General features: G+C 41.8%; 1 protein-coding gene across 1 annotated transcript; it reads left to right on the plus strand.

Annotated features, from left to right (window-relative positions):
* The first annotated feature begins 290 nt into the window (after positions 1–290).
* On the plus strand, positions 291–48,594 carry parvg (parvin, gamma). Its single transcript, XM_080191680.1, has 13 exons — positions 291–602; positions 2,832–2,922; positions 8,043–8,107; positions 10,699–10,801; positions 13,865–14,008; positions 20,399–20,514; positions 27,191–27,246; positions 28,429–28,457; positions 31,081–31,142; positions 33,154–33,222; positions 36,972–37,073; positions 38,408–38,480; positions 46,953–48,594. Exons 2-13 carry the CDS (start codon positions 2,847–2,849, stop codon positions 47,024–47,026), a joined length of 969 nt encoding a protein of 322 aa, XP_080047806.1. The 5' UTR covers positions 291–602; positions 2,832–2,846; the 3' UTR covers positions 47,027–48,594.
* Positions 48,595–71,821: the final 23,227 nt, after the last annotated feature.

Consider the following 71,821-nt stretch of genomic DNA (forward strand, 5'->3'; position numbering starts at 1 on the left):
AAGTCCAGGGTTATGTTAAAAACCCATTCATTTGTCCTGGTGTTTCAGATCTGTTTTCAATACCATGTTTACATTCCCCCCTCCTCGCCCCGCCTCAACTTGTAGCTGCCCGTTACAACTCTCTCTCTCTCTCTCTCTCTCTCTCTTCTGTAACAGCAGTTGATTGAGGAGGTGGCCCAATGCACATCTACCAAGACATCATTTCCGTTACTCAGCATTGTAGCTTTCCATATGATTTCCAGTTAAAACCACAAAGGGCAAGGAGGAAGTTGCAATGAAGTCTGAAAAATAACAGCTTTGTCAAGCCTCCTGATTTTTTTATTTCACTATACAGAACTTGAGTGTACAATTAAGACCATTTGTGTCTCAAAATTCCACGCGAGAAGCAAACAGGAGTTAAAGTTAATTATTTCCTTGCTGCAAAGCCCAATCTCCAACACGCACAGGTAGAAGCAGCTGGTAATCAAGCTGTGCTTAATTTACCACATGGCATTGGCAGATATCAAATGAAGCAGATGACTAGTTATTTTACACGGTGCTGAATTTCAGGAAAGCGTTTTGGGGAAACAAGGCTTCACAGCTCAAAATTTAGACCAACGGCGGTAAGTTTTGAGAGAAGCTATATATTGTTTTAAATGCATTTGGCAAACCCTATCTTGCGCTATTTTAAAATCCATCTCAAGTTGTTATCTGTGTTCATGTATTCTTTCTCTATGCATTTCCTTTGGTTTGCCAACATTATTTTAAAATGCCTTTCTGTTAAGTACCCTCTTATCTACAGACTGTAACCCTTGTAGAACCTGTTGTAATATCAGCAGTGCCAGCATTCTGAAATGAATTGCTTGCTTGTATTTGAGTGCCACTGAGAATTCACTATTGATTGTTGTCATTGGGGTGCATTTTTAAGAAAGCATATTTAATCAATGAATCTTGTTTACTGGTTGAAATTTGGGAAGGAGGAGAATGGTTAACATTACAAATAATGTGACAAGAAGCACAAAGGTCTATAACTACTGTTCACACAATGAGATTTAAAAAAATTGCCCAGTTTGCAAAATCAGCAAACATAAAAATGAAGGACATACACTTTGATTTTAATACTTTTCAACTGTATTGGATGTATAATGCTCCCTCTTTTTAAAAACTATCTGTTTTCACGCTATGACCGTGCTAGGCCACTCAGCATTCAATAACTTCAATCTCATCAATATAAATAGTACAATACATCAAATGAAACTAGTTAGTGTGCTTATTCTCAAACATTGAATTCTCCCAACTCACCCCTGCTTTTCAGTTGTCATGTTCCATTAAAACTGACTTTGAAAATCAACCACTGTAAGGTATGCTAAAGCAGCGCAAGCAATGACTGTTTGTTTGATTTGTTCCAAGGTCTCTAACTAAAAAGGTGGCGTAACTGAGACTTGTAACACAATGATTGTGACCTTTGATGCCAATCCAACATGTCATCACTTTCTGGTGCCATATGTTTCCAAAATACTGCACATCAATGACAACTTGTATTTATATGGTACCACTAATTTGGAAAACACCCCTGAGGAATTTCACAGAGGCATATTTGAAACCATATGAAGATAATGAGACAGCTGAACAAAAACTTGCTCAGAGAGGCTTTTTTTGAGGGCCTTAAATAACATAAGCTGGAGTCACTTACCAGGTCCTTTAAGCCTAGCCCAGCTATTCAATATGATCATGGCTGATCTATGCTGGCCTCCTTTGCTGTACCAATTTCCCATTGCCCTTTATTCCTTGATCTGTCAAATATTTGTCCACCTCTACTCTAAATACTTCCAATGATCCAGCCTCCATCACTCTTTGGGGTAGAGAATCTAAGAGATTTCACCCTGCACAAAAGCAGAGAGGTGCAGAGGTTGGGGAGTTTAGGGAAGGCATACCTTGATGTTGAGACACAGGCATGAATGCTTCAGTGAAGACAGGGGGGGAAGCACAAGAATGTCAGTGTCAAAGGAGTAGTATATTTTGGGGGGTGGGGGAAGGTGGTGGTGAGAATTTGTAGAATTTGTATGCCAGGATGCAAAGTAGCTTAGCAAGGAGCAATGTGAAAACAGGATTTTGTGCAGGATATGTTACAGGCAACAGTGTTTTGGATGAGCTAAGTATAGATGGCGAATGGATATCCTAGCCACCCTTCATCTGGATCACTGAACCTGGAACTGGCAAGGCATGGACGAGTAGATGGGCTAAGGCAAGAAAAGGTAGACAGCTATAGAGATGGAAATAGATGGTTATTGTTGTGTCATTTGTTATCTCTACAAATATCAATAAATGCAGAAAAGTTACATTGCACCATCAATTGTTTCGTGGGCATCAAGTTGAGTGCATAAATTCTGTGATAACACTACAATATTTCCTCGTTTAAGTTTCCATAACTGACCTGATATACTTGTCTAATACAAAAGCAAAATCCTGCAGCTGATGGAAGCCTGGAATGATTTTCCTAAACATTTCCAGCATATTTTGTTTTTACGAAACATACACTTGTCTCATCAACTAAGTAAGATCCAGTTAGGGTGGGGTGAAAGTAAATAGAAAGATATATCAGCAACCTTTAATGTAGTACTGTTGTGACAAGTCTCATTAATGTTATCTGAATACCATAGGCTGCAGGATTTGTATTACCTGATATTATCTTCCTTGAACATGGCCATCGGCCTACAAATGTGCAACCTATTTGACCAAAGCAGGAACTTGTTAATGTCTGATAAATTGGGCCCTATTTTTTATTTCACCACACGGACCTTGTTTATAATCTTTTATGTTTTGCACTGATAAGAGCGTATTTATATTTACAGGCGAAGCAAAGCAGAATGGACTCCTCCATTCCTAATCTTGTTGTTGCAAATGAAGAATTTAAACCCTCAACTGAAATTGACATTGCTCCAGGTTTGTACTTGTGTTACATTTTAAAATGATTTCTTCATTCAGTTAATTCCGATGCGGTGTGCATTTCTGTTGGGAGAATGGAAAGTTACAAAACAATGCCGGGATCCAAAGTTGTTGAAGGTTATTTCCTGGTTATGCATCAGGAAAAACAGTTGAAGCAGTACAGGTTGATGCCAATCTGGCATTCCACCTGAGATGGGATCTGTCATCTCCAAGCAGAATTTGATTTGATTTCTGATTTGATTTATTATTGTCAAGTGTGTTAGTATACAGTGAAAAGTATTGTTTCTTACATGCTGTACAGACAAAGCATACCATTCATAGAGAAGGAAAGGAGAGAGTGCAGAATGTAGTGTTACAATCATAATTAGAGTGTAGAGAAAGATCAACTTAGTGCAAGGTAGGCCCATTCAAAAGTCTAATGGCAGCAGGGAAGAAACTGTTCTTGAGTTGGTTGGTACGTGACCTCAAACTTCTGTATCTTTTTCCTGATGGAAGAAGGTGGAAAAGAATATGTCCAGGGTGAGTGGGGTCCTGAATTATACTGGTTGCTTTTCTCAGGCAGCAGGAAATGTAGATAGTGTCAATGGATAGGAGGATGGTTTGCGTGATGGATTGGGCTACATTCACGATCTTATGTAGTTTCTTATGGTCTTAGACAAAGCAGGAGCCAAACCAAGCTATGGTATAACCAGAAAGAGTACTTTCTATGGTGCATCTGTAAAAGTTGGTGAGAGTCGCAACTTGCTTGCCAAATTTCCTTAATCTTCTGAGAAAGTAGAGGTGTTGGTGGGCTTTCTTAACTATAACGACAGCATGGGGGAACCAGGAGAGGTTGTTGGTGATCTGGATACCTAAAAACATGAAGCTCTCAATGATTTCTATTTTGTCCCCATTGATGTAGACAGGGGCATGTTCTCCACTGCACTTCCTGAAGTCAATGACAATCTCCTTCGTTTTATTGACATCAAGGAAGAGATTATTGTCATCACACCAGTTCACCGGAATTCCACAAGCATGGATTGCACACATTTGATCCAAGAATGGGCAAACTTCAAATTGCATCTCGTGCATTTCTGGTCATGGGTCAAATGTTTCATGAGCTCTCACTTCACAGGTGCCCAGTTTGTGAAGAATGTAGAAGTTGCAGTTAGCTTCATTTTATTTGAGAAGCCTATATAGAGGTCAAGATCCATTTTTAAGTGAAGAAGAGTAGGTGAGAAGATGCAGTAATATATAATGTAGTGGTTAGATATTATCCAATTTGGTTTTTTTAAAGCTGTGAATCGCAGGAGGCCATTTTGAGTTTCTGATAAAAAATTGACTTGAGTAAGAGGAATAGTGCATAGGATGACATTTTTATAATTTAGAAGAAGCAAGGAAAACACCAATTATAGTGACATTGATAATCAGATAAGTGTGCTGTTGATAAGAGAGATTAAAGATCATATAAACATGGGAATTAGGAGCAGGAGTAGGCCATTCAGCCGTTCGAGCTTGCTCCACCATTCAATAAAATCATGGCTGACCCAACAGTAACTTCAACCCCACGTTCCCAGCTACTCTCAATAACCTTTCAGCCCTTGTTAATTGAGAATCTATTTAGCCCTGTCTTAAAAGTATTCAAAGACTCTGCTTTCACCAATTTTTGAGGAAGAAAGTTCCAATGACTCAGTTCACTCAGAAAAAGTTCTCCTCATCTTTGTCTTAAATAGATGAGGCCTTATTTATAAATGGTGACTCCTAGTTCTAGGTTCTCCCACAAGAGGAATCCTTTCCATATCTGCATTGTCAATCCCCTCATGACCTTATGTTTCAGTAAAGTCACCCTTTTGATTCCAGCAGATACAAGCCTCACCAGTCCAACATTTCTTCATAAGATAACCCTTACATTCCGGGTATTAATCCAGTCTAGTAAAGCTTCTCTGAACTGCTTCCAACACATTTACATCTTTCCTTAACTAAGGAGACCTATACGATACACACTACTCCAGATGTGGCCTTATTAGTGCTTTGTATAACTGAAGCATAACATTTCTACTTTTGCATTCAGTTCCCTCACAATAAACAGTAATGTTGCGTTAGCTTTTCTAATTACTTGATATACCTGCATATTAACTTTTTGTAATTCATACACTAGGACACCCAGCTTCTTTTGTATCTCAGAGCCCAGTAATCTCTCACCATGAAGATAAAATACACATACCATATTTTCTCACATTATACTCCATTTGTCAGACTTTTGCCCACTCACTTTAATTTATCTTTTGTAGCCTCCTCATGTCCTCTTCCCAATTTACTTTCTTACCTATCCTTGCACCATCGGCAAATTTATCAACCATAACTCTAGTCCCTTCATACAAGTCATTTACATAAATTTTAAAATATTGAGGCAGCAGTCCGGATCCCTGTGCCAACCAGATAATGACACATTTATACTTGCTCGCTGGTTCCTGTTAGCTAGCCAATCTTCTCTCCTTGCCAATATTTTAACCTCTACACCATGAGGTTTTATTTTCTGCAATGTAAGAATGACTGCCTTGACATAAAGACAGCATTTGACTGAATGTGGCATCAAGGAATCCTACAAAGCTAATCGATGGAAATCAGGGGGATGGGGTGGGGGATGGGATAGAATGGGGTGGGGGGTGGATTTCTGTACTGTTGGTGTTATATCTGACACAAAGAAAGATGGTTGTGGTATTTGGAAGTCAATCATCACAGGTCAAGAACATCACTGTAGGCGTTCCTCAAGGTCTTCAGTTGCTTTATCAATGCTCTTCCACCAGAAGTGAAGATGTTTGCTGATGATTGCACAGCGTTCAGTACCATTCATGACTCCTCAGATACTGAAGCAGTTCATGTACAAATACGTCAAGACTTGGACAATATTCAGGCTAGGGCTGACAAGTGGCAAGTAACATTCATGCTACATACGTGCCAGGCAATGACCATCTCCAAAAAGAGAGAATCTAACCATTGCTGTTTGACATTCAATGGCAATATTAATACTGCTGAATCCCCCACTATCAAATCCTAGGGGTTACCATTAACCAAAACTGAACTGGATAAGCCATATAAATACTGTGGCTACAAAAGTGTGTCAGAGGGAATACTGCAGTGAGTAGCGCACCTTGTGACTTCCCAAAGCCTGTACACCATCTACAATGCGCAAGTCAGGAGTGTGATGGAATACTGTTGCATAGATGAGTACAGCCCTTAAATACTCAAAGAACTCACCACCATCCAGAACAAAACAGCCCACTTGATCAACACTCCTGACACAGTGGCAGCAGTGTGTACCATCTGCAAGATGCACTGCAGGAACTCACCATGATTTACTCTACAATTTGGATCTTTCTCTCATGCCTTGTCTCCACTCTTTGATTTACTACATTTTCCCAAATTTGACCCCTTGCCCCATTATTTAGTGTGGGATCCTCTGTAAAAAAAAACCTTGGCCTTCAGCTCACTGAGCTTGAGCCAAAATCTCTCAAGTTCCAAACACTTGCTGCAAACATGTTTGCCCTGGATCAAGGCTATGGGCCAAGTGCTGGCAAGTGGGATTATATCTCTGCTCAAGTCTAGCTGCAATTTAGAATTTAAATAGTAAATTTCATTTAGATGATAAATGTTAAATACAAACAAAACTAGATTTTTAGAAATTTATTGGGCAGAATTTTACGTGGCCCAGGCGGGCGCACGCCTAACCTGGAAGCGTGTGAAATAGCCAATGTTTAGTTTCTGCCTCTATTTTTCAGCCATCTTTTGTTGGTTTCCAAAATTTTCCCAATCATCTGGGCTACCACTAGTCTTTGCAGCATTGAATGGTTTTTCTTTCAATTTCTTACTATCCTTAACTTGGTTAGTTAACGACATGTGGTCCATACTTCGAGTAAAATATTTCTTTCTCTATGGAACATACCTTTGTCAAGAATTATGAAATATCTCCTTAAGTGTCTCCCACTGCTTCTCTACCATCTTCCCTTTCCACCTATTTTCCCATTTCATTTTGGCCAGCATTGCTTTTATAATATTGTAATTACCATGTTTGAGAGTAATGGTGGTGAGGGAGACCATTGCAGCCCATTATCTCTTTCCATTGGAATGTCTGTTTGTAGCGTCTAACTGCCTTCTAAATGTTTTGATTGTTTGTTTCCACTGCCTCCCAGATACCTGTTCCAGGGACTTATTGGTCTTTTGTGTAAAATGCTGTCCGACATGAGTCCTGAAGTTGCTTTTTATTTGTATTCCTTTCACTTATAGACTTCTGGTTATTCTGGGAGGTGATAGCCTAGTGGTATTATCGGTAGACAATTAATCCAGAACCTCAGTCAAAGTTCTGGGGACCTAAGTTTGAATCCTGCCATGACAGATGGTTGAATTTGAATTCAATAAAAAAACCCTGGAATTAAGAATCTGCTGATGACCATAAAACCACTGCTGATTGTCGGAAAAATACCTCTGGTTCACTCGTGTCCTTTAGAGAAGGAAATCTGTCATGGTTTGGCCTACTTATGACTCCTGAGCCACAGCAATGTGGTTGATTCTCAACTGGCCTCTGAACAATGGCAACTAGGGATGGGCAATAAATGCTGGTCAACCAGTGACACATGCGTGAATTTTAAAAAAGCAATTGCATACTCAATAACATACCTACTAATGTTAGAAAATCTAACTCATTTTGAATCTTAAATTTTCAATGTCTCAAAACAAATTTGACATCCAATTTTTAAACTGTTAAATTTTGACTCCTGCAGCAGACAATGGTACTCAGCTGGTTTGCTACTTTAAGCGGGCTTCCAGATGTTCTGCTGCAACTTACCTGGTGGTTTCACTCAGTGAATTTTGCTTTTTCTTCCTGGTAATGCTTCTTAACAGCCTAACCAGAAACAATTGTTTGTAAACTTCAGATCCTACTCTCCACCTGATTTGTATTGTACAAAACAACTGTAAACTGCTGGTTAAGTTAAAGCCTAAAATAGCTTTATTATTGATGCTGAAACGGCCATTTACACGTAATGATTTATCATTTGCAAGCAATTCCTGATTGTATTAACTTAGAGTATGTTTAGAAGAAATGGTTGATTCACTGTTGGCTTGAAAACCCCTTTTCCCAGGTGAAAGGAGAAAGATTATACAGCCAAGTTCACTGAAGAATCCTAAACTTGAAGAATTAATGACGGTAAAAATTTAACTTTCTCTAACTGTCTCAATCCTGATCACTCTCAATGTAGATTTAGAATGCTGGGTCTAGATAAATGCATAGAAATTTATCTATCTTGAGGGAAAAAGTGCATACTTCTATTGCTTATCTCTTGATTTAACTTGCTTCTATATTCTGAACACTTTGTCACAGTGTGCTTACTTGCCTTTTTGAAGTCACAAAGCCTTAGTCAGAGCCCAAAGGTCACAGTGATCTTCTTTGAGGAGGTAACAAGGAAGTTAAATAAAGGAGAACCAGGGTACATGATTCGTTTAGATTTCCAGAAAGCCTTTGACAAGATGCCGCATAGGAGACTGTTAAACAAGTTAAGAGCCCATAGTGTTAATGGTAAGATCCTGGCATGGATAGAGAATTGGCTGACTGGCAGAAGGCAGGGAATGGGGACAAAATAGTCTTTTTCAGGATGGCAGCTGATGACCAGTGCTGTGCCTCAACTGTCAGTGCTGGACCACAACTTTTCACAATATACATTAACAACTTGGAAGAAGGAACTGAAGGCACTGTTGCTCAGTTTGCAAATGATACAAAGATATTTAGAGGGACAGATAGTATTGAGGAAGCAGGGGGGCTGCAGAAGGACTTGTACAGGTTAGGAGACTGGGCAAAGAAGTGGAATACAATGTGGAAACGTATGAGGTTATGCTCTTTGGAAGAAGGAATGGAGCCATAGACTATTTTCTAAATGGAGAAATGCTTAGGAAATCAGAAGCACAAAAGGACTTGGAAGTACTTGTTCAAGATTTTCTTAAGGTTAATGTGCAATTTCAGTCAGCTGGCAAATGCACTGTTAGCATTCATGTCGAGGAGGCTAGAATACAAGAGCAGGGAAGTATTTCTGAGGCTGTATAAGGCTCTGGTGAGATCCCATTTGGAGTGTTGGGAGCAGTTTTGGACCCCATATCTAAGGAAGAATGTACTGGCCTTGGAAAGGGTCCAGAGGAGGTTCACAAGAATGATCCCTGGAAAGAAGTCCTTGTCAAATGAGGAATGGTTGAGAACTCTGGGTCTGTACTCATTGGAGTTTAGAAGGATGTGGGGAGATCTTATTGAATCTTATAGGATACTGCAGGGCCTGGGTAGAGTGGATGTGGAGAGGCTGTTTCCACTAGTAGAAAAATCTAGAACGAAAAGGCACAGCCTCAGGCTAAAGGGATGATCCTTTAGAACAGAGTTGAGGAGGTGTTTTTTCAGCCACAGAGTGGTGAATCTGTGGAACTCTTTGCTGCAGAAAACTGTGGAGGCCAGGTCATTGAGTATCTATAAGACAGAGATAGATAGGTTCTTGATTAATAAGAGGATCAGGGTTATGGGGAAAAGGTAGGAGAATGGGGATAAGAAAAATATCAGCCATGATTGAATGCTAGACTTAATGGGTTGAGTGGCCTAATTCTGCTCCTATGTCTTATGGCCTTATGCTGATACCAGGTTCAGCCTAATGCAACCTTCAGATGCATTTAAAAATAAACTTTTTATTTAGATTTTATAATTTTAAAACATTGTTGAGTTGTTTCTTTCCTCCTGGATCCCATGCTTAGTATCTCTCTTCCCACTCCACTCTCAATCATGATCCTAGGCATACAATTTCAAATTACACCCATGTTGCCACACCTATCCCTACACATTTCTATAGTCTAGCCCACTTAGAGTCACCCTTGAGTCTCGCTTCTCTCTTCCTGTTCATGTCTGTCATCTCTCCCCCGACCTCCATCCACATCCCATCCATTTTTGCACCTTGGGTGTGTTCCTTCTCTCCTGCGATGAGGCCTTCATTTAGTGTGCCTTGGTCTGACACATTGTTTTTACCTGTGTGAGGAGTCTGGGCAGAGTAGATAGGCAGAAACAGTTCCCATTGGAGGTAAGGTTGTGAACCAGAGGACACTAAGGTAAATGTGTTTTAAAAAAAAACTCCAAATCCAGCAGGAAGGAAAATCTTCCTACACAGAAGGTAGCTAGGATTTGGAATGCAGTCCTGAGAATCAAAAGAGAGTTGGAAAGTTATCCGAAGGAAAATTTCAGGGCCACAGGCAAAATATGAGAAGTGGCATTAGGTGAGTTTCTCTGGCAGAGATGTGGCATGAGCGTGGCTGGCTGAATGGCCTCCTGCTGCGTTGTAGCCATTCTGTGATTTCCTAGTTCTAGTCTTAACATTCTTGTTCTTCTTATACCATCTAGTTAAGAATTAATAATGTACTGGGGTAATGTACAGCAACTGTCAGCTCCAAACTGCAGGAAGATTACTGAGACATTAAAAGAGGATACTGTAAAGAATGACTATCTATCTGGTGTGAGTATTTTGTATGAACAGATAGTACAATCCTGCACAGTGTCCACTCTGTGATAGTCAAAGGAGTTAGTTTACACACACTAGGTTTTTTTAATATAAATGTTAAATTGGCATTTTATGATGGAAAATGTTGACAACAGGAAATAATGTTTACAGATGGAACTGCATTGCAAATGCCAGTTTTATTTAGTAAGCCACAGATATTGCACCTAAATGTGGAATTTGTTTATGAGCTGCTAACTCAGCTTTTCACTCCTTTTCTCAGTTTCTCATTGACTGGATCAATGCAACGTTAAAGCAGGATCATATCGTGGTCCAGTCACTGGAGGAAGATCTTTATGATGGATTAGTGCTGCATCACCTGCTAGGTAAACATCACTTTTAGTTTCTGGTCCTGTATATGGTGTCTTATGTTTGTCTCCCTGCCACCAACATTGGAGCACATTTGCTACAATCCCAGGATGGACTGGAATAGAGGGATTGCATGGGGCCAAAACGGAAAATGGTTTTTACAATACTTCAGGATCCAATCCAAAACATAATGTGCTTTTAGGCAAATGGGGAAACCTGCACTGCTTGACTTATTGCCAGGAAATGGTGGGGCAAACAATAAACCTCAAAGTAATTTAACAATTGGTAAGCAGTGATCAGAACGTAGGTTCAACGTACGGATGAAGGAGCAAAGGTGAAGGTGGTGCACTTTGTCTAATGATCTCTGTTTATAAGTGTACATGAGTGAAGGATAACTGAGGATAGAATTGAACAGAGCAATGTTGATTAAAGTCACTGGTTTCATATTGCCTACTCCAGAACCATACCTAAAACTAATGAGCACTTTCCAATCTCCCAAGTTTATCTGACCTAACAGTAATTCAATTCTGATTCGCTTCAGCTTCTGCCCACCTAACATTTAGGTTTGTAGCCATGAACATTTAAAAAGAACAAGCCAGCCTGATCTTCCCTTGATGTTCAATGGTATTACCACTGCTAAATTCCCCACTATTAACATCCTGGGGAATTACCATTGACCAGAAACTGAACTGGGCCAGTCATATAGATATAGTATGTAGAAAAGCAGGCCAGAGGCTGGGAGTTCTGCAGAGAGTAGCTCACCTCTTGACTCTCCAAAACCTGTCCATCATCTATAGGGCAGTTTTAAGGAATATACTCACTTCCATGGATGAGTGCAGCTCCAACTACACTACATTGTCACCAGGTCAAAATGCTGCAACACACTGACTGCAGAGGTTAAAGAAGGTAGCTCACCACCACCATCTCAAGGGTAATGATGGCTGGCAATAAATGTGTCTTAGCTAGTGACACCCAAATTCCATGAACAAATTTAAGAAAGGCATTGATTTTAAAAATGCAGAGCAATTGGCTTCTGGATCCTTAGCTTGAAAGACCAAAACCGTAGCAACAGAATCATACACTGTGTTTTACAGAATTTGATACATCTGCCTTCATAAAATATTACTAACTTATCTTTGGGAAGGCCTTGTGGCACGATGAGTAACATCTCTGCCTCTGAGCCAGAAAATCCAGGTTCGAGTCCCACTCCGGAATTCATAATGTGACCAAACATGTTGATTATCGATTTGTAAATGCTTTCAAAATGTCTGCGATAGGCGACAAGAGCAGGAGAGTTGCCTGATGCTTGGTATTATGCGGTGCCCCTCGAGCTGTAGCCTCTAGGGATCTGTGCCAGAAAAACTATGGAAACAGACATAAGTACGTGCTTTGTCTCCCTCCTGCATCTTTGGGGAAAAGAATCAGGGATTTATCTTAAAAGTACATTAGCATTTTACTGGTGCACAAACACAAGTTATTCATTCTGATGTTATTTGGACACCCACACAAACTGAAAGGCAATGTACTAACTCCTTTCCTATATCACAAACAAACGCTGGCTGAAATGTCTACAACAGATGTAATGCCAACCAAGGCTCTTTGTCATGATGATGGGAATTGTGAATGAATGATATCAATCTGTAATTTCAACTGCTAGCAAAACACATACTGATCCATTTGAAAATGATCTTTTTAAAGACATGTTAAGATGCTGAGCAAAAAAGGGTTTCAACAATTCGCCTGATGTCTGGTATTATACATTGACCACTTATCTGGAAGGCATGGATTGAGGGTATCAAGGTCCATTTTAGAAAGCAATTTTTGAAAGAAATCGAACACCACATTTTCAACTTTATAAGACTATCTCTTCAGCAGAAACCAAACGTTTACTAAGACAACAATTACCTAGAAGGGGGGGTCATCAAAATGAATAATGACTCCTTCAGAAGCTTCTGGCTGGGACATTATAAGTCATAGTACAAAAGTTAGATTCAGACATTGGATAAACAAACTCTTCTGAAAACATTGTGGGGAGAGAAAAGTCATATAATGTGCAATCATTTTGAAATGTCTTTAATGTAGCTGCTAAATGCAGAGGTGGAGGTGCCCTGGGGATACTGCCTCTAAGTAGTAAAGAGGTCCCTTCTCTCTTTCTCTCCTTCTCTCTCTTCTCTCCATCCAGCTCCTCTCCCTCTCATTAAAGCCCTATCTCTATTATCCACAATCCTGCACAGGTGTAGTGAATTCCCATTGAGAAGAACTTCAGGCGAAAATGAATTGCTTTCTGGAAAAGGGGGATTATAGATGATAAAAATGAGATTCCCGCTAGCAAATGCAGTTACACGGATCTCAACTGGGCCCCTGGAATTTAAAGAAAAAATCGCAGCCACACTGTCTAGAAAAGAACTCATAAACTATGTGCAAGGCACATTTTTTAGAGAGGGTGGTGAATGTCTGAAATGTGCTGCCCAGGGAGGTGGTGGGAGCAGGTATGATAGCGGCATTTAAGGGGCATCTAGACGAATACATGAATCGGATGGGAATGGAAGGATACAAACTCTATAAGTGCACACAGTTTTAGGTAGGCATCATGATCAACACAGGCTTGGAGGACTGAAGGGCCTGTTCTTGTGCTGTACTGTTCTCTGTTCTTTCTTTATGAATTCTCTTTAGTCTTTAGTATTGAACTTTTAATTTGCCTAAGAACATAACAATTCCAGAAAACTTGTAAATGTACGTGAATGTTGGTTGTGAAAGTTGGAGAAATGCGGGGTTACCTTTTTAATTATTTTGCTGTGTTTACCTGGGTTGGTTTTTGACTCAATAAAAACTGACCCCTTTTGTTTAAAAGGCCATGAAAGCTATCAGACCTGTTTCTTTGCGATCAGTACATAAACGGTTAAACACAAATATTGAAAAAATTCCTTCCTCCTCTTAAATTTACAAACAGACCTGGAATGGTAAATTTGGGAGGATTAATTTTTACTCCTTTCTTTGAGGTCCTTCAATGTATATGCTCAGTGAAGACTTCTGACTGTTTCAATCAAAGCTTTTATCATTTCCTCTTTTTTTCCTATCAGCACATTTAGGAAATATCAAGCTCAATGTGGAGGAAATTGCAATGTCTACCAAGGCACAGAAACAGAAATTGACTGTTATATTGGAATCGGTAAATCAGCTTCTACAAATTACAGAGGATGACAATCTGAACTGGAATACCGAATGTAAGTACCCTATTGATTGCAGATGAACATTAATTACAGATGGGACATCCTCTATATAATTGAAATTTTAACATAATATAGAACGTGGAATGTCAGCCAGCCAATGGAGGGGGAAAAAAACTGCATCTTGTTCGATTAACTGGTTCTTGGCTCAGTGCAGGGGAAACATTGACAGGGATGCCGTGAAGGGTGGGTTGGGTCGTGTGAAGGGACTATTAAAGAATAGGAGTTGGATGGCTGATGAGTGGAGGATTGGTGAGAACTGGAGGCTATTTGGCAGAGTTGATGATGGGCTGGGCTAGTAGGAGGTTGCATGGTATTAGCTGGAAGCAGTTGACCAGGAATCATGGGCTAAGTTGACAGAGTGAGTAGGGGAAAAAAAATGAGTGTGGATAGGTGATGTGATAGCGCCAGTTGGAGATCCATTTGATGAACATTGACATGTGCTGTGGGGTAGGGGTTGAGTCTGGCAGTATTGGTTTATGAGTTTCGAATAGATCTGAGAAATCATTGAATTCAGTGTTTTGTGAATGAGTACACCATGTATATTTGAGCATCTCATTCTATATCTGTCTCTCCCTTTGTATGACAGAAGCATCTTCACTTGTATTTCTTATAATAAAGGGAAATGTAATAACTGGTCATTCAGGGCTAAGATTGATCATTGCTTGTTACTTTTGTTTAAGTAGGTGGAACTTGCACCACTACTGGACATGGATGCACTGTTGCTAAGAGACACTTCATGTCACCTTGCAGCATATGGGTGTATTATTCCATGTAAGTTGTACAATTTAAGTGCAGGTGATCAGGCTGTGATGTCATCATTCTTTTGGGTGATTAAGGATTTCAAGTCATTGATAACCCAGGAATGGCCCATGTACCAGGTGAGAAGGGGTGAGCTTTCTCCCCTCTATTCAATCTCCTCAGTTGGTCACAACAAAGGTTTAAATTTCCTTTTCTAAATCCAAATGTATTTAACTGTTCAAGCCATTCAAACAAGGCTTTCTTGAGTTAAAGAGGGACTAAATTTATTAACCACTAAACCTGAGAGAAGAAGGTAATAGAAGTGCAGCATCATACACATACACACAGGTATCAGAAATAAGTGAAGATGGAGTCTCACAAAAAAGTTAGAAAGGTGCATGATTAAAAGTCTTTCAGTTGTGCATGAGGTATAGATTTCTAAATATTGCAGCCAATTTATGGTTTGTGGATGTGGTCAGATGTAGAAGCTACTGGAATTATTATGAGATGCTGGTTCGCTGGTGGGATTTCAAGTGAAGTTGACTTAAGAACATAAGAACATAAGAAATAGGAGCAGCAGTAGGCCATCTAGCCCTTCGAGCCTGCCCCGCCATTCAATAAGATCATGGCTGATCTGTCGCTGCTCAGTTCCACTTTCCCGCTTTCTCCCCATAACCCTTAATCCCCTCTCTTATCAAAAACCCATCAACCCGCGTCTTAAAAATATTCAGCGAGGCAGCCTCCACCACTTCAACGGGCAGAGAATTCCAGAGATTCACCACCCTTTGAGTGAAGAAGTTCCTCCTCAACTCCGTTCTAAACCGCCCCCCTTTTATCTTGAGGCTGTGCCCCCTAGTCCTACTGTCTTTTTTGAGCGGGAAGAGTCTCTCCACCTCTATCCTATCCATCCCATTCATCATCTTATACGTCTCAATGAGATCTCCCCTCATTCTTCTAAACTCTAACGAGTACAAGCCCAGTTTATTCAGCCTCTCCTCATAGCTCAACCCCCTCAACCCCGGTATCAGCCTAGTAAAGCTCCTCTGCACTCCCTCCAAGGCCAAAATATCTTTGCGCAGGTGCGGCGCCCAAAACTGCACACAGTACTCCAGCTGCGGCCTCACCAATGCCCTATACAGCTGCAGCAAGACCTCCCTACTTTTATATTCAATCCCCCTCGCTATGAAGGCCAGCATCCCATTCGCCTTCCTGACCACCTGCTGCACCTGCAAGCTGGGTTTTTGCGACTCATGCACAAGGACCCCGAGGTCCCTCTGCACCGTCGCCTGCTGCAGTTTTTCGCCCCGTAAGTAATAGTCCTTCCTACCATTCTTCCTACCAAAGTGGACCACCTCACACTTGCCAACATTAAATTCCATTTGCCATTTCCTGGCCCATTCGCCCAGCCTATCTAGATCCTTCTGCAGACTCTCCACACCCTCCGCGCAATTTGCTGTTCCCCCAATCTTGGTGTCATCAGCAAATTTTGACACCCTACACTTGGTTCCCTCCTCCAGATCATCTATATAAATGGTAAAAAGCTGAGGCCCCAGCACCGACCCCTGGGGCACTCCATTAGTCACCATCCGCCAATCCGAATAGCACCCGTTGACCCCCACTCTCTGCCTCCTATTTGACAACCAATCCTCTATCCACGCTAACACCCTACCCCCAACTCCATGTCCCTCGACCTTCTGCAATAACCTCTTGTGAGGTACTTTGTCAAACGCCTTCTGAAAATCTAGAAAGACCACATCCACCGGCTCTCCTCTATCCACCGCCCTAGACACATCCTCATAGAACTCCAGTAAATTTGTCAGACACGACTTCCCTTTAATGAAACCGTGCTGTGTCTGCTCTATCAAGCAATTCCCTTCAAGATGCCTCGCAATTTCCTCCTTAATGACAGATTCTAACATTTTACCTACCACAGACGTTAAACTAACCGGCCTATAATTCCCCGCCTTTTGCCTGGCACCCTTCTTAAACAACGGCGTAACATTAGCCGTTTTCCAATCATCCGGCACTTCCCCGGAATCCAGCGACGTCTGGAAAATAACCACCAAGGCATCCACTATCACCTCCGCCATTTCTTTCAGAACCCTCGGATGCATTCCATCCGGTCCTGGGGACTTGTCCACAATCAGCCCCTCCAGTCTGTCGAGCACCGCCTCTCTAGTAACAGTAATGTCATTAAGACCCTCCATTCCTACCACCTTTCCACCGCTAACACCCGGCAAATTATTCACGTCCTCCTCCGTGAAGACAGAAACAAAAAAGTTATTCAATACCTTAGCCATATCCTCATCCCCTACCACTAGGTCCCCTTTCTCATCCTCTAAAGGACCAACATTCACCCTAGCCAGCCTCTTCCTTTTTATATATTTATAAAAACTCTTGCTATCCTTTTTTATATTAAGCGCTAGCCCAGCTTCATAGTTTCTCCTACCCTAACCGGGTATTCCACTTATTCCAAAGATACCAGCTTTCAACCTGTTTCCACTTCTGAAAACTTCCTTGCGATCATTCACAGTGGCTGCAGCCAAGCCTGAAAAACTTCACCCATTGTGTGTTTCCAAGGTGTGCATGTGGCAACCATTGTTTCAATATTCAGCACTTTGTATCTTAATGTCCATTCTGAGGTCAGGGAACAAGAAAATTGTATTTTCCTCCCACTTACTCGTTTTGTGTGCTGGTGTAAGTTTGAAATTTACCAGAAGTCATCTTGGGTGAGGTCAAAGAACATGGATTTTTATTTTGGTATGTGGACATTTCAGTTAACAGCCATCTCGCAAACTTTAATTGGACACAATAGCCAGTGTAATGGTCCTGTTGGGCAAAGAACTATGGTTGGTGACCCAACACCTGACGCCACACCAATACAGAGCAGAATGCATAAAGCTGCTGGTGAAAGACCGACATTGAGGTACAAGGATAAAATATTCTGAAATACTCTGTTTATGGTCCACAACCAGGACTGTTCACTACATAAGCTGCTATATCAAGCTTAACCTTCTATGTCAACCAACAAGACCTGGCTCCGCTAAACTTCTCCCCACGCACCTTAAACCTATGTTTCTGAAGTTCCTTACAGAACTGGGATGACTGAAAAATGGATACAAGATCACAGAGGGAGGATGATAAACCTGTGTGCCTATTCATGCCAAAAAAAGTTACCCACCCATTCATGAAACAGTGCAGCAATAGCTGGATGAGATGTCAAAGTGGCAATCATCTCCCCAGTCACACCAATAACTGCATGGTGCTCCAGGTTGGTCCCAGTCCCAAAACCAAATGGGTTCTTCCAAATTGGTGTCATCCTTATACAGCTTAGCTGTAACCAGAGAAGTTCACCCCCATATCCTCAGTGGATGAAAGCCTGACCAAACTCTTGAAGAGCGTTGTATTTTCAAAACCGGATGTAAACAGCGGATTCTGGCAACTTCCACTTAATGAGGAGTCCTGACACCTGACAACAATTCATTGTTCCCTTCAGCAGATTCTGCTGGATCATGTCCGCACCAGAAATATTCTAATATATGATGTTGGCCATCTTGCAGGGCCTTCATTTGCCACATGGATGATGTCTTGGTTCACTGTGCAAAAGTGAAGGGTACAAGCTAGGAACTGTCTCAATGTTTAAGGCTATATACATCTCTTCTCAATACCACAATGAACCCGGGTCTGGATCATCTGCCTTCTTATATCATTGTGTGGGCAGTATCGTACTCAGTCCCACGTTAATCCTCTAGACGCCAGATCCCTTATACTACACATAAACACAATGTGTCAGCAAAAGTTGATTCCAAGTATTGATGAGAAAACTGTAACCACAGGAACTTGATGTAGCAAAAGTGAGTCTTGTGCAAGATGTTCAGACTGGCAGAGAGATCTGGGCTGCATGTCCACCGATCACTGAAAATGGCAAAGCAGGTGGATACGGTAGTCAAGAAGGCATACTGCATGCTTGCCTTTATTGATCGGATCATTGAGTATAAAAATTCGCAGGTCATGCTGCAGCTGTCCACAACCTTAGTTAGACCTCATTTAGAATATTATGTGCAATTCTGGTCGCCACAGTAACAGAAAGACATGGATGCTTTGGAGATGGTTCAGAAGAGGTTTACCAGGATGTTGCCTGGTATGGAGGGCATTAGTTATGAGAAGAGGTTGGAGAAACTTGGTTTGTTCTCACTGGAACAATCAAGGTTGAGGGGGTGACCTGATAGAAGTTTACAAGATTGAATGGCATGGACAGAGTGGATAGTCAGATGCTCTTTCCTAGCGTAGAAAAATAAAGTATTAGGGGGCATAGGTTTAAGGTGCGTGGGGAAAGGTTTAGTGGAGATGTATGAGGCACGTTTTACACACACAGGGTGGTGAATGTCTGGAATGCGCAGCCCGGCAAGGTGATGGGAGCAGGTATGATAGCGGCATTTAAGGGCCAAAAATGAATCGGATGGGAATGGAAGGAAATGTATTCCATAGGTGCATATGGTTTTAGTTTAGGCAGGCATCATGATCAGCACAGGCTTCGTGATTGGCGCAGGCTTGGAGGGCCAAAGGACCTGTTCTGGTTCTATACTGTTCTTTGTTCAATATATTTCCGTTGGATAAATATTTAGAGCATTATACAAATTAATTTTCATATTACTCTCATAAGAATGGAATGAATATCTGAATAATAAATGGGTTAGCATTCTGATAGGTTTAGTAAGACTACTAGTTCAGAAACTGGGCTTCAAGGCTGGGATGTTGATCATTGTGGAAGAACAAGTCAATCAGAGGTCAGATTGACTTTCTTATGTTGGATTGACAAAGGTCTAACAGAAACGTTTACACTCTGTGATTATGTGCATGCATATTACGTATGTGTTTATATAAAATACTTCTAAGTAAATGGTATTTGGGTGACATTTGACAATCACATTTTGAAGGGGAGTTATGCTTTTTGCCAAGATGTCATCCTTTGATTATTGACTGACATTTCTTTCAGAACCAAAATCCCAACCAGTGTTGTGTTCGATGGCCTCTCTCAGTTGTAATGTATCTCTCGCAGAGTAATGGGATAGAATTCTGCAGTTGTTGCGTTTCTGGGTGGGATTTTCTTTCCCTTTCCCACCTGTGTTTCTCAGCAGTGGGAGGCGGCCCACCATCACCTGGACCCGCTGCTCTCAATGGCATTTCCCACTGAACCCATCCCCTTTTGCTGCAAAACCCACAGCAGTACTGGAAGATCCTGCCAGCAGAGAGGGCCGGAAAATTCTCCCCAGTCATGATTTTGTGAAATGGAAAGCAAGTACTTTTCTGCAGGAGGAGAAGCCGCTGATCAATAATCACATTCTAATAGGGCACGTTGACCTGCTAATGGCATTTCCTTATGTTCCAAAAATAGCCATAAAGAATTGGAACAGCACTAATCCCCAAGCAATCCGTATCCACCAATGGGCAAGTCATGATGGAGCTTAGGGACACATGTTAAGGGAAAATTGAATGGAAGCATTTGTTCATGGCTCATACAGTCACAACTCTTCAAAGGCAGAGAATACTGACTTGGAAATCATATTTGCATGTGTGTATGTACTGTATCTCGAGTCAAAGTGATTGTCTTATCCATTTTTAGCTCTTGTTTCCTTTAATTTTCAGTAATCCACAAAAAGGACTTGATTTCTACTTTACATCTCTTGGTTGCTATTGCGAAACATTTCCAACCTGAAATTCCCCTTCCAAAAAATGTCTGCGTTGAAACTTTAATCCTTGAGGTAATTATGAAAACCAAAGGAGGGAGAGGGTTAGTTACTCTGATTTGATTTCAAGTTAATTCCGAGCATGATTATTTTGCAGAGTCAGTGCAACCAGGAATCTGTTCACCTAGAATGAGATCTTTAGTAAAATCAGTGCATCTCAAACATAATGAATGATGAATACTACTTCAGTTTTAGTCCTGACACATCTGACTTGTGTGTATTTTTATATTGTATGTCATAGAGTCATAGAGGTTTACAGCATGAAAACAGGCCTTGCAGTCTAACTTGTCCATGCTGCCTTTCTTTTTAAATCCCAAAACTTATCCCAATTGCCCGTATTTGGCCCACATCCATCTATACCCATCTTACCCCTTTAACTGTCTAAATGCTTTTTAAAAGACAAAATTGTACCTGCCTCTACTACTACTTCTGGCAGCTTGTTCCAGATACTCACCACCTTCTGTGTGAAGAAATTGCCACTTTGGACACTTTCGTATCTCTTCCCTCTCACCTTAAACTTATGTCTTCTAGTTTTAGACTCCCTACATTTGGGAAAAGATATTGACTATGTAGTTGATCTGTGCCCTCATTATTTTATAGACCTCCATAAGGTCACCCCTCAGCCTCCTATGCTCCAGAGAGAAAAGTCCCAGTGTATCCAGCCTCTTCTTATAACTCAAAATATCAAGCCCTGGTAGCATCCTAGTAAATCTTTTCTGTACTCTTTCTAATTTTTAATCCTTTCTATATTAGGGTCACCAGAACTGTACATAGTATTCTATGTGTGGCCTTACCAATGTCTTGTACAACTTCAACAAGACATCCCAACTCCTGTTTTCAATGTTATGACCAATGAAACCAAGCATGCTGAATGCCTTCTTCACCACTCTGTCCACCTGTGACTCCACTTTCAAGGAGCTATGAACATGTACCCCTAGATCTCTTCGTTCTATAACTCTCCCCAACACCCTACCACTAACTGAGTAAATCCTGCTCTGGTTCAATTGACCAAAATGCATCACCTCGCATTTATCTAAATTAAACTCCATCTGCCATTTGTTAGCCCACTGGCCCAATTGATCAAGATCCCATTGCAATTGGAAATAACTTTCTTCACTGTCCACTATGCCACCAATCTTAGTGTCATCTGCAAACTTACTAACCATGCCTTCTATATCCTCATCCAAATCTTTAATATGTGAAGGTATCAAATCCTTTTCTTTCTCTACAAACACTGGGATCTAATTTAAAAAGTTATCCCGGTACCATGCTGCTGTGACTCTGACCCAGTCAGCCCAGAGCACCCATTGAAGAGAAGTACAGGAAGAACATGTTTCTTTTTCCCTCCAGTTCCTTGTCTCTTCCTCTTCAAGAGGAGAGCTGCAACCCAGCCATCAGTGATTCGTTTTGAAAATAATCGGTCTGCGGGCTTAGTTCCTGTGCAGTAGTCTCGTATGTCTGTGACAAGGGAATTATTTATCAGCCAGGCTACTACATGTTTTTAAGATGTATTTAAGAACATATAAAACATACAATACGAAATGACTGGGCAGTAAAACACATGCTTTCCATATGAGCATGTGCAATTTTATTAATATGAGCTCTATCCAGCCTGGTCATCCATTGATGAAAGGTTTGCAAACTTTCTCTATTTTCCCAAAGACTAGGAAAAAAAAAGCAACAGAGTTCCTTGACTTTTCTTGGTGTGAAATTTACCAAAGGTTCGACAGCCATCAGGTTCCGCACAGCAGTTAGTCATCAGAGAAGAGGGAGCTTTCCAACTGAGCACTTATCTAGACACTTAAAGGTATAGAGGAAATAAAATCCCAAATGATGGTTATGGTTTTCCCAAAAATGCTGAATTGGCGGGAAAACTGTTCTAGATCCCAACTGTTTTCTCAGTTCAGCTTCTCACCCAAATCTCTGCACTCTGTGCACTGCAGAGGTCCCAGTCAGTAGTCTCATTAAAAATCCAGGAGGGGCACGGGGCCTATTCACACCAGAGTCTGACAGATCTGGAACTCTGCACATGAGCAGTGGCCCAGATCTTCAGTCTCCCCGTTTGCTAGCCAGCCCAGGACCCCCATGGTGTCCTGCACTCCCTCTAGCACTCCCTCCCCCATGGCCCGATTGCAGTCCCACAGCAATTCCTGGGCCAGCCCTGACACCCCACCACCACCCTGGAGTGCCCTGATGTACAGCCCACCTCCCCCAGCAATGGCGATCCCTCCCACCCCGTCACCTGACAGACCCCTCCCCCCGGCAGACCAACCCGCTCCAATTGCTGCCCATCCTCTATCCCAGACCGATCCTGTCTGCAGAGTGGCAGTGGGATACCACCCCCCCACCCCCATCCCCACCGATCACCCCTAGGCTCCAGCCACAATAGGCCTCACCCCCTTAGCACTGCCTGATGCTCAGTGGGCAGTGCCAAGGTACCTCCATGCGTGGACATTTTGCCCCTTGGGCACTGGGGGCACAGGCTGGCACTGCCAGGTGCCCCTTGTGCAACGGGCACCACCCTCTGCTGCCTGACCCACTGGGAGGCCCCGATTGCCCCCCACTTCACTCCAGCGGAGTCTCCCACTAGTTCTCCGAGTGTGGGAAGCTATTCTAAACCCCGTTGGAATGAAGTACTCCTGGCGAGATGGGAGATTCAATCCGGACTGGAAAGCTCCCGATAATTACATTTAAAAGACATTTAAAACACATTTAAAAAAATCAAATTATTTACCTGCTTTCCCAGCAGTTTCCAGCGTGGTCTGACTGGTGACTGGAAATCCCAAAACAAGGCTGGCGATGTGCATCTCCCACCACTGCCCACCAGAAAAGTTGCAGTTCATGATGGGAAATCCTGGCCAATATTTCCAACTACACTAAGGGAGCAAATCAAGAAAATATAGATCTAGTATCATAGAAACCTACAGTGCAGAAGGAGGCTATTCAGCCCATCGAGTCTGCACAATCCCACTCAGGCTCTATCCCCACAGCCTCATGCATTTACCCTAGCTAGTCCCCCTGACGCTAAGGGGCAATTTACCATGGCCAATCCACCTAATCCACACACCTTTGGAGTGCAGGAGGAAACCAGAGCACCCGGAGGAAATCCACGCAGACATGGGGAGAACGTACAAACTCCACCCAGACAGTGAATCAAACCCAGATCCCTGGAGCTGTGAGGCGCTGTGCCACTGTGCTGCCCTAGGATGTTAACGTTCTTATTTACAGCGAATGAATAATAACTAGAATAGGTTGTCAGGAAGGGTGATTGTGGACAAACTTAATACATAGCTGAATAGCCCCTTATCAGAATTCATTATATGAGCTCCATTTGTGCTGTTAATAGCAGTCACATCAGGAGCTTGTATTTGTCACAGGAAAATGGACAGCATTATAGAATGTGATTCACAAAAATGCAGGTGAAATCCTCACAAACCCGCGTAATTAGAGTTTAATTTATTTTGTCACCATAAATCATAGACCTTGATTATAAACAGATGGAACCACTGACTAAATTCAACATACTGAATCAGAAACTAATCTATTGAATTACCATAAACCTGTAGTCCTGTCTGTCACTTAAAACCAAAATTGCTCATGGACTCATTCAATACTCTGGTTCTGCAGTTTGAGAACCACTTTCGGGTCAAGCTCCACCTTCCTCCCCCTCCGCCCCCCACCACCCCCCCCCCCCCCCCCATTGTGAAGTATTTGGGAAAAGATAGTTGCAATCTGCCATAAAAATATTTGATTTGCAAGCATCTGTTGACCTGTGGCATTTTAAAACCATTTTGTTACTTGGTTATAACTTCCTACTACTAGTTATCTCTTGCAAAACTATAGAATCGATCAATTTTGATTGCATTGCGGAATAGGCACATCAGAATGTGCAGAACAGGAAATGACCAGCAGTAATGTGACTGGCTGGTATCAACTTGCAAACTGTAACTTAAGCAAGCAAGTAATATTGAGTAAAGGCCTCACCACAACTGAACCTTAAGCAAAGGAGATTGCTTCCCTTTACCAGATTGGAGAATTCAAAAGCTGCAAATGACTTGCTGCAGGGCCCTCCCTTTAAGCGATGGTTGCTACCAGGAAATTGTTTTACTTTATCTAGCTGAATGGCAACTTCTGCTTATTCTCAGTAATAACGTCATGTATTAAATAGTGTGATCACAAGATTTGGTTTCCAAATAAAATGCTAGCAAAAAAACCTGTGCCCCTACTTTTTCTGAATATGTAGAATAGTGTTCCTTTAAAAAGAAAACAGGAATAGCATACACTCTGAAATTCAGTGATCTGCATGCGTGGGTATTGTTGGAACAAACGTGAGTTAAAACATGCAGTTTGTGGTATTTTAGGAGGCAGTTCTTTGAACAGTATTTATTAGTTTCAGATTTGGCTTTGCGTAGGTGGAATTAAAATAGGGTCTTTAAACGCGAAGCTGAAAGACTTGACCTGGCATGGTTGAGAATTATTTCCTGCATGCTAATAGGATCTTGTTTAAAAGGAAGTTTGAGGCAGACCGAGGGCCTGGAAACTGCAGAACACCCTTGGCCTGCGTAACTGTGTGCCAATCTGACACATAACGGCACACAGTAAATCTTGAGGCACGTACATAGTTTTAAGATTTGAAATGTAATGACTGTAATTTGTAAAGGACTGTAAAAATGTTTTTATTCTGCACTGTTTGCAATTTATTGACATGTAGATTTGTATTGGTTTAATTCAGATTTTTATGAATAAAGTATATTTTTGAAATAAAAGAAGTTCATATTATCAAGATGATTTGGAATGGTGTCAAAAGTGTCCCTCTCTCTTTTGAAATCCTTTTCCACTCACTTTTTGTACAAGTGCTTCAGAGTCATAGAAGTTTACAGCATGGAAACAGACCCTTCGGCCCAACTTGTCCATGCCACCCTTTTTTTCAAAACCCCTAAGCTAATCCCATTTGCCTGCATTTGGCCCATATCCTGCTCTACCCATCTTACCCATGTAACTATCTAAATACTTTTTAAAAGATAAAATTGTACCTGCTTCTGCTACTACCTTTGGCAGCTTGTTCTAGACATTCACCACCCTCTGTGTGAAAAAATTGCCCCTCTGGATACTTTTGTATCTCTCCCCTCTCACCTTAAACCTGCCCTTTAGTTTTAGACTCCCCTACCTTTGGGAAAATATATTGACTATCCAGCTAATCTGTGCCCCTCATTATTTTATAGATCCCCTACGCTCCAGAGAAAAACGTCCCAGTCTATTCAGGCTCTCCTTTATAACTCAATCCATCAAGTCCTGGTAGCATCCTATGAAATCTTTTCTGCACTCTTTCTAGTTTAATAATATCCTTTCCATAATAGGGTGACCAGAATTGCACACAGTATTCCAAGTGTGGCCTTACCAATGTCTTGTATAACTTTAACAAGACGTCCCAACTCCTGTATTCAATGGTCTGACTGCTGAAACCGTGCATGCTGAATGCCTTCTTCACCACTCCACTTTCAAGGAGCTTTGAACATGTATTCCTAGATCTCTTTGTTCTGTAACTCTCCCCAACGCCCAGCCCAGTCCTGCCCTGGTTCAATCTACCAAAATGCATCACCTTGCATTTGTCTAAATTAAACTCCATCTGCCACTCGTCAGCCCACTGGCCCAATTGATCAAGATCCCGTCGCAATTGCAGATAACTGTCTTCACTCTCCACTATGCCACCAATCTTTGTGTCATTGCAAACTTACCAACCATGCCCCCTATATTCTCATCCAAATCATTAATATAAATGACAATTAACAGTGGGCCCAGCACTGACACTGAGGCACACTGCTGGTCACAGGCCTCCAGTTTGAAAAACAACTCTCTACAACCACCCTCTGGCTTCTGTCAAGAAGCCAATTTTGTATCAATTTAGATACCTCACCCTGGATCCCGTGAGATTTAACATTGTGCAACAAGCCACCATGCAGTATCTTGTCAAAGACCTTGCTAAAGTCCATGTAGGCAACATCAACTGGACTGCCCTCATCTACCTTTTTGGTTACCCCTTCAAAAACCTCTAAATTTGTGAGACATGATTTTCCACTCATAAAGCCATGCTGATTGTCCCTAATCAGTCCTTGCAGTCCTGTAGATCCTGTCTCTCAAAATACTTTCCAACAATTTAAAACAAAGAAGCAAGGGAATTTTTATCACCTTTTAAACTGGTGTCACCGTCAAGTACTCTAGATTGGATTAAAAGTCATGTGCAGCAATAGATTTCCATCTCCCCATCCCAACAAAGTGTCCTCACTTCCTGCACCATTCTGAAATTTCCATTGCTCACTCCAACTACCTGTATGGTCAACTGAGCTGGATTTTAATACAGCTTTCAATAGCAAAAGAGCAATATGTTGATTTTTGTAGGAGACTCAGGAGAAACAATCACACAAAAAAAAACCTTTAAACATTGGAACTGATGTACTGAGAAGGACCTTCCAGATCTACATTTTGGCAGATTGCTTGTCCCATTCACTGGAGCCTGATAGACAAAGATCATTGAAAAACTAATATTTCTGACAATTCTGTAGCAAAGTAGTTACCTATTCACTCACAGCTTTTTGTTCCTTTTTACTGTGTGTTTGGGATGGGGGTGGGAATACTCTTGGGGTATCTATAAATATATCCACAAATTTAAAATTGATGAATGTTATTTTACTAGATTGAGAAAACAGGAATAAAGACGGTGAAAGATTTGGAATATATCACAGAGAAAAGGTAGGATGCATAATCTGTTCAATTTTATATTGCTTAAAGTACCATTCAAACTGTGTGATGTGTATATGGGATTTGGGTGGAGACTGCCCCTTTAAGAATACAGGTTAGGTGACCCCTGGGCTATTGGTTCCATCAGTTCGGGACCTTTTGGGCAGTCTTAGACCTGACTGTGAATGGGTACACACCTTCAGTAAACAGCTCCCAGGATTTGAGTATTCAAGTCTACTTCATAACTCTATGTCCCTTTGCCCACAGGGGCAAAATCCTCTGAGTTTGTATCAGAGATTGTGAGAATGATCAAAGAAAGTCATGGTGCTTGGCTGTGCTGTAAAATCATCAATTCAAATGTTAACACTTTCTCTCTCTCAACGGGTGCTCTCTGACCCTTTGTTTCTTTTTTTTTGTTTTCTGTTTTTATGTTGGTTCTTAGGTTTATTTTCCCATGTTTCCAGTTCAAGTTAGTTTCTTCCAAGAGTGTAAACAAATCATAATTCATAAACCTCACGGGTGAATGAATTATGATAGTCTTCATCTGAGTTTATTAATGTATTACATTGCTTCAGTGGGTCACCATCAGGGATCTGGTTTTCGAATTTAGATTAAACTGAATATCTGCTAAATTTGTTGATGGTAATAATGCTAGGAGTCCACAAACATGAGATCGGTTTTTCTCAGTCGATCTCCCTATACAAATATATTCACAGCAAAAACAGTGCTTGATTTGGTATCTATACTGGCAATGACAGTCAGGCATCTGGTAAATTATTTTGGTATCAAAATTGAAGAATTGTCCCAGTATATGATGGACTTCTCAACTTGGAGCTGACATTGAGCCAGAGCAGGTTTGCTCTGATTTAAATCTTGTTGCACTGAAGTCCTTGCTAAAGAACCATTTTTTAAAGACCTGTACCCTTCAACAATAAAGGTGGTACTGTACTTTCAATTGTATGATTTTCAAACATTAGCTTTTAGTAGAAGATTCTGGACTTGCTGTTGTTTCGTTAACTACTCTGTTTTCAGGGATGATCCTACTGTTATACCTGTGCATAGTGCATTCTGACCAAGGATCCTAGTTGGACTCCGTTTGTAAAAAAAAATCTGCTTTACTCATGAACTAAGAATAAACTGAGATGGCTTTACTAATTTTTTTTAATCAGCTATTTAATTTTTCTTTTGGAGTAGTGATGATATGGAACAAAGTCAAATGCCAGGTAAGATATTTCCTGGGATAACTATCCACATTAACATGGCTGAAATCTAATTGAGGGCTTCAAACTACAGATCACATTGCACAGAACTCGAAAATAGACTGACAGTTCATAATCGGATCCCATAAACCCTATAATAGCTGACATTTCTCTGCCTTGGTATCTGTGGCAGTGAGGAGTCACGTCCTTGGGTTCACTATAACAGTGACCCTTATTTTTGAACGAAATCTCTGGACTGGATGTTTAAATCAGAAAGATTTGACAATAATCTAATGGAGTCCTTAAAATTCCTGTTTCCATACAAATTAGAGGCAGGAGGAGACTATTCACCCCTCAAATCTGTACTGTCATTCAATAAGATCATGGCTGATCTGATTGTGACTTCAAAATGACTTCATTTTGCCTAACCCCAATAATCTTTGACTCCTTTGTCAGTCAAGAATTTAACAGTCAAGTATTAATTTTGCCTCAAAAATATTCATAGACCTTCTAACTTGGCTGTTATTTCAGTTTTTAAACTATTTTCCTGATATTTCTAGGTTGTTTCTAAAAACAAATAAGAGAAACTTCCAAATTTTGATCAGTAAAAACATAAGTTCTCCTGGATCTCTGTGGGGCGGCATGGTAGCACAATGGTTAGCACTGGTGCCTCACAGAAACAGGGACATGATTCAATTCCAGCCTCGGTCACTGTGTAGAGTCTGCACATTCTCCCCGTGTTCACATGGGTTTCCTCCAGGTGCTCCAGTTTCCTCCCACAGTCCAAAGATGAGCAGATTAGTGGATTGGCCATGCTAAATTGACCCTAATGTCAAGGTGATTAGCAGGGTAAATATGCGGGGTTATGGGAATAGGGCCTGGGTGGGGGATTGTTGTTGGTGCAGACTCGATGGGTCGAATGGCCTCCTTCTACACTGTAGGGATTCTATGATTCCATCCCAGGATGGGCGTCATTGTGATAATGGTGGTTTATGTATAGAACATCTGCACAATGATGTCAGTAACACATTGCTGTGTGTTTCCTTGCCTTGGCATTCACTATCATTCACTGGAAAGGAGGTAAACTGAGGCAAGTTCTTCATGTGATACTTATACCAGAAAACATTCACTGAGTACAATGACCACCCACACTATCCAAAGCAAAATTCCATTTTCATATCAACTTTCATATTTGCCAGACTTTAAAAATTTCCATGATACAGTGCCAATTTACTACTTCAAGCATTAATTTCACCAGGGCTCATTTTCCAACAGACAGTTCAGAAATATCTTTTTCTGCTCGAAACTTTCGTAGTATTTATCATTGTTGAACATTGCACTAGATCCCCTTTTCTATTTTCACAAAATCTCTGATTTCTCCCCGAGCTCTTCTCCTTTTTGTTGAATGGCTTCTCATTTCCTCACAGACTCACCATACGTTTAGTCATCAATATCAAATCAATCTTCCCTTAGTTTGCACATACTCCCTCCTATTTGAAATATTGGGTTTGTTAAAACTTATTTTAGCCATTTTATGTCCAGGATTAAAAATGTTTAAAAATTATGTTGGTGTCATTGGCTAGGCCCACCCCTAATTACCATTGAGAAGGTGGTGGTGGACTGTCTTCTTAAATCGCAACAGACCACGTGGGATACCCACAGTGCTGTTGGAGGGGTGGGCAATTTTCCAGGATTTTGTCCTAGCGACAGTGAAGGAATGTTGTTATATTTCCAAGTCAGGATGGTGTGTGGCTTGAAGGGGAACTGCCAGGTGGTGGTGTTCCTGTGTATCTGCTGTCCTTGTCCTTCAAATAGCCTTGATTGTGGGTTTGGAAGGTGCTGTTGAAGGAGCGTCGGTTAGGGGCGCTGATGGCCTAGTGGTATTAGTGCTGGACTATTAATCCAGAAACTCGACTAATGTTCTGGGGACCCAGGTTCAAATCCTGCCACAGCAGATGGTGGAATTTGAATTCAATAAAAAATATCTGGAATTAAGAAATACAGATGACCATGTGGTCACTGTTGATTGTTGGAAAAACCCATCTGGTTCAGTAATGTCCTTTAGGGAAGAAAATCTGCCCTCCTTACCTGGCCTGGTCTACAGCAATGTGGTTAACTCTCAACTGCCCTCGGGCAAATAGGGATGGGCATGAAATACTAGCCAGCCAGTGATGCCCACATCCATGAATGAATTAAAAAAAGTGTTTTGACATGATAGATACTGCTGCCACTGTATGCCGGTGGTGGTGGTGGAAAGGTTGTCATTGTCTTGGATGGTGTGGGGCTTCCTGAGTGTTCTTGGAACTACACTCATCCAGGCAAGTGGGGAGTATAGGCAGACAAAGCATGACATTGTGACACATTTAAACAGCTAGTTGTGTGTCATTCCTCTCTGTTTTGCTCCTTTTCTGTGTCATCTTCAGATCTTCAAATTGACTTAAATGCATTCTTTCAAGGTCAGGAATTCTTAGTTTAAAGAAATAAGATTGATGGCTTACTACTGGGTCTCCAGCATGTTTGAATGAGTTTTATGAAAATTGAGCGTAAGTGCTTGCAAATTAAAAGCTCAAGTACTTGTTTTTTCATGATAAGAACTCCATGCTGTGAATTAATATTATCCTGATATGTACCCTTTCTATATTTTTAGAAGCTGATGGCATTAATGATCTATTTAAGCTTGGTCCTGACAAAGTGAAAATAGTGCAGCAGGTATATTTACAGTTGTGTTATATTTCTTACGTTGCTCACCTTTTTAAAATTTAAAAAAATTCCTCTACTCCTCCTCAAGACTTACTAAAGTTACAGGGATTATATCAATACAAATTGTTGAGTTGAAGTTCCATAGATACCAGCTACACTTTATTAGTTATTCTTTGTTGATAGGTTTAGGTTGTGGATATTGACACATTATCTAACCCTCACCATCAGCCTCAATATTACCCTTAGGTGGGTATGGATGATGGGGTATAAAAGAAGAATAAAGTAAGTGAGTAAGGATGATGACAGTATAAAGGAGGGGTCGCACATCTCATAGGCCATGTGTGGCACTGACTGCTGGGCTGACACTCTTATCGTTTCAGAGCTAACATAAAGACCTATCCCACTAGACACTCCCAGGGCCATAACGTCCAGAAAGTGTCTCAATGTCTCCAGGCTCAAACAGACAGTCATGAAAAAATCATTTTCTCACAAATTTGAAAGAGTTCCTTGTGCACAGTGAAAATGGACAGGCACTGTGTTGCAGAAGACTGGGTGACCTTCAGGGATATAAGATTCTCCACTGCCCTATTTTGGTGGGAAGAACCTGGAGAGACAATATAAAATAAAAGATGAAATTCTGAAGAGAGTGCAGGAACAGAGGGACCTGGGCATATATGTGCATGAGTCATTGAAAGTGGCAGGGCATGTTGAGAGCATGGTTAATAAAGCTTACAGTATCCTGGGCTTTATCAATAAGGTCATAGAGCATGAAGGTTACATTGAACTTGTAAGATTCTAGTTTGACTGCAGTTGGAGTATTGCATTCAGTTCTGGGTGCTGCATGTTAGGAAGGATGTGAAGCATTGGAGAAAGTGCAAAGGATTCACCAGAATGGTTCCAGGGATGAGGAACTTGTACAATAAAGATAGATTGGAGAAGTTAGAACTGTTTTCTTGGAGAAAAGAAGACTGAGAAGATTTAATAGAGATATTCAAAATCATAAGAGTTCTGGACAGAGTAATAAGGGAAAAAATACTCCCCCTTGTGAAAAGATTGAGAATGAGAGGGCTCATATTTAATATAATTGGTAAAAGCAGCATGAAAGAAGACTTCCAGATTGCAGGGTGGTAGACAGTGATGTTCTCCAAGAGTCATTGCTAAGAGCATTGATTTTTTTGATATATAAATGATTTGGATTTTAAAATACTCAACAAAGTTTATCCATCAGGTTTGGAGGGCTTGCAAGCAGTGAGGATAATACCAATCGGCTGCAATAAGACATAGAGTTCAACTTTCAGGGTGGTGAATGCTTGGTGACCATCATCCAGCAAGTAGGTGAAGAACACACAGGAATCGAGTACAAAAGCAGAGAAATTATACTAAACCTTCATAAAGCTTTGGAAAGACAACAAGTGAATCCAGTTCTGGTCACCACAGTTTAGGATGGTCTATGAGTGTACAGAGGAGATTTACTGGAATCATTTCAGGAATGGGGTATTTTAGTTATAAGGTTAGGTTGGAGAAGCTAAGGTCCTACTCCTTGGAGCAGAGTAGATAGAGGGGAGATTTTATAGGGTAAACAAGCTTGTGACAGGTTTAGATAAGGAAGTTTTAATTAAAAAAACTATCCCCATTAATTGATGGTACAAAGATGAAGGGGGATAAATTTAAAGTTTGAAGCAAGAAATGCAGGGGAAATGTGGAGAAGAACTTTTTTAACACAGCAACTGGTAATGATGGCCTGGTGGTACAGTGATTAGTACTGCTGCCTCACAGATTTAGGGTCCTGGTCAACTCTGGGTGCCTATCTGTGAGGAGTTTTCACACTCCATTGGAGATTGGGTAGATCCTTGAGGAAAATAGACTTACAGAGTCGTATGGGTAAAGTGGAGTAATGGGACTGACTAGATTGCGCTACGTAGAGCTGGCATGAATTCGTGGGCTGAATGGCCTCCTCTGAAATAATGGCTCTATAACTTCATGTTGGCTCAGAGTTAAATTGTTATTTTTTTTCCTTTAGGCAATGCTTCATTTCGCTAACAAACATCTGGAGGGCTTAGGCGTGATTGTGAAAGACCTCAGCACACAGGTTTGTATATTTCTTTCAGATATCTTGGGATAGATTTCATATCCAATTGTAGTTAAAGTGCGGAAAATCGAAGGCTTTTGCTATAGATTATAATGCATTCAATGCAAATGAAGGCTGCCTTTAGAAAGAAGGCTTTCAGAGAGGGATGTACACATTGATTTTCCACTTTATGGGATTAAGATCTAATTGACAGATATTGAACATGTCTAGTGCTCGTGGGCAAGTCCAGTTCACTGTGATTCCCCAAATTGATTTTAACAATCACAGCGGAACCTTTGTGAGGAAAATGATTTTATTTCTGCAGATGTAACTTTGCATTATCAGAATGGTTCCTCAAAGAAGTTTCAATTGATTTTTTAAAGAAACTCATTAATGTTTGTTTATCAAGTTGTAAAACTATTTCAGATGTTTGCCATTACAGTTTACTCACAATATATTCTATTTACTGTGCACTTCCACTTGCCAGGCTGAGCAGAAAGAACACAAAAATCAACTCAGTGGTCAACCTCAATCACAGGGACATTAACATTACATGGTGATCGAGATGCACTCTCTTTAAGAAGAATAACCCCAGTTTCTCTAGTCTTTCCACATAGCTGTGGTCCTTTAGCACTGCTACCAGGCTGGTAAATTATCTTTGCAACTGCCTGAAGTTTTGACATTTGTCCAAAAGTGTTGTGGCCAAAGTTAGCCACAACAGTCCAGCTGAAACTTAACAAATGTTTATAAGTGTTATCCTACTCCTTGCTTTTCTACTCTATGCTTCATAATATGGCCAAGAAATCGAGGAATATGGGGAGCAGGCCAGAAGGAGGAGTTAAGGCAGAATATCAGTCATGATTGTGTTGAATGGTGGGGCTGGCTGGGTGGTGGGGCAGGCTTGGCGGGACATATGGTTGTCCACTGCTCTGTTCTTTGTTTTCATGATCGTGTAAACTTTTCAGTAATCTTCCCTACTTGTCCTGCCACTTTCAGAGACTTGTTCACACTAACCCACAGGTGTCCCTATATTGATTGTATGATTTGGTTTATTTTGGTGCCCTTTCTACTTCTTCCCCCACCCCTCCCAGTTTTCAGCCTCCTTCCTCTGGCCCTGACCGTGTTCCAAACCTTTCTTTACTTTTCCAGCCAGATGTTCCAGGCCTTCTTTCCTCTACTCCCACTGATTTCTAGGCCTTCTCTTAGCATCCTGTTAATTTCCATGCCTTCTCCCTTCAATCCTGCCTTGTGTTAGATCCAGGCCCTTCTCTTACCTCCCTATCCTTCCCTGAATTCCAGATCCCCCTTGCCTGGTGCATCTCCCATCCCTACCCTTTACCCTGACCCTGCCTTGAGTTCTTGGCTTTCTCCAGGTATCAATGGCTGAGAGAAAATATGCTTTGATGGGTGGGGACTTGCAAAGCTATGAATGTGATATGCATGCGTGGCTCTGATTTGAGGCTTTGAGTGGGGCCTTCCAACAAAACCTCATCGCCTGTGGTTACTCAAAAGGAGAGCCAAGATATTCCCTACAAGTAATCTCTCTAATAATCCGCTGCAGTCTATCACAGTAATGAGACAGGTTTGCAAATCTTCCCAAAGACTGAATTATGAACAAAACTATTATCTTCTAATAGCACTTTCTGACAAAGTGTAACAGAAATGAATTCCGACTGATCTATTATCACAATTAAAATGAAAATCACTCAAGTTCTTTATCTGAAAACAAAGTATGAAGAAAGCCTTGCATTTCATTAAATCATAGAATCCCTTCAGTACAGAAGGTGGCCATTCAGCCTATCAAGCCTGCACTGACAACAATCCCAACCTAACCTCGTCACCCCACAAATTTACTCTGAATCAGGTCAATTTAGCATGGCCAATGCACCTAACCTGCACATCTTTGGAGTGTGGAAGAAACCGGAGAAAACCCAAGCAGACATGGGGAGAATGTGCAAACTCCACTCAGTCAGTCACCCATATTGGGGATCCTGGCACTGAGGCAGCAGTGCTAACCACTGTGACACTGTCCGCCCCAATTAATATAGCACCCTTTTGCGATGTCAAGACTTCCCAAAGCGTATCCAGCCAATGAAGACATTTTTGAAGCGTGGTCATTGTAGGAAACACAACAGCCAATTTCCCCACCACAGCAAGCTCCCAGAAACAGCAATGTGATGATGACAGATTATCTTCAGTGACTATGGTTGAGGGACAAAGATTGGCGAAGACATCAAGGAGAACTCCTCTGCTCTTCTTCAAAATTCTGCCATAAGAATTTTACAACCACTTGGGAAGACAGGTGAAGCCTCAGTTAACATCTCATCAAAAAACACTAGCTCCAACAATGTAACACCCCCTCAGAACTGCGCTGAATTATGTGCTCCAACCTCCTGACTGAAACCTGAATCAATGATCTCCTGACTCAAGAGGTGAGACTGCCACTACTGAGTAACAGTTATACAGTAAAAATTCATGAAGTACATGATATGGCCTGCAATCAGACTTGAGAAATCTTACTGAGATATGTGGGAGATCTTGCCTATGAAAATCATCATTATACTTGACACTATCTTCTATTATGTGAATAGAAGTAAGCTATTACTTGGGCGGCACAGTGGTTAGCACTGTTGCCTCACAGCACCAGGGACCCAGGTTCAATTCCTGGCTTGGATTTTTCACATTCTTTCCATGTCTGTGTGGGTTTCCTCTGGATGCCCTGGTTTCCTCCCACAGTCCAAAGATGTGGAGGTTAGATGGATCGGCCACCTAAATTGCCCCTTAGGACTAGCTAAGGTAGATATGGGCCAAACACAGGCAACTGGAGCTAGCTTAGGCGTTAAAAAAAGGTGCAGCATGGACAAGTTGTGCCAAAGGGCTTTTTGCATGCTATAAATGTCTATGACTCTCTGACTCTAAGTGCATTGGGTTATGGGGATATGGCCTGATGGAATTGTGGTTGGTGGAGGCTCGATGGGCTGAATGGCCCCCCTCTGCACTGTAGGCCTCTATGATTCTATGGAAACACTGGTTGCCTAGTGATTCCATGGGAAAAGGCTCTACCCAATGAGGAATTGTGTTTTGGCAATGTTAAAAGTGAACTGAGGGATGCTGTGATTGACCTTGGTGACCTGAGCTAGGGTGGGGAAATATAAATAGGATTGTGCAGTTCAGTGACTTCCTGTGTGTAGATGTTGATGAGGCTGTGTGCTGGTTAAGCTCCAGCGGTCTTAGTATAACCGCCTGCAAAAAATCGCTGTCTCGGCTTGCTTACAACAAGCAGCCAACTGTCAGGTGAAAGGTCAAGTGGTTGAATGCCTGAGGATTGTGAGCACCTCCTAGAATCAGAACCCGTCTAGAATTAGCACCAGCAGGATGGGGAGAAGGTCTAAGGAAGACATTAATTCAATTAGAAATAGTGTATCTGGAGTGTGTGTGGACAGTAGTGAGTGATCACCTTCATGGTCTGTAACTATTAACATCATCCTCTCACTGTGCATCAAATCTAACCATCCACACAACACTATTTTGACATGTGAAATTGTAACATGTAGGATCATCCAGTTTACAGAGTGATTGATTTCAGTAAGTATCTTGAATTTAGTTTATCATCTCACTCTCTTATACATTGTCACCAATAGGGTTTCAGGCAGTATTGACAAAAGCCTGTGGAATGCCTATTTTTACTGTTGAATTTTGTTGCATCTAAATGTTCATCATCTGAAAATAGACCAATTGATCTTCTGTCTGTTTCTGTATTTATTTACCAGTTTTCCAACGGGGTGATCCTGATTCTGTTAATTGGGCAGCTAGAAGACTACTTCATTCCTCTGAGTGAATATTTTTTAAAGCCTTCAGATCAGAAGGAAATGGTGAGTTCTAACCCCCTCCCTTGTACATGTCACCATTTTAATCTTTTAGTTCTTGAGCCTTCCACCATGAGTGTCTCATTTGAAAGGGAAACAACGTCTTGTAGGTTTCTGAGCCAGGCTTCTGATGGCTACATAAGTAATGTTGGATTGACTCCATTAAACTCCATAGAGTCCCTACAGTACAGAAGGAGGCCATTACAGTGGACAATACTGTGTAACTCAGAACCTCTCACTGACAGACAACCATCTTGCAATGAATCACTGGTATAGACTTATGACACACTGGAGCACTGTTTCCTACTGTGCCATATTTTAAATTCATTTACAGGGTGTGGGTATTGCTGGCTTGGTCAGCATTTATTGCCCATTTTTAATTGCTCTTCTGAAGGCAGAGGTGAGTTGCTGTTCCTTAGGTGTAGGAACACCCAAGGTGCTGTTAGGGAGGGAATTCCAGGATTTTGGCCCAGCGACAATGAAGGAACAGCAATTATATTTCTAAGTCAGGATGATGAGTAACTAGGAGGAGAACCTCCAGGTGTCTGCTGCTTTGTCCTTTTAGATGGTTGTGGTTTTGAGTTTGGAAGGTGCTAAGGATAGCTTACGGTGGGGGAGGGGGGATGTACTATGTGGGTAAACCATATAGTTTACACTTTATCGATAACTGTAAATTTCCATATCCTAGATCTTAATTTAATTTGTGTTTTCTCAGTTTGTGTACTGTTTGAGATTCAAATAATGTGAAACTTTTAAAACGTCTGTATGAAATATCCAACGATCAGATTCACAGATGATCATTTCACCCTGACAGGTCTCAGAATCCCTGATCTTTGGCTTAGTTGAGTTTAATTGAATTTGGCAGGGGGGTACCTGTCTACTTTCTACAAAATTTCAAGTGCAAAACACACGACATGTTACAATGTAACCAATGATAACATTGGACCTGTTACAGTGACCAATAGTAACATGCAGTAAGGGTCAGCTGACCCAGTAAATTATGTAACCAATGACAAAATGATGTGGGGATCAGCTGACTCGGTATAAATAAGAACCTGTTGGGAATTGTTAAATTGCTTGGAATGGCCCAGGGTGAGGCCTCAAGTGTTGGAATAATGATGTTTCTTTATCAAACCTTCTTCTTTGATTTACAAGTTGGGTTAAGTTTTGTTTCATTTTATTGCCAATGATTGAAGAGTCCCTCTTGCTGGATGAATATGATATAATCCAAATCTTTGACTTAAATCCACTTCATTATTTCTTGGTTGAGATCCTGATAACTTGCCTTCCCTGCATGCATGGACACCTTACACTATAACATTTGTTGTATTCAATTGCAGCTTCACAATGTCACATTTGTGCTGGAGCTTCTTAAAGAGAGGGGATTATTGAAGCATCCAGTCAATCCTGAAGGTCAGTGAACATTTAGTGTAAAAAGGCCTCCTTATTTTTCTCTGTTCATAGCATCCCTACAGTGAAGAAGATGACCACTTGGCCCATCGAGTCTGCACTGATCACAATCCCACCCAGGCCCTATCCCAATAAACCTATGCATTTACCTTATTTAGGTCCCCTGGCAGTAAGGGGCAATTTAGCATAACCAATCCATCTAACCCACACATCTATGGACTGTGGGAGGAAACTGGAGCACCTAGAGGAAATTCACGTGGACGCAGGGAGGACGTGCAAATTCCACACAGTGACCCTGTGGCTGGAATTGAACCTGGGTCCCTGGCTCTGTGAGGCAACACTGCTAGCTAGTCTGCCACCATGCAGCCCATGTTGAATATGAACAATATGATGCAATAGAAATGCTGTTGTGATATTTTCTTTGTTGAATATTTGATTTCTTGTCTGATGTGGAGATTGCATGGCAGACATTTTAAGTTCTATCAGTGTTACTGTAAGGGTGAATTTTAGCCTTTCCAGAGACTGGAATCCATCTGATTTGGGCTGCTTGTATCATAACAAAGTAGAATATATGGCGGAAATCTTTTGGTGTCTGCCATTATGAGAATCGTCACAGGCAGAACGGAGAATTCAACAGACAAGCAAAATTCCATTGACCTCAAGTAGAAATTTTTGGTCTTGGTTTGGGCATGACTGGAAAATCCTACCCAGATTTCCACACTTGCCTATTAGCCAACATAGCTTTGAAACTTTGTTTGTTATTTATGGCACCTTTGCATCTCATTCTTCTAGAATCTATCTGGAGGAAAATGAATTGGCTGAAAGGTTTTCCCTATTGGTAGACAGTAATCCCAGATATAAATAGCCAAACATAGAATCTGATTTTATGTTTCCAGAAGTTGGTGTCAGAATTGACAGCCTGCACACCTTCCAACAATCCCCCCAGCCATTTAAAAAAACAAATGAAAGACCATTTCAGCTTATTAACAAGGTAACTGGCAGTGATTTTACTCCATTTTTCACCAGATGCATATGAAAAAGGTTGGAAGTGAGTCACACCAAGTATGAGGAGGTGGTGTAAGGGTAAATAAAAAGGGTGTCAAGTGGGATCATTTAGCAGCAGATTCTGTTGGGGAAGGTGGCAGCATTTGCCTGTTTTTTTTCCCCTTCATATATTCATTTTTATGAACCTGCCATAAGGAGATATTGAGAGGAAAGGGGACCTACAGCCTGGGCTATAATGACTTTTGAATTTTGTATAGCACCCAGAGCTCGCTGTTACCCACTCTGCATTCTGGATGAGGCTCTTACTTCAGTGAGGAGAAAAAGAGAAGGACATGAGGAAGGCCGCTGTTCGGGGGCAGGTGCAGTCTGTGGCCCAGGCAGGTGTTCTGTGCAAAGGCCTGCTGACTAGAGACAGCAATAGTGAGCAGGCAGAAGTAGGAGAAGACAATACACTGCCCGACTTACTCAATGTTCAGCTTGTGTGTGACCATTGCCAGAAGAACATGAAGGTGTGTGCCTGCTATGTTGGCAGTAGTAATGATTTGTTCATCCTTAGATGCTTCCAGATACCAGGGATGCTTTGCCCACCAGAGTCTTTTGATGGCTGGCTTCTTGGAGACGAGGGATGCCTGCTGAAAGGAGAGCTCATGGCCCTTGTGAGAAATCCAAGCAAAGAGAGGCTGTGTTGCTATTTGGAAGTCACCTAACAACCAGGGCCATCATTGAGCAGTGTCATCATCAAGCAGACTGTTTGTTTGCTCAATATAAGATTTCAATATTTGCACTAAGCCTGCTCTGCACTGTGCAGCTGGTTATCTGCAATACTCCTTGTTCAAGTCTCACTAATCATTGTGATCTGCTGCACCTTAACACAACCAGGCATTGTAATGAGGACAAGCCCTGGCTGAGGATGATCTAATGGTATAAGCTGCAATCTCTGGATCAGTACCTGGGACTTTGATGTTGTGGCCATTTCAGAGACATGGATAGAGCAGGGTCAGGAATGGATGTTGCAGGTCCCGGGGTACAAATGCTTTAGTTGGAGTAGAGAAGGAGGTAGAAAGGGGGGTGGGGTAGCATTATTGGTCAAGGACTGTATCACAGTGTCAGAGAGGAAGTTTGATGAGGACTTGTCTGTTGAGGTAGTATGGACGGAGATTAGAAATAGGAGAGGAGAGGTCACCCTGCTGGGAGTCTTTTCTAGACCTCCAAAAAGTTCTAGAGAGGTTGAGGAAAGGATTGCGGAGACGATCCTGGTTAGGAGTGAAAGTAATAGGGTAATTGTTATGGGGGACTTTAACTTTACTAATATTGATTGGAATTGCTATAGCTCTAGCTCATTAGAGGGGTCAGTTTTTGTTCAAAGTGTACAGGAAGGTTTTTTGACTCAGAATGTAGATAGACCAACTAGAGGTGAGGCTATATTGGATTTGGTGTTGGGTAATGAGCCAGACCAGGTGCTAGACTTGGAAGTTGGTGTGCATTTTGGTGATAGTGACCACAATTCGGTTACGTTCACCTTAGTGATGGAAAGGGATAGGCATGAACCTCGGGTCAGTAGTTTCAGCTGGGGGAAGGGTAATTATGAGGCTATTAGGAGAGAATTAGGAAGCATAGGTTGGACTAGGAGATTACTGGGACTGGGAACATCCGAAATGTGGAGTTTTTTCAAGGAGCAGCTACTGCGGGTCTGTGATAGGTATGTCCCTGTCAGGCAAGGAGGATTTGGTAGGGCTAGGGAACCGTGGTGCACTAAAAAAGTTGATTCGTTGGTTAGGAAGAAAAAGGAGGCTTATGTTTGGATGAGGCTTGAGGGCTCAGGTAGTGCATTAGAAAGCTTTAGATTGGCTAGGAGGGAGTTGAAGAGGGAGTTAAGAAGGGCTAAAAGAGGACATGAGATGACTTTGGCTGATAGGATTAAGGAGAATCCTAAGGCGTTCTATAGGTATGTCAAGAACAGAAGGTTGGTTAGGGCAAGATTAGGGCCAGTTACAGACAGTAGAGGGAGGTTGTGTGTGGAACCGGAAGAGATTGGAGAGGCATTGAACCAATATTTCTCTTCGGTGTTCACGCAGGGGGACATGAATGTAGCTGAGGAGGACATTGGGGTGCAGGGGTGTAAAATAGACAGTATTGCAGTTGATACCGGGGATGTGCTGGATATTCTAGAGGGCTTGAAAATAGATAAGTCCCCTGGTCCGGACGGGATTTACCCTAGGATTCTCTGGGAGGCAAGAGAGGTGATTGCAGAGCCTCTGGCTCTGATCTTCAGGTCATCGTTGGTCTCTGGTATAGTACCGGAAGATTGGAGGACAGCGAATGTTGTCCCATTGTTTAAGAAGGGGAACAGAGACTTCCCCGGGAATTATAGGCCGGTGAGTCTTACTTCTGTTGTGGGCAAGGTTTTAGAAAGAATTATTAGGTATAGGATTTATAGTTATTTGGAGAGTAATGAATTGATTAGAGACAGTCAGCATGGTTTTGTAGCAGGTAGGTCGTGCCTTACTAACCTTATTGAGTTCTTTGAGAAAGTGACCAAAGAGGTGGATGGGGGTAAGGCAGTTGACGTGGTATATATGGATTTTAGTAAGGCGTTTGATAAGGTTCACCATGGTAGGCTTCTGCAGAAAATGCAGATGTATGGGATTGGGGGTAATCTAGGTACTTGGATCAGGAATTGGCTAGCAGATAGGAGACAGAGGGTGGTGGTTGATGGTAAATATTCGTCATGGAGTTCGGTTACGAGTGGTGTGCCTCAGGGATCTGTTTTGGGGCCACTGCTGTTTGTAATTTTTATTAATGGTCTGGATGAGGGTATAGTTGGGTGGATTAGTAAGTTTGCTGATGACACCAAAGTCGGAGGTGTGGTAGATTGTGAGGAAGGGTGTCATAGTTTGCAGGGTGACTTAGACAGGTTGCAGAGCTGGGCCGTGAGGTGGCGGATGGAGTTTAATGCGGAGAAGTGTGAGGTAATTCATTTCGGTAGGAGTAACAGATGTGTTGAGTATAGGGCTAATGGGAGGACTTTGAATAGTGTGGAGGAGCAGAGGGATCTAGGTGTATGTGTACATAGATCCCTGAAAGTTGGGAATCAAGTAGATAAGGTTGTTAAGAAGGCATACGGTGTCTTGGCGTTTATTGGTAGGGGGATTGAATTTAGGAGTCGCAGCGTCATGTTGCAACTGTACACAACTCTGGTGCGGCCGCACTTGGAGTACTGTGTGCAGTTCTGGTCCCCACATTACAGGAAGGACGTGGAGGCTTTGGAGAGGGTGCAGAGGAGGTTTACCAGGATGTTGCCTGGTATGGAGGGGAGGTCCTATGAGGAGAGACTGAGGGATTTGGGGTTGTTTTCGCTGGAAAGAAGGAGGCTAAGAGGGGATCTTATTGAAACATATAAGATGATTAGAGGTTTAGATAGGGTGGATAGTGATAGCCTTTTTCCTCGGATGGAGAAAGCTAGCACGAGGGGGCATGGCTTTAAATTAAGGGGGGGTAGTTATAGGACGGATGTCAGGGGTTGGTTCTTTACCCAGAGGGTGGTGAGGGACTGGAATGCCCTGCCTGCTGCAGTTGTAAATGCGCCTAGTTTGGGGGCGTTTAAGAGATCTGTGGATAGGTTTATGGACGAAAAGGTTTAGATTAGTGGGTCAGTGTTTTTTTTTTAAAAAACTGGTCGGCGCAACATCGTGGGCCGAAGGGCCTGTTCTGCGCTGTTATGTTCTATGTTCTATAAGACTTGGAATGAGTTTGAGGATGAAGAGGAGGAGCCATTCCAAACTGCTGTGGAAGCTGGTGTGTGCCAGGCTTTGGATGGCAAAGAAATGCGCAAGCTGCTTATGTGACCTTTAACTAGCAATGTGGAATTCTCTATGTGATAATATCTTTGCCGCACTCACCTCTTCTTGGTATCTTGAGTGGATAAACACCAGAGCCCCCCATATATGTGCCAAAGATGAGACATCAAATGAGGTTGTTCAGAGGGGCCTGTATGAGCACAAATACCCTTGATAGCAGTCAGTCGATCCAAAAGCAGGGCAACTATGCACCGGAAGTACAAGTGAATCCAGAGCAGCAAGTGTACACAACACCATCGTTTAATAGAGGCAAAATTATAACATAGAAACATAGAAGATAGGAGCAGGAGGATGTCATTTGGGCCTTTGAACTTGCTTTGCCATTCATTACAATCATGGCTGATCGTCCAACTCTATAGCCTAATCCTGCTTTCTCCCCATATTCTTTGATCCCATTCACCCCAAGTGCTGTGTCCAGCCACCTCTTGAATACATTCAATGTTTTGGCATCAACTACTTCCTGTGGTAATGAATTCCACAGGCTCACCACTCTTTGTGTGAAGAAATGTCTCCTCACCTCTATCCTAAATGATCTATCCCAAATGCTCAGACTGTGACTCCTGGTTCTGAACTCCCCCACCATCGGGAATATCCTCCCTGCTTCTGCCCTGTCTAGTCCTGTTAAAATCTTATAAGTCTCTACGAGATTCCACCCTCATTTGTCTGAACTCCAGTGAAAACAATCTTAACCTAGTCAATCTCTCCTCATACATCATATGTTATTCCAAAAAAGAAGACGACACAATCACCTTTGTGAATACATGTGTGACTAATATGTTTTAATTCTTTAATGGGAGCAATTGCATTGCTCTAGGCTACAGAAATACATGTTTGGCATTTGTACTGATGTACGTTGTTAGACATGGAGCTGTCACAAGATGAGGCTTAAGTTTTTCTGATGAAAAGTCACCTGATTTAGCAATGTAGCAGTGCAGAGGTAAAATGGCAACTCTGTTTCTCTCTCCATAGATACAGCCAGATCTGCTGAGTATTTCCAGTATTTTCTGTTTTTTGTTTCAGATTTCCATCGATTGCAGTATTTATATTTTATGAGGTTTAAGTTATAGTTGAACTCTGTAAAACAGACTTCCTGTGGGAAACAATGGAAAGAGTATAGAACTTGAGAATGAGGATATAAAAGTTAAAATTAAAAGCAATTCCACAAACTGAATTGAAATTATATTGGAAAATTAAGTGAGAAAGGAAGATTGCAAGAATAGTAAGGTGTGTTGGTATATTTTCCATTAAAATGCCTAGCTAATGTTAGAACAGCAATAAAAGCAAATTAAATGCACTATTACATTGCTAAATCAGTAATCTGCAATTCACAGTGAAATGAGGGAGTGCTCTGGTCTGCATACAGCTGGGTTACAATGGCCTGTTTTAACCACAGGAATGTGGGAAATATTCAGGTTAGAAGGATTACATAACATACACGGCATTGAATTGATGCCCATGACATCAAAGCAGCACCTGACACTGTACCATCATGGGAAGCAGGTGAGAAAATGGGGTTGAAGCTTAAAATCAGCCAAGATTGTAATGAGTGATGGAGCAGGCTCGCTGTGGTCTACTCCTGTACCTATTTCTCCTGTGATGGAATACTCTCCGCTTTCTTGGGTGAGCATGGCCCCAACAACACTCAAATGTTGACACCATCCTTAAAGCAGCCTGCTTGATCAACACCCCATCTGCCAACTTAAACATTCTCTCCCCCCCCCCTCTCCACTGATGCACAGTGGCAGCACTGTGTACTTCGTACTGCAGCAACTTACCAAGGCTTTGACAGTACCTTCCAATCCACTGAGAAGGTCAAGGGCAGCTGATGCATGTGGAATTTCTCCTGCAATTTTCCCTCCAGGCTACACATCACCCTGACTTGAAACTATATCACTGTTCTTTCACCATCGCAGGATCAAAGTCATGGTACCCCCCAACAGCACGGTGGGTGTACTTATACCAGATGGGCTGCTGCATTTCAAGAAGGCAGCTCGCCTCCACTTTCTTAAGGGAAGTTTTAAAAATTCTGGTCTTTCCATGAAAGGCAGAAACAGCCATTCAGCCCAAGCAAGCTGAAGTGAATTTATTCTTCCCATGAGTCTCCTCCCATATTTACAATGATAGATTTAGATCAGGAAATATCTATTCTCATCTTCCTCATACTTGTCCAGTTTTCTCTTTCGTACATATCATTCCACCCACTCCCTGTGGTTACACATACCACACTTTTAGGTGAAAATGTTCTTCTGAATTCCCCACTGGATTTCTTAATAGAGAAGCGTCATAAGTTTGATTCCTTATTTCTGAGGATTTAGTTATGAGATATGTTGAAGAAACTGAGGCATTTATTCTGTGAATGAAAACAATTAGGTTGCACCTTCAATAAACGTGGAACTAGACAGATAGGCAGCACTTCATATTTTCTCATTAGAGAAGAGATTTTTTTCATTGCTGGGTCAACATCTTTACAGGCACAAGGTATTACAAAAGTATGGGATTTAGGAAATAACTCTAGATCATTGGGGACAAAGGGGCAAGGATATATGTGGGCAAAAAACAAATTTGGGTCAGAAATTAGGAAACATTTATTCAATAAATAATTAAGTGGAAATTCAGGTCTTGTAAGCTGTAAAGCCAGCTGGATGATCTGACTGGGGGGTTGTGATGATTGGTGTTGCATTTTTACTTCTCAAATGAAGAAGGGCAGAACATTGGCACAGTGGTTAGCACTGCTGCCTCACAGTGCTAGGGACCTGGGTTTGATTCCCAGGCTTGGGTCATTGTCTGTGTGGAGTCTGCATGTTCTCCTTATATCTGGCTGGGTTTCCTCTGGGTGTTCTGGTTTCCTCCCACAGTATGAAAGATGTGCTGGTTAGGTGCGTTGACCTGAGCAGGCACCGGCATGTGGCGAATAGGGAATTTCACAACAACTTCATTGCAGTGTTAATGCAAGCCTACTAATAAATAAACTTTTAAAAAAAAACTTTGTGCCAATTAACAAATAAACATCAACCACACTTGAGGCAATGGTTAACACACAGAGAGACAAGTTCATTATTCAGGAGTTGAAAAATTGGTGGCAGTATTACAAAGTTGGAGAATTTATATACATGGCAGGACAGTTTGCTTCCTTCACAGCAAACTGAGACTGCATCACATGATATGCTGCATCATTTCCCCTCCAGCGATGTCTACAGAAAACATACTTAAATGTGCACCACAACAATGAGTCTCTTTTCAATCAGTGAAGCTCACAGCGCCAGGGACCCGGGTTCGATTCATGGCTTGGATCACCGTCTGTGTTGAGTTTGCACATTCTCCTTATGTCTGTGGGTTTCCTCCAAGTGCTCCAGTTTCCTCCCACACTCCAAAGATGTGTGGGTTTGGTGGATTGGCCATGCTAAATTGCCCCTTAGCGTCAGGAGAACTAGCTGGTAAATTCATGGGGTTATGGAGTTAGGGCCTGGGTGGAATTGGGATCGGTACAGACTTGATGGACCAAATGGCCTCATTCTGGACTGTAGGATTCTATGATTCTAAGATGCCCGCTTTGTGTCCATCTTCTGATTAAACGTTGAAGAAGTAAGCTTCTTTTGTCCCTGTCCTTTCACAGATATTGTAAATTTGGACATCAAAGCCATAACCCGAATCTTGCATTGCTTATTTGCAAAATACAAGGACAAGTGAGGGGATGAACAGTGTTTGCCGGCAACATGAAAACAACCTTCAAATGGATTGATTGCAGAAGATCAATAGAGCAAAGAAAGAACATTGCAATGAACGTGGTGGGTGAGAGATTCATGGAAGATCTGCTGAACAAATTCTTTGAACCACTATTTTATCTCTAGACAATTAACTGAAATAATCAGCAGATTTTTTTTAAAGAATACTGAGTTTTGTTCATTTGTGGTTTGTAAATATCACAAACGTTTGTTAACTTGCATTGTAATTGAAAAAGGTCCAACGACTAGGGCTCCTGGTTAATATAAAGAAATTAAGCTGAGCTCATTAAGCATTGAATAACACTTCATGACAAAATGCAACTATTTCTGTCCTCCTTTACACTTGCATTCTGGTCGCTAAACCTGTCAACGAGATTTAACAAGCCTCTGTGTCTTCTCAATGCTTCTGCCGAAATTATCTTAACAGTAGCACGCGTCATTGAGGTACTGCTCTTAAAGGGACATCGCCATGCAGCTGGGCAGGTGAACAACTATACTAACTGTGTGCGAGTTCTATAAATCCAAACACTGATCTGCCATCAGTCATTAAAAATAATCATTCCCATGAGTTGCTCGGCTGCCCCAGCAAATGAATGAATCACCTGGAATGGAACTGGGCCACACAGAATAAGAATGATCCAGCTTTGAAATGAGCTTGAGTTAGTTTGGTTAGCATACTAATAGGAATGACAGAATTAGCCAGGGAGAGAAAATCAGCTTCTGCATCTAATTAACACCCTCTGAAAAATATGCTTATGGAAATTGGGTAAGGACAAGTTGAAACTCTAGCTATGATGCTCCCATCTCCCCGCCCCCTGAGGAATAGTCTGCTAGCACTAATTGTCTGGACTCAAAGTTAAAGAAAAGCCATAGCTGCCAACACTTACGACGTTATATCGCAGCATGAGTAGCAGAAGATGAAAGGGAGAACCCCATTGTTACTAATATTGATGAATAATCAATGCTGTTATTTACTGTAATCATCTCTGGAGCTCCTTATTGAAAGTGAAAGTTTAATTAAGAAACTTCAGGCTGATAAATGGACTATTGTTTGTTTGAAACTGTTTCTGGTGCAGCTTTGTACTCATTAAGGTGGGCCCTTTAAGGGGTGGGTGCTTGTGGGCCATGGGACCTTCCTGGGGCCTAGCTGGAGGAAGCACACAAACCGCTACCTGTTGGGTATGGTAGGTCCTGGTAGGAGGGAACCTTTAGTATGAGACTGAGAGTCGGTGGAACTAGACTTGTACCTGAGCTTGTTTTGTATATAGTTTCTCTTTCCTTCAATAAATCACTGTTGTAATTCAAGGTTTCCTTGTCATGATATTTCACACTGCAACAATTAAAATGAGAGATGAAAGTAGGGGACATTTGTGTAACTTTGTTTTTTTTTTAAATCACCCATTGTCAAAAATTGGTAATCTTTTTCTATGGACAGCATATTCCATACAAATATGCTACACTCTCAAATTCAAGAATCTCTCTACGTCATTACCCCAAGTATGAATGCCTCCTGTTCTTTCCATGAGGTTCCTGAAGCACGGATATTTTTGTGCTGTGGACCCATGTTTCCTGCAAATTTGAGTTTTGATTACATTTGTATTGCTTGATGGAGCCCATATCCCCAAGTGGAAACTTCCATTTCATCAATCTAGGCTTGGTTTAAGTCTAGGTTTCAGAAAGACGTAATCATAGAATCCCTGCAGTGCAGAAGGAGGCCATTCAGCCTATCGAGTCTGCACCGACCACAATCCCACTCAAACCCTGAGACTCCCATAACCCCACATATTTACCTTGCTAATCCCCCTGAAACTAGGGTCAATCCACCTAACCCACACATTTTTGGACTCCTCACACAAATTCTTCAGATCTAATATGTTTTTGACATAAGTAATTTGCTGAAAAGGTCTTCATGCAGTTTAGCACTGTTGCGAGGGAAGAGCATTTGGATAATTAATTTCTAATGGCACTCTGTTAAATTATTACATCGATAGTATCTTGAAAGGATGGGTGATCACCTAAGTAGACTAAGGACTGAATGGTTTACTAAGGTATGTAACTATGCACAGAGAGTGATATAAAGGCTACTGTACACTGTAACTCCAGATTCTTATCCGGCAAAGAAATCCAGCTTTAGCATTCATGTGCTCCGGCCTGACTGGCTGAATATGGCCCTTCAAACTTACCCCTTAGATAGGCAGGAATATGGAGTTGTCGTTACAACCTGATTGACCAGGATCTTATAGAATGGCACAGCATGAGAGCCAAATGGCCACCTCCTAGTTTATATATCTGTACATTTGTGTGAGGGTGTAACTTCCTTATCGCCTTCAAAACCACAGTTCACTAAGAGTATGGGGAAATAAAGGCTGAACTGTTAAGTGAGCAAGTGTTGTGAAAAGCTCAAGCAATTACAGTGAAAGTTTTTGACAGTAGCTGAAGTCTGAAGCAATTTCTAATTTTGGTGCAAGGGCAATGTCCCAGATGCAAGAAATCTGGAGGGGAAAAAAAGACCGCAACCACTCAACAGGACAGGCAGCAATGCTGAGAGAACACAATTCAACATTCTGGTTTGCAAAAAGCTCCATTGGAATTCCTCCCAGTTTGAGTAACCTTGTTCAAAACCAAAGTGCTGTTACCAAATTCAACCATCAGGTGGCAGTCTCACCAACACAATAACTAATTGCAATCTGAACAGTGTATGCAGTACTGACTAAATTGCTATAAAGTTGAAGTGAAAGACTTGAGAGAGAGAGATGCTATGAAAATTTAATCAGCTTGGTTTTGGATTTAGTTTGGCATTTCTGGATGGCACAGTGGTTAGCCTCACAGAGCCAGGGACTCAGGTTCAATTCCGGCTTCGGGTGATTGCATGGGTTTCCTCCGGATGCTCCAGGTTCTTCCCAGTCCAAAGATGTGCAAGTTAGGTGGATTGGCCATGTTAAATTTCCCCTTAGTGTCAGGGGGCCAAGCAGGGTAAATACATGGGATTACCGGGATAGGGCCTGGCTGGGATTGTTGTCGGTACAGGCTTGGTAGGACAAACAGCCTTCTTCTGCACAATAGAGATTCTATAATTTTATGATTTTTTTGGAGAAAACCATTCCTGTTGAAATATCTGACAGTGCAATGGAAGTTGGGAATATTCAGGGATGCTTGACATTTCACAAGGATAAGCAGGAAGGAAAAGAAGATGGGTTAGCTATACAATAAAGGATAAGATCGTTACAGCCAGCTTGCAAGACCAATCAGTTTGGGGTTGAGGTTGAGATAATAAAGAGTGAAGGAAAGAATTTATGATTGGTAGTAGCCTAGATGCTGATTAATTGTAGCTACATTTTAGGACACAGTATAAATCAAAAATGTTTGGGGCTTGTAAGAAAGGCACTGCAATAATTATGGGCAATAGTAATTTTCATATAGATTGGACAAATCAAAGTGGCAAAGGTAGCCTCAAGCACTGGTTCATTGAGTGTATTCAGTACAGTTTCTTCGAATATTATGTTGTAGAATCAATCAGGGAACTGGCTATTTTAGATCTGGCACTGTGTAATGAGACACGATTAATTAATAAATCTCATAGCAAAGGATCCTTCAGGATAACATGGAATTTTATATTCCAATTGAGAGTGAGAAACTCTTTAAAAAGGCAATCTCAAAGGTACGCGGGCAGAGTTGGCTGTAGAAGTGTTCTGGGGAAAATAGATAAGACAGTAGATGAGTAGTGACAGTCATTAGAGGTATTTCTCAACAAAAATATGCTCTATTGAGAGGGTAAAACTCGTGGAGAATGATGAACCATCCTTGGCTATCTAAAGATGTTAAGAATGGTATAAAATTGAAAGAAAGTGCATCGCATGTAGTGATGATTAATGGTAGATCAGAAAATAGGGAAAGTTTTAGAAACCAGCAAAGGATAATGAACAAAAAGGAAGAAAATGGATTGAGAATAAACTAGCAAGAAATATAAAAACAGAAAGCTTCCCTTAAGGATAAGATGAGGAAATTAATAATGGGAAGCAAAGAAATGGTAACCATTTTGGACATATTTTAACTTCATGGCAGAAGACACCTAAAAGCATCCCAATAATAGTAGAAATCAAAGATAAAAGGAAGGGAGGAACATAAAACAACCATTATCACTAGACAAAACATACTAGACAAACTATTGGCTGTTAAAACTGACACGTCAAATGGACCTGATGGCCTGAATAAGCTCTGAAAAGAAATGGTTGCAGAGATAATGGATGCATTGTTTGCAACCTTTCAAAATTCTCCAGATTCCAGAAAGATCCCAGTGCACTGGAAAATTACAAACGTATCACCTCTATTGTAATACAGCACAAGTGTCCCATTCATTGAACCAGCAATAGGCCAGTCAAGGCTACTGCATTCTGACTGGGATCAATTCTGGATAGTTCAGGTTCTCTTCTCACTACTACAGCACATTTAAGAGAGGAGTATTCAGGAGGAACTCAGAAATAAATATAATGTTACTCTGACTATTTGATTATTAATTACTTATTCAATTACAGGGCAATTAAGGTACTTTAAATAAAATCATCTGTTGCTAGTTGATGACTGCTTCACTGTACTATATTGTGCTACATATTAATTTGTGAATGGGTTTCTTTTCTGATCACATGTATGGTACAAAATGGCGACTTGACCTTATTGGTTTGTTACAGAATGTAAAAATCTTTTGAAATAAAATGGTTGAGTTAAGCAAGTACATAATTTTTTTTATTCATGAGTGGGAAATGGGCGATACTGGCTGCCTAGCATTCATTGCCCGCCCTGTGTCGCCCTTGAACTGAGTGACTAGGCCATTTCAGAGTGCAGTTGAGAGTCAACCACATTGCTGTGGTTCTGGAGTCACATGTAGGCCAGACGAGGTAAGGATGGCAGATTTCCTTCCCTAAAGGACACTAGTGAACCAGATGGGTTTTTCTGACAATCGACAATAGTTTCATGGTCATCAGTTGATTCTTAATTCCAGGTATTTTTTATTGAATTCAAATTCCACCATTGGTAGGATTCGAGCCCAGGTCCCCAGAATCTAGTTTCTGTTATAATTCATAATTAATCCAAAACTTGAGTTTCTGGATTTATGGTCTAGTGATAATACCACTTGGCCAACATCTCCCCAATCCTGCTGAAATAAAATCGAGGCTAGTTTGTATTATGTTCACTGAAATTTAGAAGAATGAGACATGATCTTTTAAAACAATTAAGCTGCTGCATGCCAAGAGGATGTTCTCCCAGTTGAGAAATGTAAACCAGGTAGGATTGTTTCTCGTGGGTTCTCCATTTCAGATGGAGGTGCAGAGAAAATTCTTCTGAGCTTTATGAATCTTTGGAATTCTCCACCCAAGAGAGTTTTGGAGCTGAGTCATGGAATATTTTCAAGACGTAGACAGATCTTTGAACTACAGGGGAGTCGAGGGTTACTGCAAACAGGCAGGAAAGTGAGATATTGCGGCCAAGGTCAGATCCATCATAAGACTGAATGGTGGAGCAGGTTCAAGGGTCCACAAAACCGACTCCTGCACCGATTTCTTATGTTCTCATTTAGCAAACACTTATGTAGACTGCAGTGGTGAAAGCGTGAAGTCCATCCTCCCATCTGAGCTGCAGGTGGGCTGGAGAATGCAGGCCAACACTCTAAATCTTCCTTCTTGCTGGCTTTGACATTAGCTTTAGTTCTCTGGTGCCTAAGTTCTTTCACATGGCAGCTTGTCATTTTATTCTAATTACCAGTACCTGGCTCCAAAGAGGGAATAACAATCAGGAGCATTTGAATGCAAAGGATATGGGTGGAATTTTACAGCCTTGCTTGATCAGAGACCAGAAAATCCCACCCAAGGTCAACGGACCTTCCCATTGTCCACCCCTCGCCCGCTCCGATTCCCATGGCAGGTGGGCAGGGTAGAATTCCAGCGATAAAGTCTGTTGGATGCATTTAGTATATGAAGCCTGGGTTTAAACAAATGGTTGTGAGGAAACTCAGTGTCTCGTACCCTGATCTGGTTGGGCCAAAGCTTGCTGGTAGCTAATTGTTCGCAAAACCTCGCCTCTAACTCTTATGAACATCTGCACATCACTGGAAGTGACTCCAGCTGCTCTATGAGGCCAAGGTATGGAACTTTGCGACAATAACTTATATAGCACCTTTGATGGGATAAAATATCCCAAAATATTTTCAACTGTGTCCTATATTCCACTGAAGATGAGAAACCTCTGGCGCTGGCTAAAGGAGAAAAATACTTAGAATATCTTGGTGAGAAAGTTGGACTGCAGCTTTGAATGGGTGTTAGAGAACATATTTCGCAAGTGGAGGGATGAAACAAGATGAAATGTACAAATCCATGTCCTTGCCTCCTCCTTGTCTCTATCCTCCACCCCAGGCTCTTCCGAGATTTCTGCATTCATCCAACTCTTGTCTCCTTCACATCTACATTTCGTTCGCCCCACCATTGGTGGCTGTGCTTTCAGCACTCAAGCCCTAACCTCTTGAAATCTTTCCCCAAACATCACTTCTTCTCTGCCTTAATACAGCCCTTAAAAATGTTGATAAAACTTTCAGTCACGGAAGCTAATATTTCCTTATATGGCTTGGACTCAAATTTTGTCTGATCAATTCTTTGTAAACCATTTTCGAGTGTTTTGCTATGTTAAAGGTGCTATATCAATGCTAGTTGTTGTTTGATTAAATAAAGTATGTATTAAAGTCAGCCAGAGCACATTAAGTTATTTAATGGTTTATCCAGTCATGTATGAATTACTGCCAAAGCTATTGGAACCATTTTTAGTTTGGTAAATTAGAAGGAATCTCAACCTGGAATAAAAATGAAGTAGTTCCTGTGTTGCTACTCCTGTAATATTTTGGGTAGTGTGCTATGATGATACTGACATTAGCTGGTAACCAGAAACTGAGATAAATGTCTTGATGCTATGTTCTGGGTGGTTCAGTATGTTGTTTAAGGACCCTTTTGGGAATGCTAAAATTACACTGCTGGGGAACAAATACACCAATAAGATTAGAACACATGATAAATAATGAATTGCTCCGTACAATTTATTCCAAAATAACACAGCTCAAAGTCCTATCTTGAAGTCCTGTGCAGTAAGAATGTATAATTGCAGGTGAACACCCAAAACTTGCTATAACCTTCTGCGTGTATGTAATTAGCTCATTGATATCTATAGTTAACATTGGGTTCTTGCTTTAAAACAAGTCCAATCACAAATGAGGGCTGATAAAGACAAATCGTTTGATCTACACTTTGACGCTTTGTGATAATGTCTGGTCACCTCTGGCAGCCCATTTCCCATGGCTTACAAAGAATTGATCAGACAAAATTTGAGTGCAAGCCATAAGGAAATATTAGCTTACGTGACTGAAAGTTTTATCAAAATTTTTAAGGGCTGTATTAAGGCAGAGAAGAAGTGATGTTTGGGGAAAGATTTCAAGAGGTTAGGGCCTGGGTGCTGAAGGAATCCTCCAGGCTAGAGGCTCAGGTTGAACTGAACAGAACCATTGTCTATGATTTGGATGTGCTTTTTGTTTAGTTTTCACTTTCTTTGCTAAACGAAGAAAGGCATTTCCATTTATAGAATATCTGCCTCATTCCCACAAATACTCTGTCAATAGCCATCATGCTATGGTTCAGAATTGCTTTTCATGGTGGAGAATTGCCAAGTAGAATGTTGTAACGATTGTGATCCCAGAGAGAGCTGGGTCCAAGATTTGTATAAGTTATAATCCATGAATCTGTTAAACCACTGTCCCACTGTACTGTGTTTCTAACCTATCCTTCGGCCCTCGATGTTGTGCCGTGCTATGTCCAAACCCAAGATCAAGCTATCCAACTCCCTATCACAGATTCTGTGTGAAGTGGTCACTCATCTGTGTTGTATACTAAAATGGTCCGCTGACATTAATAGCAAAGATAAAAGAATGAAAATATTGCCACACAGTGGATTCCTTAACCAGTTAGTGGAGCTTTATTAGATAACTGTTGCTTGCTTACAGTCCAGGATGGAAAAGAGGGAAAATCTCCCAAATAGCTCGGAAGATATCACCGTGTAATCGTATGACATATTGCACAGGGCTTATATCACATTATATAACACACCAGAGACCTCGGTACAAGGAGGTGAACCTTATGGAAGTTATTTGAGAAAGACGTCCCAGTATAACCCACAAGAGTAATTTTCAGCAATCTTATACGAATTGTCCTAAATTTGAGTTTTCAGCTGTTTTCTGCTCTATTGAACGTGTTGGGATGAAGTCCTATGAAAAGTCTCCTTTGCTGTATCACCTGTTCATCTAAGCAACTGTTCTTGATGTGGAAGCTCTGTGATTGATTGTCAGCAGGCAATTCATGTTTGACATCCATACCTGTACACTTTCCATCCAGAATAGTTGGATAGCAATTCTGCCAACTCTGGTCATTTGAAGTTCAAGATCAGACATGATGGGCCCAATTTTACCATTGCGTTATGCCTGTTTTTGAGTGTGAAAACTTTGGTAAAGTCTGGTGTGAGACAAATAGTGCGATCCGCGCCTGCTTCCATGCCAATTCCACCTTTACCAAGGCCTGAAAATAGACGTGATTGGGACCGTGCCTGAAATGGGAGTGATGGCCATTTAAATGCATTTACACGCACTTAAATTGACATAATGGGCTGCACATCCAAACTTAGGTTCCACCCATAGGCTTGTACAGCATGATTCAGAATTGCTGATACCCTTGTAAGCGGAGTATGTATAGGGGCGTCTGAGAACAGGCCTAAAAGTTGGATCTGAAACACTCCCAGTTTCAAGTCCACCCAGAACTTAGGTTACTGGATAGGCACGTGGAACACACCCAGAATGATAGGGAGTGGGATAGCTTGATCTTGGGTTCAGACATAGCTCGGCACAACATCGAGAGCCGAAGGGCTTGTACTGTGCTGTACTGCTCTATGTAATCAAAATGGTAAAATGGGGCCCAATCACATTGAAGGGGGAGCTGGTTCAAAGGGCCCAGTGGTGGTCTCCTGCTCATTCTGTTCTTGTGTAATCCTGTTTTGATGGACCTTGAGAATCCAATCGTATATTTGTGGAATAACAAATTTCTCCATTCTGATGAAAAGCTCACATTTTTTGGAATTTGTTCACGAGCTTCTATCTGAATTCCATGTGTATGCCCCAATTATAAATTTCGCTCTCTGATAAATGTATTTAAAAGTGACAGATGACCAATGCATTTTCCTTCTGTTGGTGAGAATCCTTTAATGTGATTGGTTGCTTGTGCAGTTTGATGACATCACAGTTGCTGGACTGAGAGATTCCCTTGACTTGGCTCCAAGCTCAAACTAACATTTGGAACAGGGGGGAAATCCATGGGGCTGAGGTCATTTGATCTTTGTGGGTAGATTTCTTTGACGTCGATAGCACTGTCTCACCACTGACTGTGAAATCGGCACAGAGGTGCTATCATAAGGAGGGACCTATAAGAATAACTATACTAAAATTGTTAAATCTGGGATGGAAGTAATCAATTTAAATAGGGAGACAAACTTTAAAATATGCATTTGCGTGACTTGGCTAGTGAGAAGAAACATTGGTGAAAATTAAACATCTGAGTCGTGTGAGATGGTTTCATGGGAAAATTAATTTTAATGATCCAATTTTAAATGCTCTACTAGTTTTTGCTGGTAAATTGTTTCCAGCAGTGGATTGACATTGAAATGTGTGTTTGGGAAAATGTGAAGCTCCCAGCACTTCTTTCACTGATGCTCTCTGCCAGAAAAATCCACTCAGAAGCCAAAACCTCACTCGAGAAGTAGCTAGGAGATGGAGTCATGCCAGCAGCCTGATCAGGCAAGACCTTTGGGAGTTCCATTAAGGCACAATTTATGGCTGCTTATTTTCAGTAACAGACAGCGAAATTTTGTAAGAATTTTACACAAGTACTGAGGTCATGTTATATTCCTCTTTCAAAGACTAAACAGATCGAATGGTCTCCTCCTGCACTGTGTAATTGAATTCTGCTCCTTGTAAAGTGCAAGTAAAGTTTTGCAAATCTCACCAGTTTTCTCCCTTTCTCCTTCAGGTGTTGTGTTAGTAGCTCTCCAATGCATGGTAGCACAGTGGTTAACACTGCTGCTTCACAGCTCCAGGGACCTGGGTTCGATTCCCAGCTTGGGTCACTGTCTGTGTGGAATTTGCACATTCTCCTCATGTCTGCGTGGGTTTCCTCCGGGTGCTCCGGTTTCCTCCCACAGTCCAAAGATGTGTGGGTTAGGCTGATTGGTCAAATTGACCGTAGATGCATAGGTTAGAGGGATTAGTGGGTAAAATATGTACAGATTGGGGGTAGGACCTGGGTGGGATTGTGGTTGGTGCAGACTCGATGGGCTGAAGGGCCTCTTTCTGTACTGTAGGATTTCTATCATTCAATTGAAATGTCCTCGATTTAGTGTTGGCAAACCTTTCAACCCTGACAGAATTTGTACTTCCTTGTTAGTATTGTGGTTAGCGACCCTGCCTGTTACGTGGGAGACTGCGGTACAATTTCCCAATGGGAAGTTGCAAAATTTTAGGGCGGCTCAGTGGTTAGCACTGCTGCCTCACAGCTTCAGGAACCCAGGTTCAATTATGGCCTTGGGTAACTGTGTGGAGTTTGCACATTCTCCCTGTGTCTGTGTGGTTTTCCTCCACCATCCAAAGGTGTGTATGTTAGATTGATTGGCCATGATAAATTGTCCCTTACTGTCAGGGAGATTAGGAGGGCAAATATGTGGAGGTTACAGTGATAGCACCTCAGTGGGGTTATTGTCAGTATAGGCTCGATGGGCCAAATTGCCTAATTATGCACTGTAGATTCTGATTCTATGATTCAATATCCACACTCAATTTCCAGTCAGTGCGTCTGGACAGTGATCACAAATGGAAGCCCCGATCAGTTCTTTTCCCTTCCCTAGGCCAGAATCTAATTATAATAGCCAATCGCCAAGCCAGGTGAGATCAGCTAACTTCCTGAGGATCGCTTAGGCCTTTCCCATCTGGTGCATTTGCTCGCAATGCTGTCAGGGAAGCTAGTTAGTAGGTTTAATAGGAAATGTAAGTATTGTACTGTGTTAAGCACAGCTTAACAAATAGAACATTGCAAAGTTTTTGAATAATTGCCACAAGGTGCCAGTAGATCTTCATATACCATCAAAGCTTTCCCCTGTATAAGTACTAGGAAAGCTTACACTGAAAGAATATGCAAAGGAACTTCAAGAAAAATGATCATTTCTAAAGGCAAAAGATGAAGAAAAGAGCGTAGTTGTTCACTTGTTCAGTCAAAGTTATTTTAAAACTTGGACCATTGCAGCATGTCTGAGACAAACCAGACAGACTACATATGTTCTCTGTGCCAATGTAACACAGTGTCACAGAATGTATTTGCTCTCTCACTGTCCATTATTGGTATGTTTTGCATGGAAAGTTGTGTCCTTTCTTATCCTCTGTGTTCCAAGTAAATAATTCAGCAGCATGCTTTTGTGAGTTGTAAGTTGTTTTCTCGCACTCTCCTCAAATTAATGCAATGTCATATACCCGGTCTCATGTACACACAAACTTAAAGACACACACAGATTGGTTGTAGAAAAAGATCATGTATTTTTACAGATTACAGTTCACTTGCTCACATAGGGAAAGTATGAAAGAAATCAAAAGTTGCGTAAGTGACAACGTATAAAATAGTGCCACTCACAAACAGCGTTGAGAGACACAGCAACAGTGGAGGTGATTCTCCCAGCCCACGGCACTGCTTTTATAGAGCAGCAGTCTGAGAGACTCAAGCGGAGGCCATTCTGCAGGCTCCCCACATTGGCAGTGCCAGCCTGGGCGCCCAGTACTGCCCAATGGGCAAAGTATGAATGCCCAGGGGCACCTTGGCACTGCCCACCAGACAACCAGTGCCAAGAGGGGGCCTATAGGTACACAGCCTCTGGGGAGGGGTGGCAATTGGTGGGGTGGGGATTTCCACTGGCACTCTGCATTTGGGCTGAGTAACAGAGGGAGGGAGGCCAGCAATCATGGAAACTGGGTTGTGGGGGATGGACATCGATGAAGATTGGGGCTAGTGGAAGTTGAGGCTAGCCTGGGCATGTCCTGGGGGTCAGCAATCAGGCTTTGGGTGGGTGGGAGGGTAGGTGATTCGGGATCACAGGGCTGGCCAGTGATCAGGAGGTCAGCGGTGCGGATTACTGAGCATGCCCAATCTCTGCTATGACAGATCCGCGCACACACAGTGGCCCGCTCAGTGCTATTGCTGCTGGCCTCTCCAGCGGGAATAAGCTCTGTCCTCTGATTTTTTGGGAGATTTACGCTAGCATTCTCTGCAGTGCACAGAGTGTGGGGGATTCATTTTGAAACTCTTGCCGAAAAACCCAGCGTGATTTACTCCAGTTTTCATATAAATTCGACACCTAGAATTTTTTTGGGAGAATCACCCCAGCAGCTTTAATAAATGAAACATCCCAAGGTGCTTCACAGGTGTATGATTGTACAAAACTCAATCAAGTCATGTACTCAGATATTAGGGCAGATGGCTGAAATCTTGGTCTATTAGATAGGGAGGATCTCAAAAGGAATAGAGGTTAAGGGTTAACTTTTGATTTCTTAAACTTTGGAGCTTAAGGCCTAGAAAGCTGAAAGCACAGCCACCACTGGTAAGTGCTTAAGAGTCTTGATTCAGAGGAGTAGAAATCTTTTGAGGGATGGTAGGATTGAAGGAGGTTTCTGAGATATGGAGGGGCAGTCAGCAAGGAGTTTAAAACAAGGGTGAGAGTTTAAAAAACTAGAGGTTGCTTTCCCAGGCATGAGTGTAGGTCAGCAAGCACAGTGGTGAAAGGTAAATGGAATGGTGTGATTAAGGAGGGGGTATCATAGGATCCCCATAGTGCTGAGGAAGGCCGCTTGGCCCATCGAGTCTGCACTGACAACAATCCCACCCAGGCTCCATTCCCTGCAGCCCCATGCATTTACCCTGCTAATCCCCTTGACACTAAGAGAGAAATTAGCATGACTAATCCATGTGGGAGGAACCCAGAGAAACCCACGCAGACACGGGGAGAATGTGCAAATACCAGCCAGACAGTGACCCGAGGCTGGAATTGAACCCGGCTCCCTGGCTAACTACTGTGCCATTGCCTGTGCCATTAACATGGGAAGCCAGTCAGGAGTACAAAGTCAGACTTTGAGGAGTTGAATAGTCAAATCTAGACGTACTGGAAGTACAGATGCCAGTTTGAGCTTAGGCAGGAGTGAAATTGGGTAGTATTCTACAGGTGGAAATGGATGGTTTTAGTAATGGCAAAGATAGGCATAGACAAAGTATGAGACTGAAAGTGCAGAAGAATCGGGACTTGGTATCATTAGTTGCAAGTATTTCCAGCACTCCATTGTCAGGGGAACATATCTAAAGTACACTAAAATACACGTGCAAAGAAGGGAGTTAAGCTTGACAAGAGGAGCTCTTCCTTACGGTTAAAAAAGAATTTGCATTTATAGGGTGTGAAGTACAGAATATCCCTACAGACAAACAAGAGCAGTTTGCCTGTTTTTAACAATCTAGCCACTAACTGCCATGTAAAAGCCCAAGACCTTTTAGACTGTACATAAATGGAATTTGAAGAGTCTCAAAATCAATTTCTTTGCTTGTGTTTGACTCCAGAAGAAGAAAAACCAGAACTCTGATACTCTAATAATAATAATCTTTCCCCAATAGAGATAGGTTTTGAATGTAACCACGTTAGCTAAACATTGCCAACATCATGGGACAGGCTAATGACATGGCTGACTTTCTACCCTGAGTTTAAGCCTCAAATACAATAGGGAATTGCTGTTGCACCTGCTAGCTGTGCTTTTGATTCCTCACTATGAATGAGGGAATGAATGTATACTCTTTACTCCTTTGCAAGGCAACATAGAAAAAGAAATAGAATTAATTTTTTTCCAGAGGGTGAAAGGAGTCATGTCAATAAGTAAGACATGAAATGAAATCAAAACTGTGTGTTGAAACTTTATTCCTTTTCACTATTTTTCAAATGGACAGCTGGTGAATCACCAGATGGCTGCCCCAGGTCACATTACTCACAAGGTTGGCTGCCTGTGCTAGAAGCCTCCACTTCCATCTTTGTGGAACCTCACACTTGATTATAAGGCCACATGACAATTATGAAACTAGATGATGATAACTGTACAGACTGACCACCCCTCCCCTCACACTGAAGCTGGGATGAAAGCAAAGACAGAGGCATTGAAACTCATTGTACCTGAGGAGGTGTTAACAGCCACCATTTTGTTTTGACAACAATGGACTTTGGCCAGAAGCTGCTTGCAAGATTGCAGTGAACTTATTAAAAACCCCATGCTTCTAGCCTTTTGGACCATCTTAGTATTGTATTTCTAGTCTCATGGCTCAGTCTTCCGATTTAACAGTGACTGAAAGGAACTCCAGAACCTCATGGCCGATAAAGCAGTCACCAACTTTCAACTCCTTAAAGCCTGACTTTAAAAGTCTTTGATCATCACATATCAAGTGCCCCAAGCACAGAAAACCCAATGTCATTTATTTTGATGATTTTTCTGTTATCAACTCTAACCACAAACTCATCTAGACTGAACTCAGCCACAAAGGAAACATCTACTGGACTTTGACATCTCTGATGTGGTTCTTTTACTGTTGTTGCCCATAGTTGTAGATCTCCCTCTGTTCTGTGCCCTGTGTGTGGAGGGCATGCATGTACGCACATTTGCACGCATTTGTGTGCGTTCTTGGGTTTGCATGTGAATAAAATAACTTTCTGAGTTGATCATGAGTCTGCTAAGAATGATCGATATGTTGGATCATACAACTGAGGTTTTGAAAAATATGCCACAGTGTACTTTAAGAATAATTCAAAAGCACCTCTGCTTATAGACAGATGGTGAGGGAATAAAGAAATTCAGTTTGTCTCTCTCCTCCCTAACAACAGTTTGCAGCATGATGGTTTAGAAATTACTGAAATATGTGTTTCTCAGGGTGGTGCCTAGCCTACACATCTTCAGTTGCTCCATCGATATTCTCCCTTCCATCATAAAGTCAGAAGTGGGGATCTTCACTGATGATTGCTCAATGGTCAGCACCATTTGTGACTCCTCAGATATTGAAACAGTTCATGTCTAAATGCAACAAGACCTGGACAATATCCAGGCTTGAACTGACAAGTGATAAGTAACATTTGCACTACAAGAGTGCCAAGCAATAATCATCTAACCATCGCCCTTTGGCATTCAATGGCATTACAATCACTGAATCCCCCAGTATTAACATCCTGGAGATTACCATTATCCAGAAACTGAACTGGATTAGCCGTATAAATACTGTGGCCGCAGGATCAGGTCAGTGTCAGACTTGGCGAGTAATTCACCTCTTGACTCCCCAGTGCCTGTCTATCATCTATAAAGCACAAGTCAGGAATGTAATGGAATACTTTCCACTTGTCTGGATAAGTGCAGCTCCAACAACACTCAAGAAGCTTGACACCACCTGGGACAAAGCAACTGACTTGATTGGCAACTCTTCCACAAACATCCACTCCCTCCATCACAGCTACACATAGTAGCATTGTATACCACCTACAAGATGCACTGCTGGAACTCAACAAGGCTCCTTAGATAGCATCTTCCAAACTCACGACCACTACCATATAGAAGGACAAAGGTACCTGGGAACAACACCACCTGGAAAGTTCCCCCCAAGCTATTCACCTTCACCTGACATAGAAATATATTGCTGTTCCTTTAATATCAAAATCCTGGAACACCCATCCTAACAGCACCGTGGGTATTGTTACATGATGTGGAGATGCCGGTGTTGGACTGGGGTCAACACAGTAAGAAGTCTCACAACACCAGGTTAAAGTCCAACAGGCCACGACAGATCAGCCATGATCTTATTGAATGGCGGGGCAGGCTCGAAGGGCTAGATGGCCTACTCCTGCTCCTATTTCTTATGTTCTTAAATGCCACTAGCTTTTGGGGTTTTCCCTTCGGGGTTTGCACTCACCTGAGGAAGGGGCAAACCCCGAAAGCTAGTGGCGTTTACTATCAAATAAACCTGTTGGACTTTTACCTGGTGTTGTGAGACTTCTTACTGTGTTGTTACAACCAGGTTAGGTTCCATGAATGTTGTTGATCCAGGCGAGACCCCTTAATTTGTCACCTCAAATTACAAATCCGAGTGAGGAGGGCTTATTGGCTTTTTATCTTTATTTAACCCACCCTGTGCTGGTGGCGACAAGGTTGAATCTAACAAGGTTCCCTTTCCCTTCTTTTATAGACGCAATACTTATGTTTAATAAGGAGCCAATTAACCAGGCTTAACAGAATAAATTTATTAACTACTAAAAAGGTAAGGAGATATGGGAAAACACACACACATTTACATTCACATGGATCAGAATTAAGTGCTGTGTCCAGTAGTGAGTAAACATAATTAAATTTTGTACAGAATAGTCCTTGAGTTGTGAGGAGTAGACGATGATGCGTGCGGCTATTATGAACTGATTCCAGATAGTTGACTTCTGCCTGTGAATTGTTGATTCTTTGGTTCAGGTGTTCTGTTGGTTTGACGAAGATATTTCAGTTCCTCTTTGCAGCTCGCTTTGGTTAGTTGGCTCCCCCAGTCAGAGAGGGAAAGTTTTGGAAATTTATGTAAAAGATGGTTATCTCCTTCTTCCCGAGGCATTGCTTTGGTGCTGTATCACACACTTCAGTGTGGAAAACCACCAGCTTCTTTTTCTCGCACGCAGACGATAGAGACACAGGCAGGAAGACAAAAGCACTGAGCAGCTCTCTCAGCTACCTTTTGAAACCCCTTCTTCTGTGTATCCAAGAGGAAACCAGAATCGAAGCAATTACACTCAGGGTCTTTGAGATGGAATGGCAATTATGTTCTTTCGTCTTCACTGGAGATGGGAATCAATTTTTGGATGCTTTTAGAAGTACCTTGTCTGGAAACACAAGGAAAAACGTCGTTGTTCCTTGGAGAAACACCCTGAGGCCGTTCCTGTCAGTGGCTAACTGCATATTCTCAGCCATTTTTGAGGTTTGTGTCCATTTCAAAATATAAAGCTCCTTTTTTAAATAGCCCAATATTTCTGTGTATAATTCCATGGCTTTTTTCTCCATCATCATAACAGTATGCCTACACAATATGGACTGCAGTGGTTCAAGAAGGCATTGATTCGAATCTATTTGCTGTATTTTCCAGCATTGTGGCACCTTTGCTTTTCAAGCCAGAAATAATTTGAGTGTATTTTAAATAAACTTTATAGTATTTGAACTACACGCCAATCAGGGAACTTTGCTATAGAGGAGAATAGCGAAGGTGTGCCAGGCTGATTCCTGGGATGGCAGGTCTGTTACATGAGGAGAGATTAAGTTGGGTAGGATTGCATTCATTGGGATTAAGAGTGAGAGGGGGATCTCATAGAAACTTACAAAATTCTAACAGGGCTAGACAGGGTAGATTCAGAAAGAATGTTCCCAATGGCTGGGGGGGGGGGGGGGAGGGGAAGTCCAGAACTAGGGGTCATAATTTGAGGATAAGGGGTAATTTTTTAGAATTGAGCTGAAGAAGAATTTCTTCACTGAGGGTGGTGAATGTGTGGAATTCACGACCACCAAATGTAGTTGAGGCCAAAATATTGTCTGATTTCAAGAAGAAATTAGATATAGCTCTTGGGGCTAAAGGGATCAAGGGATATGGGAGGAAGAGGGGATCAGGATATTGAATTTGATGATTGGCCAAGCTCATAATGAATGTCTCAAAGGGCCGAATGACATACTCCTGCTTCTAGTTTCTATTTTGAGCCTCAGACTTTTCTGTTTTTTATTGCTAATGCAGTGGTCCCTCCCTCTAACCCGTGGCAGGTGTAGACAGTGAAAGGATTAACTGAATCGATAGAGTTCTGACTAATGTTGGAATTCTTTGATTTTGTACACCCCACCACCACTATCAGCGAGAACAGAGAAACTGGCGCTCAGCCAAAACTCCATTTACTGTAGCAGGAGGCCATTCAGCCCATTGAGTCTGCACTGACCACAATCCCACCCAGGCCCTATTATCTAAATCTTCAAAGATACTTTTTTTTATGTTGAAGCGACTTCAGGAGAAGTAAGAGTGAGCCTATTTCCTAACTTGAGACCTAATCTTGATGTAGTGTCATATCCAAACATTGTTTTTCCAGTCTTGGAAGTGTATTTTTCAATCTTTAATTGTGAACGTAGAAGCTACTATGTTTTACTACAACTATAGAATATTGAACATGCCCATAATGTCCTTGTATTGAGGTGTGAACTAATACAAAATGAACAGGTTATGTCTCTGTTAAAGTAACAGCGCTAAGTCATATGAATGCATTAAACATCCACACGCTATCCTCCCCCGCGGTCATTTCCCACAGTAGGTTGCATTTTTGATCCTATCAAAAGGTTTATTCTTTTCTTGTTCCATCAGGAAAAAAACAATCCATTAGAAAATGAAAATGTCAAAAAGAAAAGTGGTTTGCAGGAAGAGACAACAAGCGTTGAGGTTTTCGCTCTCAGCTGGTCACGACTGAGTGCTTTTCAACTGCAGTGTGCAAGCTATAATTATTAATGTCATTCTTAACATGTCCTAGTCGATGTTGACTGCTTCAGTATGGGAGTTACAAGTTCTCTCCCCGGAGACTGCATAGTAAGTAGAGGGGCCCTCATCTTTGATCAACAGCTAACATACTTTATGGTAGTACACCAACAGAAAATATGAAAAATAAGCATCTCAGGGTGTTTGGTGTGAAACAATTTCAGCTTTTGAACGGCTGGTGCAGTGAACATTGACTTTCAATATTCTTCCACTTCACACTGGTGTCAGGTTACATCTCTAGTCCAAATTTATTCTTCATTTATTCAATTACCGTATGAAGTAAAATTGCTTTGCATCAGCCCAGTGCCTGTGGTGCAACTGTATCCTCAATAAAGAACAAAGAACAACACAGCACGGGAAACAGGCCCTTCCGCCCAACGAGCCCACGCTGCCATCTTAACAATGTGCTTTTCCTCCTCCACCCTTGACCCATGTCTATGCTTATGGTACCCCCATTGGAAACCAGATTAAGGGGAGAATAATTTAGGGACAATTTGTTACACCAATCAGCCTAAGAGCACATCTTTGGGGTGTGGGAGGAAACCGGAGCGCCCGGAGGAAACCCACGCGACCACAGGGAGAATGCGCAAACTCCCACAGACACAGGCCCAAATCCATGTATCTGCACAGCTAGCAGTGATAGTCACTGAGCTGTTGTGGTGCCCATCTGCTGGTCCAGTTTTAAGCACACATAAACGACACAAAGTACTAGGCCACTCTCAAGACATCCAAGAGCAGCCCACGCACAACCCACTGTATGTATGCCCCTCGTTAGACAACAAGGTGGACAGACGCACCTGCGGAGTACAAGAGAAAAACATCAACACATGCAACAGCTGATTTCCAGGAATGTCCCGAGGCTCTGATCCTTATTTAAAGCAGTCTCCTATAACGCTCCATTCCTATTTCACTCATGTGTCTATCTAAGTAAACCTTAAACAAGTCCAGCGTGCCTGCCTCCACCACCTTACTTGGTAGTGCATTCCATACCCCCACGACCCTCTGTGTGAAAAACCTCCCTCTAGCATCCAAATTATACCTGTCCCCCCTCACCTTAAGCCCATGGCCCCTCGTGATATTTGTCTCTAATCTAGGAAAAAGCCTGTCACTGTTCACTCTATCTATACCCTTCATTATCTTATACACCTCTATTAGATCCCCCCTTAATCTCCGTCTTTCTGAGGAAAAGAGCCCCAATTTACCCAATCTTTCCTCATAACCCAGTCCTTCCATACCAGGCAGCATCCTGGTAAACCCCCTCTGCACCCTCTCCAGGGTCTCCACGTCCTTCCGGTAGTAAGGTGACCAGAACTGGACGCAGTACTCCGAATGCGGTCTAACCAACGTTCTGTACAACTGAAGCATTAGACACCAGCTCTTGTACTCTATACCCCTTCCTATAAAGGCTAGCATTCCGTAAGCTTTCTTCGCAACCTTCTCCACCTGGGTTGCCACCTTCAAAGACTTGTGCACTTGCACTCTCAGGTCCCCCTGCATTTCTATACTCTTAATAGGTCTACCTTTTATCATGTAACTCCCCTCGACATTATTCCTTCCAAAATGCATCACCTCGCATTTATCAGGATTAAATTCCATCTGCCATTTATCTGCCCAATATACCAGCCTATCTATATCCTGTTGTGTTGCCTGATACTCCTCCTCACTGTCCACCAATCCTGCCATCTTTGTGTCATCTGCAAACTTGCTGATCACACCATGTATGCCCTCTTCCAAGTCATTTATATGTATTACAAATAGAAGGGGTCCCAGTACTGAGCCCTGCGGCACACCACTGGTGACAGACCTCCAGCTAGAAAAGGACCCTTCCACTACTACTCTCTGTCTCCTATTGCCCAGCCAGTTCTCAATCCATCCAGATACCTGTCCTTGTATCCCATGAGCCTTAACCTTTTCAACCAACCTACCGTGAGGGACTTTGTCAAACGCCTTACTGAAATCTATATAGATGACATCAACGGCTCGCCCATCGTCAACCGTTTTTGTCACCTCCTCAAAAAATTCTACCAGATTCGTAAGGCAAGACCTCCCCTGAACAAAGCCAGGCTGCGTATCCTTAATCAGATCGCAACACTCCAAATGCTTATACATCCTATCCCTAAGAATTTTTTCCAACAACTTTCCTACCACCGATGTCAAACTCACTGGCCTATAATTACCAGGGTTATCCCTACTGCCCTTTTTAAACAGTGGTACCACATTAGCTATCCTCCAGTCCTCTGGGACCTCACCTGTGTCCAAAGAAGAGACAAAGATTTGCTTCAGAGGCCCAGCAATTTCATCTCTCACCTCCCTAAGCAGCCTGGGATAAATGCCATCGGGCCCCAGAGATTTATCGGTTTTTATGCTGCCTAAAAACCCTAACACTTCCTCCCTCGTAATGGATATTTCTTTCAACTGGTCTACAGATCCCTCCAAGACATTACAAGACACCAAGTCCCTCTCCTTCGTGAATACTGATGCAAAGTATTCATTCAGGATCTCCCCCATTCCCTCAGACTCTAAGCACAATTCCCCTCCTCTGTCCCTAAGAGGACCAATTTTCCCTCTGACCACTCTTTTGTTCCTAATATAAGAGTGAAATGCCTTTGGATTTTCCTTAATCCTGTCCACCAAAGCCATTTCATGCCCCCTTTTCGGCCTTCTAAATCTCCTTTTGAGCTCCCTCCTACTCTCTCAAAATCCTCCAGTGCTCTCTCCGTTCCCAGTTGCTTAGACCTAACGTATGCTTCTCTCTTCTTCCTGACCAAGTCCTCAATATCTCCTGTAATCCATGGCCCTCTAATCCTGCCTTTCCCATCCTTCCTCTTTACTGGCACATGCTTTTCCTGCAACATTTTTAGTTTGCCCTTGAAAGCCTCCCACTTGCCGAATGTGGACTTACCCGCTAACAACCTCTCTCAATCAGTATCCATCAGCTCATGCCTCATCTGGCTGTAACTTGCCTTACCCCAGTTTAGCACCCTCCCCTTCAGACAGCACTCATCTTTTTCCATTATTATCCTAAAGTAGACACTGTTAGCCACATGTTCACCCACTGCAACCTCAACCACCCGACCCAGCTCATTACCCAAAACTAAATCGAGTATAGCCCCCTCCCTAGTCGGGCTAGTTACATACTGCTCCAAGGACCCTTCCACACACATTTTACAAATCCCTCCCCATCTGAACCCCCAGCTCTAGGTGCCTTCCAATCCACTCCAGGAAGATGGAGACAGATCTTAACACTTATTTTATCTTAAGGCCCTAGTAATTCCATAAATACAACGAGAAGTCTCAGAACACCAGGTTAAAGTCCAACAGGTTTATTTGGTAGCACAAGCTTGAGCTAACAAATAAACCTGTTGGGCTTTAACCTGATGTTGTGAGACTTCTTACTGTGCTCACCCCAGTCCAACGCCGGCATCTCCATCATAAATTCTGTAAGTAGCAATAATTGTAGAAGGGACAGGAATGTTTAAATATAGGCAGTTCTTTCATTCATAGCAGAAAACAACTCCCATATATTTGGGAAAAAATAATTCTTGAAGAACATAACCCTTCCCATAAAACAACAAGGATCATGACTTAGAACCTTGAGAATTTTAAAAAATGGAATGTGGGAGCTCATTTGTTACATAGAACCTGTTTGAGGCTTATAACAGCAATGCTCTCAGCCCATCAGCTAATCTTAAGACCTTTCTATTGTAGCTTTGTGTGCATGTAGGAGAAGGAAATGTCAGAGTGGTTTGGGTGGCTGCAGTCAGGATCTGACGCGTTGACTCTGACTATGTAAAAAAGCACATGTTGATGGTGATGCATGCTAATAAATGTATTAAAATGCTTACAGATGTGGGGACAATCTGACCCAAATCTTCCCTAAATCTGTTATATTCAGTTGAGGCATTTGGCCTACATGCAGCTATTTATACAAATACAGGCATGAATTTTTAAATTTTGATTCAAGGGCAAAGCAAAAATCTTATTGAGAATTAAGCGACACACTGTAATTTTGTTCTTAATTTGGAAAATGATTTTCTTTTAATTTCCATGCAATTAAAATGTTATATTTAATTGAATGAACACTTTGTTCCAACAAGAAGCTTCAGGCATAATTATTGGATCCTAAAAAGATCATTTATCACATTCAGGAAACTATGTATCGACATTCAAAATGGATCTGCAGTTTGTATTAGATTGCCGGCGAACACTGTTTCAAGATAATTGTTGTTGCTTTAAAGAAAAATAAAGTTTCTCATTACCCTTATTACAAAAATCAAATGCTACTATACAAACCCCAATTTTCACAGATGCACCATGGAAAACATTCTTTCCAGTTGTATCACAGCGTGGTATAGCTCCTGCTCTGTCCAAGACAGTGAGAAACTACAAAGGGCTGTGAACATAGCCTAATCCATCACTGAAACCAGTCTCCCATCTATTGACTCTGTCTACACTTCTCGCTGCCTTGGTAAAGCAGCCAGCTAATCGAGGATCCCACTTAGCTCAAGCATACTTTCTTCCACCTTCTTCCATCAAGGAAAAGATACATAAGTCTGAGGACATGTACCAACCGACTCATGAACAGCTTCTTCCTTGCTGCCATCAGACTTTTGAATGGACCTACTATATATTAAATTGATCTTTCTCTAGACCCTACCTGTGACTGTAAAGTATATTCTGCACCCTTTCCTCTCCCCTATGTAATCTATGAATGGTATGCTTTGTCTGTATAGCATGCAAAAAACGATACTTTTCACAGTATCCCAATACATGTGACAATAATAAACAAAATTAAATCTAAAAAGAAAGATTAACTATATATTTAAAGGTGACTCCAGCTTTGTGGAGGCTTTCTATATGTTACACTGCTGTGGTTTTGAGGTAACACTTGTTCGCCTGAATTCTCGAACCTTACCTGCAGCTGGGATTCCCCAGTCCCGCTGCAACGGATGAAGTTTTGGCTGAGTGTCAAATTTTCTGTTCTCACTGCGGTGTATGACATTGGACAATTTCATCTGTTGTCTTTTTAAGCATCATTGGAAGAAGCTGTGGGCAAAGAAAGAGCTTCCTTTATGAGCTCATTTTTATACGCTCCTTGATTCGGCCCCAGTATATCCCTGGGGCAGCTTGCCAGCCTGGGGCCTCATTTCCCGGGTTCTGAAATTTCCAGCTCTGATTCCATGTGTGGTTTGCACTGAGATTTAAAAAAGAATCTCTGATTGGCTCCTTTGAATACAAGTCAGGGTTTGACTGATGCCCCATGCCTCTATCCTGTCGTCAGTGTAGCTCAGTTATGCAAGTTTCCATGGTGATTAGCCCTTCTTTTGTGCCAATTGTGAGATATGACTCAGCAGGCCTAACAGACACTCATTTTGAATTCAGCCAGTCAAAGCCAATTCATTTCTCCCTTTATAAATGAATTCTTTCAGATATTTATAGATGTGTACTACAGACCCAAATCAGAAAACTATTTTGATCTCAGCCAGACTGTTTGTGAGGGAACAACAATGGAGCTTAATGTCACGGATCAGTAAGGACAAAATAACTTCCATTTAGATAGCTCCTTTCAAATCCTCAGGAGGTCCCAAAGCACTTTCCAGAGTAGACACTGTTATAATGTAGCCGTAACATTTTGGAAAGAGTGGCACCTTTCAAGTAGAGTAACTAAAGAACTACTTATTAGCAAGAATAACTATATGCAGAGAAAGGTGTTACCAATTACTTTAACTCCAATCCCCAGACTGCCCAGGAGGGCCCTGTGCTCAGCCCCAGGATTCACACACTTTGGTCCAATTGGCCTAGAGGACCACATGACCCTCTAAAACCTTGCAACTTAAAAAGGCTCACTACTACACTAGTGAAACCATTTAATTTGACCACAGTAATGTTTGACAAAGAGCAATGATATAAATTGGGTGGCATGGTAATACAGTGATTAGTGATGCTGTCTCACAGCGCCAGGGACCCGGGTTCAATCCTGGCCTCGGTTGAATGTCTCTGTGGAGTTTGCGTGTGTGGGTTTCCTGCAGGTGCTCTGGTTTCCTTCCATG

The sequence above is a fragment of the Carcharhinus amblyrhynchos genome, chromosome 6, assembly GCF_965287045.1.
Source record: "Carcharhinus amblyrhynchos chromosome 6, sCarAmb.v2.hapA, whole genome shotgun sequence".
In the NCBI taxonomy this organism is placed as follows: domain Eukaryota; kingdom Metazoa; phylum Chordata; class Chondrichthyes; order Carcharhiniformes; family Carcharhinidae; genus Carcharhinus; species Carcharhinus amblyrhynchos.

Excerpts from the sequence above, each read along its gene's own strand:
- parvg (XM_080191680.1), top strand. The coding sequence starts at position 2,847 with ATGGACTCCTCCATTCCTAATCTTGTTGTTGCAAATGAAGAATTTAAA. Across the intron at positions 33,223-36,971 it reads TGAAAGACCTCAGCACACAG|TTTTCCAACGGGGTGATCCT; the intron begins GTTTGTATATTT and ends TTTATTTACCAG. Across the intron at positions 38,481-46,952 it reads GCATCCAGTCAATCCTGAAG|ATATTGTAAATTTGGACATC; the intron begins GTCAGTGAACAT and ends GTCCTTTCACAG.